Below are 59733 nucleotides of genomic sequence, written 5' to 3'. Positions count from 1 at the left end.
GAATTGTCCCATTAGAAATACACATAGGTCTTTGGATGTGGACTACAACCCCCATCATTCTGGGTCAATTCTGCCCAAACCCCACCAATATTTAAAGGTAGTCATGACAGGTATGTGCCAAGTTTGGTCCCGATTCATGTATGATGAATTCAGTGGTCTCTGGATGTGTTAGCCTTTTGGAAAAATATATACATACATAGATATAAACATACATATAGTTTGACTTATATAGACTTACAGATTTATGAAAAGAGACATTGTGGTACAGAAGCGAGAGTATTGGGACTTAACTCAAAGGAGATTTGAGATTTCTCAAAAATCTCCCAATAAACTTTTTGCAAATATTAATCTTGACTTTTTTCCAGACCCAACCTACTACTCAAGACTTATGAAGTACGCATCACAGTTAAAATTCAGTCAAAAGGGTAGACCTGATATGGACTTTTCCCCCTCTACTAATATGCCAAACTTAGCATAACAAAATGCACATCCATTGACTCAGTGGACTCAAGACAAAGGCATTTCCTTCATATTTATTGGAAAGTAAGGATGTAAGCCATGTTGCATTTCTCCACAAGGAGCTGTGGTGGCACAATGGGTGAAACCCTTGTGCCAGCTGAACTGCTGACCTGAAGGTTGCCGGTTCGAATCCGTGAGACAGTGTGAACTCCTGTCTGTCAGCTTTAGCTTGCAGGGACATGAAAGAAGCCTCCCAGTAGGATAGTAACACATCTGGGCGTCCCTTGAGCAACGTCTCTGAAGATGGCCAAGTCTCTCACACCAGAAGCGACTTGCAGTATGTTCTCAAGTCCTTTTTGACACGATTTTAAAAAATTGCTACAAAATAACCAACTGAAGCAAGAAAAACAAAGAAACTGGGCAGCTTTACTGTTTAATCACTGTGCCCCTTTTTTGTCAATGAGTATTTAATTGCAGCCTGGTGGTTTGAATTAATTATCACTATTTTTTTCTCAATGGTAATCTTTTCATGAAAGTCTGTTGAAGGGGTAAATCTCTCTTTAACTGGAAGGCACTTGAAATGTTTCTTTTTAAAACAGATGCCAGTGGTCACTTGTTGTAGTTGTCCATTTGGAGTTTTACCAGAGCTGGGTAAAATTGAAGCGCACCTTGAGGAGGTACTTCATGCGCACCTGTCGCGGATCATAGACAATGAACTCATTGTAGTTCAGGGTATAGCCGTGAGGGTTCGTTACTCCAGTGTCTATCGCAGGCCCCAAGGGAACCACAGCTCCATGCCTGGCAGGAAAGATAGACACCATCACCCAAAATGCACAAGATCAGGCATGTACAGCCATGGTCTACCTGTTCTGAAAAGTCCTCTCCCAATCTATAATACCTTAAGCCCAAGAAACTTTGCATTATTTTGATACAGATCAACTCTCCAAAACAAACTCACAGTGTGACACTGTTGGCTGGGGATGGAGCTAACTTTCCGAGGCCTTTAGTACTATGTTTGCCAGCCAGCAATTTCTCTGCTTCGTGATTTGCTTCTAGCAATTCATTGCATTCGCCCAGAGCCACCTGCAAAACAGTGAGAACTTCAGTACGTATTCATGTGTTACATATAGCATTCAGTGTTCCAAAACAGTGCAAGTTGAACATATGAAGGACACATTTCATGAGTGCTGTAACTGTTCCTGTATGTCAGGGTTGGACTAGATGTCCTTTGTGTCCCCTTCCAGGCCTTTTTGTCCCCTTCCAACTCTTAAGTATCTACGTATTAATAGCTCCCCTGAAATGTCATCTAATATAAAATGCAAGAGAGGAAGAAAGGTGATGAGCATGGTTTTGGAGGCTGGGAGACCATAACTTGATTTGATCTGGGTTGGGAATCACATAGTCCTCCAATGCTTGTGGGTAGCATTTCTCAACACCCCTTCCTGTTGCTAAGACTTGAATCTAGCAGCATCAGGTTGCAAGATTCCACGCGATTTATAGCATGTGTTCACATACAGTGTCTGCTTGGTCCCTATTGGCATGTGCCACAGTAAATCTGTTAAATCTATTAAAAGGTCACAGGATTCTGTCGATTCATTCCCCCAAAATCTCACCTCTGAAAGCAGCAGCAGGCCAATGTCTTTTTCCCGGGTTGCAAAGCAGTAATTGGCACTCTTAGAAGACATGTCTGCAAAATAGATCCCTTTTCCAAACTGGAGATAGAGAGGAAGAAGGGGGAAAAAAAGAAATATATTGGAGAACAATGCAACTTGGCACAAAGAAGATGGGACCTAAATCAAAGACAAAAATATTATTAAAATTCTTATATAGCACCTCACATTACAGGATCACTGGTTGGATCTACGCTGCCGTATAGTGAAGTTTAGAGCTGCATTATATGATCAGTGTAGACTCATAAAATGCAGTTAACTGCATTGAACTGCATTATATGTGTAACTGTAATGCAGGTACACATTGATTCATTTGGCAGTGTAAATGGGGCCTCAGGCATGGATGCAATAAAACAAAGTTTAAACAATTTGGCAAAATAGTAAGAATATATTGAACAAAACACTGGAGATATATCAAGCAATAAGTCAAAGCAACACAATTTAAAATCATGTACGTAAGGAGACTTGGATGAAATCAAGCTCCAAAGGAAACAGTAACCTTCTACAAGTCTTTACTAGTTATTTGTATATAATTCAGATTGCTTATTATATTGTATATGTGTGTATTGGTATGCAGTTTACCTTAACTCTATGTTGTGGGAGGGACTGCAGACCATGTGATCCAGATCTGGGTTTATTTAGACCTGAGACTCCATTTGTTAGAGGACAGATGCCATGAGACGGCATTAGATTCTCAGACTGTGCAAACTTCATTAGATTCTAAGAAATGCTTTAGACTTTGGACTGTTGATCCCAAGAAAGATGCCCTGTGTTATCTGCTCAGAGAAACTACTTTAAAACTATCTAACTGGATTGATAAGCAATGTACCTGCATGCTGAATACATGAAGTTTGTAAGTAAATCAACTATGTTATTTTAATGAAGACTACTTTATTTTTGTCTCTTGAGAGCATGATTTAAACCAAGATGTTTTAGGGTAGGGTAGGGTTTTTTTGGGTAACTGAAATAGCACTTTTGAAACTCTGCTATATATTTATGCATTGGCATATCTCTGTTCCTAACAGATCAGAGACAATAGGTTCAGTCTAATAACTGAAGAATTTGCCTTGCATGAATACTAGTGGATATTTACCACTAAAAGAGTTTTTCACTCTTCTCTGGAAGTCATGCCTTTCCAAAAGGTTATGTGTCCAAAAGGTTATGAATGCTTTTCCCCAAAACTACAATGACATGCTTTTACTTGGTACTAAAATGACACCAGCATACCACTCAGGCCCAAAAAAGGAAGGACTTCCACAACTGGCCTTCTCCCATCTCCTCCATCAGCAAAACCCCCACACTTGTTGGAAGCAAAAGGGGGTCTCTTTCAAAATTCTGAATCTGACTCACCATGTAGCCAGTGACAGGCGCCTCTGGGGGTGCCACCCGCAACCCCTGGCTCAGGATCCCTGCCCAGTTGCCCAAACGGGATCCGTGCCAAAGTAGCATCCTGGAAATGAAGGGAAACATAGGAAAAAGCATTTGTTCAAAGAGTACTTCTGTGGGTTTGGTTTCTCTTATCTGCTCTGCTCTGGTCCACTTGTTCCACTCACCGGTTGGGAAGGTCAGAACAGAAGACTGAGTCGGAATCAGCATTCTCCTTCTTCAGGACAAAGACCTCCAGTAGGGTCATGGTGTAGTCCTGGTGGGTCGGGGCATGCGTGGAGGACAGGTAGCGCTCAAGGACCTGTGAAGGAGAACAGAGGGAGGAATGTTAGGAAGAGACAGAAGGCTCTCACAAGTTACTTAAGGAGTGGCTTAGGTCAACTGGGGAGCCTTTGGCTTCAGAATTCCCTACTCGAAATGGTCAATGGTGAGAGATCAATTATTTTCCTCAGCCCTGGCAGAAGTCTTTACCCGATGTCGTATCTGCAACACACACCTGGAAGTCAGGACTCTCCTTCTCCAAGGGCTGGAGGTCACAATTTAGTCCACGATAACTGCGGTCAAGCGGGTGCTCCTGGTCCAGCTGCTCTGACCGCACCGCTTTGATACCGATCCGAATCTCACTAAGGGCCTTGAGAAGCAAAAGGAGACCAGCAGTACACAAATGAGACTAAAACAGATTTTTGTCTCAGATTGATCTATTATGTCTTTCATGATGAAACCATTTGCTACCTTTGATTATGGGGGCCCTTTCATCCAAATATTCAGGAGGTCAAATTTTCTGGTTTTAGCTGTGCCATTGCACCTAAGTAACAATAATAATGCTAATACTACTACTATTAATAATAAGTGTCCTTACCTCCAGCAGCTGCACCTTCTCTTTCAGTTCCTTTTCTGTGTGAATCAATGGAGGAGTTTTCAACCTTAAAAGAAGAGAAAAAAATGAGCTTAGGAAAGACCACAAAATTGAATGAACATGTGCCCAGACAAAACGTCCTCTCAGAGATGTGGAGCATATTTATACATTTTTGGAGTCCACTCATCAGAAGTGTATAAATGTGTATCAGTGCCTATTACACACCATTGTGTGACAGTCACCCATATGTTGCAACACCACAGCAGCTCCAAGGTCATATGGAAGTTGTAAAACTACGGTGCTACATCTATTGATTTTGGTTCTTGGATCTTCTATGGATACAAACAAGCGTAGACAATCATGCCCCGTATTAGCAAATAGCATGGGGCAGAATATCTATTTATTTATCGTGTCAGAAGCGAATTGAGGAAATAGTTATAAATACAATTATGTATTTAAAAACACAAAGTTAAAAACTTGGCATTATACTAGTTTTCCTTTGACAAGAAGCTGGCCACTTGGAGTGCTTCTGGTGTCGCTGTGAGAAGGTCCTCCATTGTGCATGTGGCAGGGCTCAGGCTGCATGGTAGTAAGAGGTAATGGGGAAGGATGATCTGCAATCACTGAAATCACGGGTCGAGATCCTGTGGACTTGGAGGGCCCATTATAAGCAATTCTATTTGCCACATGTTAAGTCCCAATCTGCATTTTAGCCAGTATTTGAGTAGGATACAAATCCCAAACTGCTGTAAAGATCAAGTTGGCACAATCTCACTTGGAGACCGAGGGGGTAAGGATGCCCCTAGCCTGGTTGTACTGACCCAAAATCGTGGGGAATCCTTGTGTAGAATTCATTGCAAGCCTCCAGCAAAGTCCGACCGGTTTGCTTCCGTTTAAGGCACGCCTCCACTTTCTGCAGGGACTGGTATCCTGCCCGGATCTGCTCAGCTGTCAGCTTTCCTTGAGTAAAGATGGGAAAGAAGCACTAGGTTGGAGCCAGGGCACATTTTTGTGATTTGTACTTTGACCTTCTCTTGAACTGTGTGTTTACATGTTGTTCAGATGAGGAGGAGCAGTGATCCTCCAAATCCTCCTGAAAAGAAGCCTTTGGCTTCACCTCCAATAAATATTTTATAGAGCTAGCTGTTTTTGAGAATCCCAGTACCTCCAATACAGTAGCCACAATGATATCAATTCTCTATTTCAGAAATGGGAATGTGCCTCTACTCTTTTTGCAATCCTTTTTGAGGAAAAATGACAAAGAACTTCCAATATCACTGTTTTCCCAGACATTTAAAAAGGCCAGAAATTGCACCACTGCAGAGAGTAGAGAGAGCCAGTGCTTCATTTAGTTCTGGGATGGATCAAGCTCTTGCCTTTCACCACTCAACATTTTTGGTAAGAATTAAGCTACAATATTTACACTGACCCAATGATAAGTTGGGGTTTTTTTCTTACTAAAATGTCTATATTGACACATGAGTATATAGAGGATGTTGAGTATATAGAGGATGTTGCAAACTACCTTTAGAGAAAGGCAAGATATATAGATGATGATGATGATTATGATGATAACAGCAGAAGCAACAACAATAAATACAACCAAGGGGTGAGGATGCCATAGGTTGGAACTAACTTGGCAGCCTGTAACAACAAGCCGGGGCCCTTCTTACCTAAAGGGGCCTTCTTAGTATCGTATTTCATCTCCATCACCATCTCCTCCATGGTGCGGATATTACAGATCAGCTGCACCAAGGCCTGAACTCGTGGCTCCAGTCGTGACACTGGTGTCGGACACGAATTGGTTTTCTCAGAGGCAGCTTCTTCCTCACTCTAGAAAACACGTAAAATGAGCAATTATGGGGCACAGCATACTTTGGGCCACTAAACCTTCTCCCTATTCATTCCCACCATGATGCCTCACTGTGTCATTGGCTTCGTAGTCCAAGTGGAGGAGATCATATTTTCCAGGAACCTTTGTGAAGTTCTGCCGCTTGGTCCACTCGTTCTTGGTTTTGTCCAGGAATCTAAAAGAAAAAGATGGGAGAAATTAGGAAGTGGACACACTGGATGGGTTCAGGAACTGTCCCAAGAGTTTCAACTTGACTCACTTTTTGGTGAAGAGGTCTTTAGCTTTAGCTAAGGCTCCAGCAAAGCTCACAAGTGAATGCTGACCCGGTTTACCCACTAGGAAAAAGAGAAAGAGGCAGAGAATTAATTGACAAAATGAACAAGTAAATGGAGGAAGGTTCAGAACAATGAGATGATACGGGAAAGGAGGACCCATGTTCCCTACCAAAGGACCCTGGTACTCTGTTTGAAGGGAAGAGGCTTTACTAGCCAATTGGGTCACAAGAATGTAAGATCTGCTCTATGTTACTGGGCCAGCCCAATATTCTCTGACAATGGTATTTATTGGTGGCTTCCAACTATTAACCAGGGCTAACCCTGCTGAGTTTCCAAGATCAGGCAAGAACTGATGCCGTTACTTGTTTTCATAATTTGCTTCCATTCCTATCCTGCAAATTCAACCTACAAAATTGCCAATGCAATTCCAAGTTCTCGGCCCTGGCCTACCTCGTCCCCAGCGCATCCAAACACTGTAGTTCCTTGAGGCATCATCTTCCAACAGCTGGATGAGGTAGTACTTGTTATTGTTGAACTGGACATTCGTCTAGGAGAAATCGGAGATAAGAAGCAGGAGTCTTGAAATTCCTTCATCCCTCTTATTTCAAAGTCAATGGACTTTTGTACCTCCCTTTCAAGAAGCTAACAAAGGTTCTGAAGGAATAATCTCTGCTCCCTTGGTAGAATGCCTTCAGAAGAGTTAATGAGACAAAGCCAAGCACTATGAAAGCAGAGGTTGAGAAGACAATTGGTCGGTTATTATGTCCGTCCATATCCTATCAAATGGATACCTTCACTCCTGATTTTGATCATGAATGGTGCTCTCCCTCCAAGGGGAACATGCATGAGTTTCCTCACCCTTTTCCCCTCTCAGAACAATCTCTATGGTAGGTCAGGACAACATAGCACCCCATCCCATGTATAGAAGCCAACTGGATTGGAAGCCAAGGCCCTTTTACACTATATAATTGCAGCACCATGATTCCATTTTTATTACTGTAATTTCATCCTATGGAATCCTGTAATCATCAGTTTAGGGAGAGGGACTTAGTATTCTCAGCTGTAATGCCTTGCCACAGTACAAACCCCAATAAGATATTATGTGGTATCATAATGTTATAAGTGTAGTGTGAAAGAGTTTGGGATGTCACTTTAGAACAGAAAACAGGACACTGTAGGACACCATCCCTAACTGAATGGACATTATGAGCTATATGAAAGACTAGGTTTCGTCCTCCAGCAATAGACAATAGATAGGGGACTTGGCAAGAATGGTTAGCATGGAAGTGTTGCTTACTGTGCCCAATAACAGGGCCAGCTCCATTGCCAGTTAAAGCCTCATCTGCTATAACATAGGATTTGGCACCCTGTTAAGGTGGCACATGGCTGGTGGCACATGGCTCATATAGTGCCCTTCTATGTTATGGTATTCTATACAGGAGAGCAGCCAATTCCTAGAATCCTCAGAGCTGGGAAAAATACTGCAGTCTGCTCACCTGATTTAACATCACATCATAAACATCATCTCCTTCACAATAAACGTGAGCCTTTTGTGGATTGGAAGTGTAGATGAAAACAAAGAAAGAAAAAGAGAGAAAAACAAAGAGCAAAAGGTTATTTCCTGAGCCAGATATGGAAAAACTGAACTAACACAAGCTGGGTTCACCTGTAAAGGGATTACCTTAGGCAATAACTACATATACCACTAATGGAAGGACAGTTTGTATGGCAACATTTTCACACTGAAGCAGCTCTAAGCCTGACATGATAAGGCAAGCCATTTGTGTAGAATGTGTTACCGCAAAAGCAAGATTATACGTGTCCTCAAGTCAGCTCCAAGGTGGTCAAAACTGTCTGATCCATATGGGGAGACTACAGTACAGGGTTGCTCATCCCACAACAACAGCTGCCATAATGCAAGGCGAAAATGCCATTCTTATTCAGTCAAAAGTTTTCAGAAAGTGGGACTTGGCGAAGAGCCAAAGCCACATCAACTCCATAGAAATCCCATGACTATTAACCACTTCTTCATTCACTGCCTTCTTTGGTCCTTGGGTTGGCAGCAGAGGGCTAAAGTTTTTCCCCAAAGAGACCACCTGCTGACCCCTTTCATAAAATGCTTCAGTGTTTCTTGTTGTGTCTGGCTACAGAATGATGCTAGACCAAATACTGGCTTAGACTGATGAGTCTTATCCCAAACTTATGTTCTTGGTGTGTTCTAGAAGAGATTGGGAAGGATTTCTTTTACTTCTGGAGGGCACTAGGTCCCATAAAAAAGCATAAGGGCTACAACCCACATTTTCCCAAACCTTATGTTATCAAGTGCTTTACCTTCCCCAGCTTAGCAGTGCATTCTGGATCCACAGGGGCTTTTCCCTTCACTATCAGCGTCTTTACAGCTTCTAGAGAAAAATAAAGAGGTGACTTTAAGAGCAGAACCAAACACCTCCCTTCATCCTGTTTTGTTATTGCCTTCAAGTGGTTTCTGACTTACGACGGTCCTAAAGCAAACCTACAATGGGGTTTTCTGAGGCTAAGTGTGTGTGTGACTTGCCCAAGGTTACACAGTGGGTTTTCATGGGCAAGTGGGAGTTTGAGCCCTGTTTTCCAGAGGTCAAACCACTACGCAACACTGGCTCCAATAACCATACTTAAAAATCTTCATCCAGTACCATATTTGAACCTTCCATGTTGGAAATTTGCTGCAAATGCTCAGCCAATGGCTGATGGACCAGCATCAGACCATGGACCACAACTTTGAGTAGCACTGGCATAAACCACCATCAATGATCTGCATATATCCCAAGATCCAGGCTGCTGTGCTCATACTTGTACGGGACTACATGTATGGAACAATGCACCAGGATGCATTTCCTTGGGTCTTACCTGTGCTATCCCCCTCCCCCTGAGATGCTGAAGCGCCTCCTCTATTCCGAGCCTTCTTGGCAGGAACGGGGGTGGTAGTAGTATTCACAGCACTGTTGCTCAGCTGGGACCCTTCATCCTGAACCTCGGTGACATCTGACGACAAAGTGGACAAACAACAACCAGGGAATAAGGACTGTGAATGTAATAATAATGTAATAAATGCTCGAAATCCCGATCCCCTTCCATCACCACTAATATTTGTTCAAAAACATAGCCAGGTTATTATTGAATATCAGCACATAAATTGGTGGTGTGGAACCTTAAAAGACTAAATGAGAAAATATACCTATACTACTACTACTACACATAAATGCTCTCCTCTCCTACCTGACTCTCTACGTTCCATCTGGCGCTCAAACGCAGTCCGGGTGTTGATCTGTACCATGCGAGTCGTGTCAAGCTTGTAGTGTGTCCTGCCGACTGTCACCTTGACAGTGGGCTCCCCATGACTCTTCCTGGCAGCCTCCAAAGCCAGGCAAGTGTCCGCAGGGTACGCAAACCAGGTGCCTTCTGGGTCTCCTTGCCATTGCCAGACAAAGTCTGCGTATTGGAAAACAAGGGAGAGAGCAATGAGAGGAGGGCCTGTTTTCACAAAATGAACAAACCAGGACGTCAGGGAATCCTGGCTTATCCTGGTTCTGACACCCAAATAGTAAGCCAGAATTTCTTCCTTGTTTACAAATCTTGTCTTGTTTAGACCTGGTTGACATAAATCCATGTTTTTATTAGTTCTTGTTTTTATTGGCTAATGTTTAATTTTTTTTTAATTGTGCATGTTTTTGTCTATTGCTGTGTTTTATATTGCTATTGTTTTTATTCGGGCTTGGCCCCATGTAAGCCGCCCTGAGTCCCCTTTGGGGAGATGGAGGCGGGGTACAAAAATAGTTATTATTATTATTATTATTATTATTATTATTATTATTATTATTATTATTATTATTATTATAAAGCTCTAAACAAACATTTCATTGTGCTATGGGAAATAATCTGCCTAGCAGCAAATAAAATATAGCCCTAAACTCAAATTAGAAACTTCCCAGAATTTTGGCTTACCGTTTAGTACAAATGACATCAAGAATTCATGATTGCAGTTACAAGTACATAAGATAGAGTTACACATTCTGAACTGATACACATTCATGGTCCCCATATATTAAATAGTATAGGGAATGTGCAGGAAACATAAAAGGTCTATTGGTGCTGCTGAAATTAGGGTGCACTTTACAATCAATGGCATCTCATGTGGCCGGCATGACTGCATGGTGCACTGTTACCTTCCCGCTGGAGCAGTACCTATCGATCTACTCACACTTGCATATTTTCAAACTGCTAGGTTGGCTGAAGCTGGGGCTAACAGCAGGAGCTCACCCCACTCAAAACGCTGATCTGTCGGTCAGCAAGTTGAGCAGCTCAGCGGTGTAACCCGCTGCGCCACCGAGGGATCAACATGGACACTTGATGTTTATGCTGTCAGGCTTTAGAACCTGGCTGGAGTTGGTTTTTAATGCTGTGCAGTGCTGTTTGAAGGCTTACATGTAGTATTTGAATGAATGAATTATATACAATGCCTTTAAATAATGAAACTATGATAAAAGCCTAACTCACAGGAATCCTGATCCCGGACAGCCGCAGCCACACGGGTTTCCTCCCCGGTCTGTTTATCCTGCTGCACCATCCTGCGCAAATCAATACAGGACTCCCCAATATCTGAGGACAGCTTCCCAGCCCTACAGGAAAGACAGACATCCTCCATGACAGAGTCCGGAACAATTCTCACCTGACATGTCATCAACAGAAGACTCTCCCCAACTCACCTGGCGGCTTGGCTCAAAGCTTCGTTCTCTCCAGGTGGAAACTGCTGCCATCGGTTATCACCGCTCTCCCATTCCCAGCGCAGTTCTAGATCAACCCCAGAGGAACTGGGCTCTCCGTTCTGAGACTCCGGGGCCTTTCGTTTCCTCCCCATCCCTGAGCCAATGACAGGGTGGACATAAAACTGTGAATGGTCATGGAGAAATAACCTCAACAATAACTTCTTATCACCATCATTTATATCCCAGAGGAAGGAACTGGCAAATTTGCCTCTCTGGGGCCTTCCACACAGCCATATAACCCAGAATATCAAGGCAGATGATCCACAATATCTCCTTTGAACTGGGTTATCTGAGTCCACACTGCCATATAACCCATTTCAAAATAGATAATGGTGGAGTTTATAGAGCTGTGTGGAAGGGGGCTCAGACGAGGACCCTTCCACACTGCCATATAATCCAGATTATCAAAGCAGGCAATCCACTTTGAATTGGATTAAATGAGTCTACACTGCCATATAACCCAGTTCAATGCATATAATCTGGATTGTGTAGAAGCGGCCTCAGAGACCTTGAAGACTTGCCATGTAGCCCAGCTGCATGCACTGATATTGGATCCAACTCACTGTGTTCAGAAATGTTTATCTGTTTATATGTCAGGTGAGGATAAAAAACATTTCATGCACGTGATGTTAGTAGGCCCCAGATGATGAACACACTTTTATTGACACGGTATGCTGGTCTTTGCAAGATTTTTGAGATGCGTTTATACTTTAGAATTAATGCACTTTGACACTACTTGAGCTGCCATGGCTCAATGCTATAGAATCCTGGGAGAGGTAGTTTCACAAGGTCTTCTACCTTCTCTGCCAAAGAGTGTTGGTGCCTACCATGATTCCATGGTACTTACAAGTGGTGGCAAAGTGCAGTGCAGATGCATCCGAGAATGCTTACACATGTTAGCACCTCTCTGTACCGTACGATACTGCCATTTAGCCAGCAGGGAAATGTTTTTGTTGTTTGCTTGCCTAATTAATCATGTCCTATGGGTGACTCAATATACTTACCCTGCCAAGAGCAATATTACTTGTTTTAGAAGACCGGTACTTGAAACATTTTTGAAGCATATTATTAGGCTCATATTATTATTAACAGGTTAGTTCCCACCACCCTACAGCTCCTCCAGAATGACATGATGGCAACAGTCTTGGGCCGCAAAATGACCCATTAAAGATGGAATCGGGTGTCAATCAGGGATGTGTTATTGCCCCAACCTTATTTTCCATCTTCATGGCTACGATACTTCATCTTGTTGATGGGAAGCTTCCCACCAGAGTGGAAATCATCTATCGGACAGAAGGCAAGCTATTTAACCTCAGTAGACTGAAAGCCAAAAGCAAGGCCACAACAACATCCACAACATAGTCCAATATGCCAATGATAACATAGTCTGTGCACATTCAGAAAAAGACCTACAAGCCACTATAAAACACCTTTACAGAAGCATACAAGAAGCACGGGCTCTCATTGAATATTAAGAAAACCAAAGTGCTCTTCTAGCAGTCACCAGCTAATCTTTCTGCAACGCCAGAAATACAACTTAATAGTGTAATGTTAGAAAATGTTGACCATTTCCGCTACTTTGGCAGCCACCTCTCCACAAAAATCAACATTGACACTGAAATACAACACCGTCTGAGCTCTGCAAGTGCAGCATTCTTCCAAATGAAGCAGAGAGTGTTTGAGGATCGGGACATCTGTAAGGGTACAAAGGTGCTTGTTTATAAAGCTACTGTCCTCCCAACACTGTTATACGCCTGAGAAACGTGGTCTACAGACGTCACACTCAACTCCTGGAACGATTCCATCAATGTTGCCTCCTAAAAATCCTGCAAATCTCTTGGGAAGGCAGGCAGACAAATCCCAGCGTGCTAGAAGAAGCAAAGACCACCAGCACTGAAGCGATGCTCCTACACCATCAACTGGACTGGCCATGTTGTCCAAATGCCTGATCACTGTTTCCCAAAGCAGTTACTATACTCCCATCTCAAGAACGGAAAACGTAATGTTGGTGGGCAGGAAAAGAGATTTAAAGATGGGCTCAAAGTTAACCTTAAAAACTGTGGCATAGACACTGAGAACTGGGAAGCCCTGACTCTTGAACGCTCCAGCTAGAAGTCAGCTGTGACCAGTAGTGCTATGGTATTTGAAGAGGCACGAATGGAGGGTGAAAGGGAGAAACATGCCAAGAGGAAGAAGGCGTGTCAAGCATAAACATATTGTTCACCCAGCATATGATCATGTTGCCTTGACTCCCAAAATATTCACCCTGGGAGACACATTTTACATAGTGTAGACAGCAGTGCAAGGAACATATTTGCAAACCAACTTCTTATAAAAATAAAGGCCTCTACTTTTTTAAAACAGCTGAAAAAAGTAACACAATAGTACATGTCCTATTACAAATCCCCACCATTTCTTTCTCGCTGCTTAAAGGGCACTCTACACTGCAGAATAAATGTGGTTTGACACCACTTTAAATGCCCTGGTTCACTATATAATCTTGGGAGTTCTAGTTTGGAGAGGTACTAGCCTTCAATGCCAGAGAGGTCTCAAGACCTTGCAAAAGTAAGTCTGCTGTGGTTTTATATGTTTTTTTATATGCTTTTTTATTGATTTAATCTGAATTGTTTAAATACTAATGATGTTTAATGCTGTTTTAATATTAGCATATTTTATGCTAATGTTTTTATGTTTAAGCCGCTTTGAGTCTCCTGAGGGGTAGAAATAAATATAATAACAATAAATAATAGTAAAATACAACTCCCATAATTCCATAGCATTGAGTCATGGCAGTTAAAGTGGTGTCAAACTGCATTAATACTCCCTTAATAAACATATCTTAGCAACAGATATATCTATGTTTACCTTACGATGACGATTTGCACCCTTATTGAGCCCCATCCCTTTTGCAACCTACCAATTTCCGGCTGCGCTCTTTACAACCAATGCTGCAAAACGCCACCCTATTTTTCCCCTGCTTCCCTTTGCGCGCGCTCCCGGGAACGTTCTACCGGCCAGCTGGGCCCGCCTTCTCATTTGCATATGCTGTCATTTACATGTGAACTTCTAGGAAGGAACGAAGGAGGAGCGCCGCGGTAAAAATACTGAACGCTGATAGGCTGAAAAGGTTAGGAGGGCGGAGACAAACGGGGAGAGAGGCGGGAATATGTAAATTAATCGCATTGCACTATGGCCTCAACCTTCCTAGGCGTGTAGTATGTTTTTTTCACCCTCAATTAAATTTTCCAAGCACAGCATTACTATCCTAAATCCTTTCAAATTGTGTGTACTCAAAGAAAGAAGTAGAGTGGAAACAGGTACAAAAAAGTCACCATATTGTAGAAAATATTTCAGGATCGCCCTTTATATACGGAAGGGCTAGCGAGCTTTTCAGTCAGGCTGGGAGGAAGCTCTCCGAAGAGGCCACGTGCTGAGTGTCCGTCACTCTCGTTGCTCCTCTGGGAAGGTCTGAGAGAAGGGCCGCTATTTCCGCCTTAGCAGGGCGCCACCTTCGGAAGGTGGGTGAGTTCCCAGCGATACGGGCCTCCGGCAACGCCCCAGATTGAGGCAGGAGAAGCGGGCACGGGATTCACTCCTTCCCGCGGATGCCTCCGCGGCCTGCTTGGGGTTTGGGAACGACTCACGGCCGGCAAATATGAGTACAATGGGCAGAGGTGAAGCCATGGCTTCATAACCCAATTCAGACTAGTCTCCACCCAGCAAATCCTTTTCCCCACGTTTTGGTTTAGTACTATGAAATGCTGGAAATTGTTATTTTAATGTGTTGTCGAAGGCTTTCATGGCCGGAATCACTAGGTCCAGAAGCATGGCCATGGTCCAGAAGTATTCTCTCCTGACATTTCGCCCACATCTATGGCAGGCATCCTCAGAGGTTGTGAGGTATATTGGGAAACTAAGCAAGGGAGGTTTCTATATCTGTGGAAGGCCCAGGGTGGGAAAAATAACTTTCCTGTTGGAGGCCAGGATCCCCCAGGCAGAAATGAAGCTTGCAAAGCCATTAAGACTAATCAGGATGATAAGTTGCAACATTCATACTTGCCTCAAACAAACAAAATCTCTTTCTCCCTACCTGGTCTGTCCACAGATATACCAACCCCACTTGCCTAGCCTGCAACAGACCTCACAACCTCTGAGAATGCCTGCCATAGATGTGGGCGAAACATCAGAAAAAAATGCTTCTGGAACATAGCCATACAGCCTGGAAATGCACAACAACCTAGTGATTCCGGCCATGAAAGCCTTCAACAACACATAATACAGTAGAGTCTCACTTATCCAGTGTTCTGGATTATCCAATGCAGTCTGCCTTTTAGTAATCAATGTTTTCGTAGTCAATCTTTTCAATACATTGTGATGTTTTGGTGCTAAATTCATAAATACAGTAATTACTACATAACATTGCTATGTATTGAACTGCTTTTTCTGTCAATATCTTGTAAAACATGATGTTTTGGTGCTTAATTTGTAAAATCATAATGTAATTTTAGGTTTAATAGGCTTTCCCTTAATCCCTCCTTATTATCCAACATATTCACTTATCCAACATTCTGCTGGCCTGTTTATGCTGGATAAGTGAGACTCTACTATAATATTATAACCTGCCCTATCACCCAGAGATAGGGAGCCAGAGACTATTATCATCCTTTGGTTCATTTAATCACTTAAAATTACATATTATCATATACATAAAACTTATCACAAAGCAGTTAGCACCCTTAGATCCATCTGGCCCCTTTTACACTAAGTAGCACATTTTTTAAAATGTCCTGTTTCTGGGTTGAAAGTGCTATTTCCGGTTTAATTGTGCGGCACTTACTTCAAATGTAATTGTTATACTCCAGAAACGTCATTTTTGTGGCTGCCACAAACTATGTTGAATTGATTCAGACCCTATGAGATAGTCATTGAAAAACTATAGCAAAATGTGCTGCAGGATGGCCCAGAAAAACAAAGGTTTTGCAGTTTAATAAACCTTTTCCATGTTTTTTATGATACATTCAATTCGGAAATGACATTTATAACCCAAGAACAAAAATTGTGTTACATAGTGTTATCAGGCTTGCATTTGCCTTACTTGCTCAGCAGCTTTATTCCAGTCTTATCCTTCGCTTTGTTCGGGTTTGTCCTACTCCTGCAGCTGAAAGTCTTCCTGAAACATATGAGACAAAGATAAAGCACGGAACGGAGAACTGGTGTTGCTGAAATATGATGTTGGCAGCTGTAAGGGGACATAGTCATAACAACTGGGGCCTCCCAATGTGCGTCCACACTCCAACAAGTAAGAAAATTCGATGTGCCCATAACGTGAATGACAAGTGAGCCCAACGGTGCCTCCTCCGGCCACCAAATTGCCACGACATTTCTGCAGCAGGTCGTCGTGCCAGACGTCGTCGTCCCACAGTTCCACTGTAAAGGGGTTGTGCGCCATCAGCGTCACGGCCCCAAAATCCACAGTTTCAGTCCAGTTGGGGTTGTTGTTGTTCCAGACTACCTTGGTCCGCCTTTCCTGGTCTTGGAAGAAAACCTTGACGTAGGCGTCGGTGGCGGTGACTTGGTCGCCCCAAAGGTTGGCACCAGTGAAAATAGTGAAGCTGAGACGTGCCCGGCCTCGTTCCCAGGCGCAACACATGTCATTGACGACAGCATCGGCTTGGCATTTACATGTGCAGCTCTTCTCTGAGTTTTGGGTGCTCCAGGATGGGCAGTCTTGTGGGCAGTCCCTCTTAAGGGCTCTCTGGTTGATATGACCCACAATGGCTCGCTTCAACAAGTCCCTCCTTGGATCTGATCGGGGCAACAACATATGAAGAGGTAGGAGGGAGAAAGAGATCAAACCAGGTTTTGTTTTCGCCGTCTCCATCCATTCCGAAAAGCGCTGGACCTCTCCGGTTTGCGAGAAGAGCATCTCCACCCGCTGGTCTCCTCCCACCACCTCTGTGCGTTGTCCACTGTAGATGTCATAAAAGTTTCCCCAGCCCTTTGCTCCCCAGAGCTCTTGGCACTTGGACTTGAGGGAACTGGATCCAAAGATCAATTCATGTCCCAAACTAACCTCCCAATTGAGGCAGTCCTTGATCTTGGAAATTGTGAAACCTGCCAAGGCCATAGTGCAAGTGCGCACAGCTAAGAGGTGGCGCACTCGCCCTCCCAACCTGACGTGGCTGATATAGTGCGTGCCATAGATGTTAATAAACTGCTGGTACTCCTCAAGATTGGACTTCCTTGGCAGCCTCTCCAGCGCACGGGAGAAGTACTGGGACAGTAGGGGAGGATTTTGGAGTCTTAACCTGATCAGGACAAAAAGAAAGAGAATATGAGAAAATATGTCTCTTTGGGTGCATCTACATTATGTAGTTATTTTTTTAAAATTAACATTATCGCTTCCTGAGTAATCTGGAGATTTGTTGTTTCGTGGGGTATTTGGGCTTCTTTCTTAGGTTGCACCTACACTGGTGCTTCTTAAACTCTACTCCTCCAGGTGTTTTGGACTTCAACTCCTAGCAGCCTCAACCACCAAAGGTTGCAGATTCACAACGGACAACCACTGTTTGGGAATAACTGGTCTACACTGTAGAATTAATGCAGCTTGACACTACTTTAACTGCCATGGTTCAATGCTATGGATTTATAGGAGTTGCAATTTTACAAGGTCTTTAGCCATCTCTGCCAAAGCATGCTGATGCCAAATCCTAGGATTCCATAGCATTGAGCCCTGACAGTTAAAGTGATTTAAAACGGCATTAATTCTACAGTGTAGATGTATCCTTAGAGTCTAGTTCATTCCCCCGAAGTATAGAATAGCATTATTGTCGTTGCACTATTGCACAATGAAATTAAATTCCTTCCCTAGCACACACCACAAAATCACATACCCATACCTCCACATTCCAGCCATCACCATATAGCCCCCAATGCCACACCAGTGCAAAACCATGGAGTTCAACATAACCACAGCTTTAGGATAAAAGCTATCTCTCTGTTTGTCCTTGTCTTTCCTACCCTGTACCGTCTGCCAGATGGCAAGTAAGATTCTTAGGGCAATTATGATTCTGAGAAAAACTATTAAGAACTAAATCAGACTATCTTGGAAGATCTAGTACAGATCTAGGACTGGGACTCTTGAGAAAAGACTCTTAAATAAAGTTGGACCCCTGCTCATTTAGCTTTTGTGAATTTGATTATAAGTGGATGCGATTAAGATGTTCCCTATTAAGAATTTCTAGGTCTTGTAGGATGACTCTATGGCCAGTTTCTGGCAGAAGATGACCACAGAATTGCGCTGGAAGACCTAGAGATTCCTCGAGATAACACTTCCAGTGGAGGACCTAGAGATTCTTAGAAAGGTGTTCTCTCCGGTACAGAAAAGTTGCATTAAAAAAAAAAATGCATGGTTTCCCACTTTTGCTGGAGTTCTGACCCACACAAAAGTGGAGAACCTATTGTACCTCACCATAATAGATCCCAAGATTCTCCAGAACAGAACTAAGTGATATCAAACTGATATAGCTGTGTGTTTATACCTCAAACTACCTGGCAAAACTTCTGCAGAGGTTGTTCCAGGTAAAATAAATGTTCAGTTCTTGGAATGGGGGAGGGTATGTGTGTTGCGGCATAAGACTTGATGCAGAAGACAGAGGACACGCTCTTAATGAGAGACCCCTCCTCTTAAATCCATTGCATTAACTTTTTGTGGTGCCAGTGATGCTTACCGGTAGTGTTCACAGGAGATCTCCTGCTTCACAAAGCTGTGCCTGTCCTGCAAAGATTTCTCATGCGCATAGAGTGTCATTTGGGATTGAGATCCTGCAAAGGCTACCCGGGCCTTGGAAAGCCCTAGCTCTTTTTGCCAGTTATTTGGTGCCTCTGTAGGCAACCCCAGTTCGATTTCCCAGTCGTTGCTCACGTCCCTGGCCATGGAGTGGGCCACGTCCACATCTGAGTTCTCCACCGAGCTGCTCACTTGCCGATGGCAATTCCCATGTGCCCGCCAGTCCACACTGGTCAAGGGGAGTCTCTGTAGCTGCCCAGCCATTAGAGGATTTCGGCATAAGGTGCATGTTCCATTGGGTCCTTGCCACCGGCTGGCATCCACTACATATGCCCCTTTCCTGGCCAGAGTAGTGATGTCAACCCCTTCACCAATGAAGTTATATCCAGGAACAAAGGGAGCCGGCTTCCTGCAGATGGATCTTGGGAACAGTTGGCAATGGCCTGTAGCTACTGGCCGGAGAAAGGAAAGCAAAATCAGGAGACACTCCAGGAAGATGTGATGCTTGAACATAGTAGTTCTGCTAGGATCCTTCATCCCAGAGGGGAAAAGTTGGCCCCTAAATCATTCCAGGAATAAGAAAAGAGTGCTTGGTTATATGTTTTTCATGTATTCCTCAGATTTGTATTTCACTATTCCTCCAAAGAACCCAATTAAGAACCCATTAAACATGCAGGAGACTTCACTACTTTTAATTGTAGCCACTGGCACATCTACACTGTGGTATGCAATCACAGGAGTGGTAGTTTTACAATCCTTCTCTGCCAAAGAGTTCTGGTGCCCCACCAGGATACAATTCCCATGATTCTTTCTATAGGTGTGTTAAACTGCACTAATTCTACAGTGTAAATGCAACCAACTTCAAATTCAAACCCAAGCATCAGACATCAAAATTTGCCAGTCTGGGTTTCCTGGCATTCAGATATTTTAAATCTCACATTCTGTCTATTCCAGATATGAGAGCAATTGTGGTTTTGGGCAACTAGAAGAGATGAAATGCTCGCCCATCCCTACTCACAACAATAGAGTGCTTGAGGGGAGAAAAACATCACTGAGCCGCTATGAGCGAGTTTCAGCAAACCCTGGACAGATCGGGGAAAACTGAAAGGCACAACAGATTGTGTCATTGTCTGTTTTGGACAATGGTACAATCTGTTGTGCCTTTCAGTTTTCCCCAATCTGTCTGGGTTTTGCTGAAACTCGTTCATAGCAGCTCAGTGGAGGAATATATATATTTTTTTTTCAAGGACTCTGACATCCATAGCTCTGCCACCCAGCTTCTCTCATTTCCAAAATGTATCAGACCATTTGACAACAATTGTCCTTTTGATCTCCATCTTTCCCAGCACTGTCTGTTTCAAATCCCTCCCTGTCTTACTGACCTACTTTCCTCTTTGGCTTCTCTGAGCCAAGGTTATGAACATAAGGAAGGTTTTTAAAACTCACCGGCTCTTTCTTTCAGCAGACAAGGCTATTTCCAATGACAAGCTCAGTAAATGCGGTCGGTCTGCCTGTTTTTGTTTTTTGTTTTCCTTTCGAGTGGCTCCAAATTCCACTTCCAGCGCATTTGGCTCGAATTATTGAGGAATTGGAAAAAAGAAGGGGAAAAAAAACCCAAGAGGGAGGACTTCTCTGTTAGCTCTTCTGAATGGTGGTCTGTCTGTGTGCAGAGGTTTTAATATTCTGTAAGCTGCCTTGAGCCTGAATATGTGGAGGTGGGGGAGTGGGCTATACATGAATAAAATTGGATGAAATCATAAGAAGTCAATTCTTAAGCGCTGGCATCATCTTTGGCATTAGTCATTCAGCTTTTCAAACACAAAGATCATCTAGTATCTGGATTCAATTTGAAGGGCTGGCATTTTTCTGCCCAATGTGCATTAGCCAGTTGGAGACAAATTTTTATAACAAAACAGAACTCTATTTTATTCTATTTTTTGCGGGAAAATTTGCCACTTAACAGAGTTTAACAGCAAGGAGGTATTTCCAAGTTTGTAGAATAGGAAGTGACTGTTTTACACTCTCCTCTGTCAGACTGTAGACTCAAAACGAACAATCAAGTCAGAAGGGAGGAAACGAAATGAAGGTGGATGTGTTGGTATATTTGGGATTTCCAGGTCACAAAGATTTGGACACTGGAATAGAGGGCACACCTATCATATTTGCTGATGACACAAATTGGGGTTCCAGATATGGATCAGAATACAAAATTACCATTAACATACGTATTAGAGAGCTGGGTCAAAACTAACAAAATGTATTTCAAAAGGGACAAATGTATGGTACTACTGTTTGGCAATAAAAATGAAATGCGAAATGGGTGATACACGGCTTGAAAAAGTGCATGTGAAAGGAATTAGGAGTCTTAATAGACCACAAGCTGAACATGAATGTGTGATGTGGCAGCTAAAAAATCCAATGTGATTCTGCTCTGCATCAATAGGAGGAGGGTGACTAAAATGATCAAGGATCTGGAGAAAAAGCCCTATGTGGAACGGATCAAAGAGCTGGGCATGTTAGCCTGCAGAAGAGAAGGCTGAGAGGAGACATGATGGCCATGCATAAATATGTGAGGGGAAGTCATAGGGAGGAGGGAGCAAGCTTGTTTTCTGCTGCCCTGGAGACTAGGACGCGGAACAATGGATTCAAACTACAGGAAAGGAGATTCCACCAGAACATTAGGAATAACTTCCTAACTGTGAGAGCTGTTCAGCAGTGGAACTCTCTGCCCCAGTCTGTGGTGGAGACTCCTTCTTTGGAAGCTTTTAAAGAGAGGCTGAATGGCCATCTGTCAGGGGTGGTTTGAATGCGATTTTCCTGTTCTTGGCAGTGGGTTGGACTGGTTGGCTGTGAGGTCTTTTCCAACTCTATGATTCTATGAATATAGTATCAAGGAAAGTCATAGTCCCACTCTATTCTGCTTTGGTCAGACCTCACTTGGAACAGTTTGTAGTTCTGGGCACAGTTCAAGAAAGATATTGACAAGCTGGAACGTGTCCAGAGAAGGGCAACCAAAATGATCAAAGGTTTAGAAGCCAAGCGCTATGAGAAGTGGTTGAGGGAGCTGGGTATGTTAAACTTGGTGAAAAGAAGGCTGAGAGGGGACATGAGTGCCATGTTTAAATATTTGAGAGGCTGTCACATTGAGGAGGAGGTAAGTGTTATGCTGATCCAGAGAGACTAGGATACAATGGAGCAATGGATTCAAATTTCAGGAAAAAGAGATTCCACCTAAACATTCCCACGGTGGCGGTGAAGGTTGCTGGTTTGACTCCAACCCGGGGAGAGTGCGGATGAGCTCCCTTTATCAGCTCCAGCGGGGACATGAGATAAGCCTCCCACAAGGATGGTGAAAACATCAAAAACATCTGGGCGTCACCTGGGCAACGTCCTTGCAGACTGCCAATTCTCTCACACCAGAAGCAGCCTGCAGTTTCTCAAGTCACTCCTGACACACAAAAAAACCTAAACATTAGGAAGAACTTCCTGATGGTAAGAGCTATTCTGCAGTAGAATATGCTGCCTGGTAAAGTGTTCTTCTACGGAGGTCTTTAAGCAAAATCTGGATGACTCTCTGCCAGGAGGGCTTTGGTTGTGTTCCTGAATAGTAGGGGTTTGGACTGGATGGCCCTGGAGGTTTCTTCCAACTCTAGGCAAAACATACTTATTTCCAGCACCACAAACTTACTCTGGACAAGGATGGTATCTTCTTCTGCCGTGGCTGAAATTTCATGATGATTTGGATATCCCACTTCTGCAGGCCAAAAGCGAAGGTACCAGAAGATCATTTAGAAAAGCAGTTTTCAACCAACTTTGATCGCAATCATTTTGCTTTACTGTTCAAACTTCATGCCTGTCTGTTTACAGACAAATGCTGCTGATGTTTTGCTTTTCTCCGAATCTGTGATCATGGTGACACCGCTGCACAAACAGCGTGCAGCCTGACTTGCTCTCATGATTAATCACCGATTGCAGTAGAGAATTTCAAACAGAAATACTAGGCTTTCAGTTTTCCTTTTCCCACTTGTAAACAAACAGCATAAAAATGAGCAAAGAACAGTGTTTGTTGAGCTGAAAGCTCGAGAATAAAGCATTGTTGCACAAAAGCTGGAATTTGGCTAAGGAGCCAAATTTAAGCCTAGGTTTCAGTGCTATGGTATTGCAGAAGATGTGGTTTTGCAAGGCTGGTAATTCACCAACCTACAAGTTCCAGGATCCCTTGGCATTGAGCCATGATAGTTCAAGTGGTGCCAAACTGCATTTATTCCACAGCGTAGATGCATCCCCAGAATCTGGGCTAGTGAAAGCCCAGCTTCCCGCCTCCAGGGGAAGAAATGATTGGCTCGCCTTCTCAGCCAATAGCAAGACAGGGTGCTACTACTTTATCTCCCGCCTCTCCACTTCCTCTTTCTTCTTCCTCTGTACCATGGCGGTGGTGAGACTGGGTTTGCTCTCTGCAATTGCATCCATTGCTAATCCAAGGTGAGTTTTTGCCATCCGTCTTTATTATGATTTTGGAAGGAGTCACAATAGGAAGAGGGATACAGGGTAGGTCAATTTTTTAAATTATATTATATTACATCCAATTTGCAACGTGTTTTGGGTCCCGGGCGCTTTAAACATGCTGTTCAGTAACTCGGAAAGAATATTTGTATTAATATTTACATGCATCAAAACTACATTTAGAACTCATAAAATGCAAATCAAAAAGGGCATGCTGACAATACAAAAATATTAGAAAATAAACTACTATTAGAACATACAAGCCACCACGCTATCCAAAAGTGATATCCAGCTATCTTTATGCAGTCATAATAATATATCCAGCCTTTTTATAAACCAGGTGTTACATTTTCTATTAAATGAGTTGTATTGATATACAGTAAATTCTCAGTTATTGGGCTTGGTAGATGCTAAATAGAGTTTCTGGCTGCTTGAGAGTTAATCTTAAAAATAGGCCTAACTAATGCTATTCCCCATACTATACCTTACCATAAAGCCTGGATTGATTTAATCCGTATTAATATTGAAATACAGCGAGTAATTAAATGCAAGTAAGACAAATAAATGCAGTTTTACTCTATTGTAAAAACAGTTTTGTGAATGCATTACCCAATTTCAATTAAGCAATTAGAATTGATTTGATTTTAATTTGCATTTAAATTGGGGTATTCAATTTTTTGCCAGCTGTTTGAGAGTTCAGGTTGTTTTGAGCTCCAGTTAAGTCAGAATCCACCCATATGTATCCAAATGAGTATTTCAATAGATGTTTTTTTTCAAATATTTTTAAATTAAATTTTATATTCATAATTATAACAGTATGTTTCTTGTAAATATCTTGGATTAGATTAACCATGCCAGCTTTGGACAGGTTTCCTTTCCTATCTTCAAATTTGGTATGTTAGCATTGAAGCACCTCCTTTTTCTTGTCTGATTCCCCTTAAGTTTTGAGTCATCCAAGTTTTTTAACCTTTACATGTGTGTTCTGTTAATATTTGTCCCATTCTTCTGTTCAGCAGGAAAAAATGGACGGGTTGAAGCACCTGCATCATCAAAACTGTGTCAGATCTCAATGGAAAGCACAGTTTTGGCAAGAACACCTTGAAACTTTCTGAGGAGCGGTTGCATTCCAAGATGGGCTAAGCAAATTCTGAAAATGCCTAGGTTTTTAATAACCTGGTAGCAGTGTAGGAAAGGTATGATCTTGATTCCTTGTGTGAAGTAGTAGAAACTCAATTGGTTTTTTTTCTGGCTGAGAAGTTTAGCGAGTCTGCTATGATGAACTGCATGTTCTGTCCGTGTTTCACCTGATTAACCCTGATTATAAACATGCCCTGAGCAGATGCTTCTCCCTTTGGACAAAATGGCTGATGGGTGTCAGTAATGTGTATTTATGAATATCCTTATCCAGTCATGATGCTACAAGTTCTGGTTATAGGTTATTATGCTATACAAATGCCATAGTGGTTTATCTTCTTGGAAGATATAGATAATTAGACGTGACTACCAGACATTGTTTTCTTTATGTGGAAGCTAAGTAGGGCCAGCCCTGGTTAGTACTTGAGTGGGAGGCTGCCAAGAAATCCCATGTGCTGTAGGCTAGCGCTTTAGAGCAGTGGTTCCCAACCTTTGGGCCTCCCAAGTGTTTTGTGCTTCGCCTCCCACAGTTCATTACAACTGGTAAGCTGGCTGGGATTTCTGGGAGTTGAAGTCCAAAACACCTGGAGACCCAAAGGTTGGGAACCACTGTTTTAGAGGAAGGAACTGACAAAACTTGAGATATTCCTTGCCTAATAAAACACAAAATTTGTGGAGTCTCTAAGTCAACAAGCTACTTGGAGGCATATAAACACACAAAGGGCAACATTTATTACAGTCCAAGTGGTTTAATGATAATGCTATATAACACAATTGTCGTTCCTGGGTTATAAGTGTCATTTCCTAATTGGTTCTATCATAAAAACATTGAAAAGGTCTATTAAATTGCAAAATTTTTGTTTTTGCGGGATGGATATCTTGCAGCACATTTTGCTATAGTTTTTCAATGAGTATCTTATTGAATCTCAACCAATTCGACATAGTTTGTGGCAGCCACAAAAATGAAATTTTTGGAGTAGAAAAACTACTGTCAAAGTAAACACTCAAACAGAATATAAGATTTTTCAATCCAGGAACAGATTTTTTTTTAAAAAAATTGGTTACATAGCGTAATAATATGGTTTAGAAAGCTGCATGTTTTCAGTTAACTGAATTGTTTCTCAGACAATGTTGTATCAGGTTCATGGGACTTGTTTGTTCCTTATTTGCAGTTCATTAAATCTTAAACTGTATAACAACGAAGTCTGTAGTAGAGAAGAAATGGGCTTTTGTAGCATAAAAGGAATTACAGGTGTGATCAGCATTTTTAGTATCAATAGTTAAAGAATTATTATTTGTTACAGGGATGAGAGTTCTGAAGAAGTAGGAACACAATATGGATGTGTCCTCTCTCCTTCAAAAATAATGTAAGTACGGAGTTTCAGTCCAAGGCAGTTGTTTTGGCTATTTATGTAGGAGAATCTCCTTGTTAGGATGAGGCATTCCTAAGATTCAGTGCCTCAGTAGAGATTTAAGGGAGAATGGGCATGGCTTAGCATAATAAACATATAGAAGCTCATGATGACTGTTCCTCTTGCTGTCATAAGCCTTGGACAGTAAGATTTTGTGTCATCAGATATAAAAATTGGCCTTTCTTCACTCAAGGTGTCTTGGATAGGTTTGGCTGTCCGGTAGCACCGTTGAACTTTGCGGGGTCAAACATTCTGAGGCTTTTAGAACATGGCTTGACATTGCTCTTGTTGAGTGTGTAATATGAATGTGTAGGCAAAATAGTGAATGGAATGAGGATTTTGATGTTTGTTTTCTTCATTGATTGACTTATTTTTAAGTATTTGTATATTTTCTTTCCCACAGGGATGTTGAAGATGAGTTTGAAAAGAAAAGGTTTCCCAGTTTCCTGCAGGAAAAGTTGATGGAAGAGAGCATTTTACCCATAATGCATCTTTAGTCTCTTTTGGAAGAGATGTGTGGAACCCATTTGCAAATAAAATTAATGTCTGAATGAATATAACAGCTCTGTATTGTCACATTTAAGAGGTTTAATCCTAATAAATATAAATGGTTGACTTCTTTTTTGGAACTGATGTTTTCTTAATATTGACTACATCACAAAATAACCTAAATGTGAACAGATTATAATGTGAAATTAAAGCTGCAATAAGAGACCACTAACTTCCTTGTGTCCTGTTCTGGGAGAAATTTTGGATGCAAAATTAAATACAATGAAAAAGAAGCAATTCATAATTTTGTCAGGTCTTAAGTGTTGTAAAATAACCTTTCTCAATGTTGTGTTAGTAAGCCTTAATAAACATCAAGAGGTTTGGGTTGCTGTGAGTTTTTTCAGGTGGTATGGCCATGTTCCAGAAGCATTCTCTCCTGATGTTTTGCCCACATCTATGGCAGGCATCCTCGGAGGATGTGAGGTCTGTTGGAAACTTGGTAAATTGGGTTTATATATCTGGATAGTCCAGGGTGGGAGAAAGAAGTCATGTCTGTTGGAGGTAAGTGTGAATGCTGCAATTGGCTAGGTTGGTTAGCATTGAATAGCCTTGCAGTTTCAAAGCCTGGCTGTTTCTTTCTTGGGGAAAATCCTTTGTTGGGAGATGTTAGCTAGCCCTGATTGTTTCTTGTCTGGAATTCCCGTTATCCAAGTGTTTTTAATTTACTGTTCAGGCTTTAGTGTTTTTTTTTTAATGCTGGTAGCCAGATTTTCTTTATTTTCATGGTTTCCTCTCTTGAAATTGTCCACATGCTTGTGGATTTCAGTGGCTTCTCTCTAGTCTGACATTTTATTTATTTATTTATTTGCTACATTTATATGCCGCCCTTCTCACCCCGAAGGGTACTCAGAGCGGCTTACAAATTAAATTTACATACAATATTATATTAGTATAGTACAATACTGGTAACAAATTACTATATTGTACTGTATCAACATACTGTAATATTATTAGTAGTAATACATGTAAAATATGATATATAATTAATATTATATTGTATTAGTATTCTATCGTATTACAATATAATATGAATATCATATGTATATATAATATGTTATAATTACATATTGTAAATTATATTGTATATATATTTATATATAATCACGTATGTGTGTGTGTATATATATATATATATATACACACATATACATATATATAAAACTAGCATAGCATGTTATTGCGGATAGGGGCCTCCAGCCGATGCAAAGAGACAAGATGGGAGTTGTTTGACATGGTTGTTTGAGTGGTCCATCAGGAGAAACGTCAGGAGAGGATGCTTCTGGAACATGGCCATACAGCCTAGAAAACAACCCAATGATTTTGGCCATGAAAGCCTTGGACAACATCAAGGTTTTCTTGGCAAGATTTGTTCAGTGTCTTCCTCTTGCTTTCCTCTTGAGGCTGAGGGAATATGGCTTGCGTATGGTTTTCATGACTGAGGAGAAATATAGAGTCTCACCCAACATTCTGGATTATCCAATGCTTTTTTGTAGTCAACGTTTTCAATACATCGTGATATTTTGGTGCTAAATTCATAAATATAGTAATTACTACATAGTATTACTGTGTATTGAACTACTTTTTCTGTCAAATTTGTTGTATAACAATGTTTTGATGCTTAATTTGTAAAATAACCTAATTTGATGTTTAATAGGCTTTTCCTTCATCCCTCCTTATTATCCAACATGTTCGCTTATCCAACGTTCTGCCAGCCCGTTTATGTTGGATAAGTGAGAGAATACTGTATATGAGTACTGTACATTGACCATACAATGCAGTTTAAAACCGCATCCTTATGGCAATATAAATGAGGCCTAAAAGTGCTCTTGTGGAGACAGGAAAAAAATGCTTCAAGTAGTTTTCATCATTTGTCCTAAGCAGAGTTGCATAATTTTTAATATTTTCTAATGAAGGGGAAATATGTTGGTGTTTCCTGTGAGAACTTCCTCAGCAAAATGGATTTAAAACCACCCACGTGAAGGGCAAAGCTATGCACTTCTAAGAACTGGGTGCCATTTTGAAAAGGCCAAGGATTCATCCCTTCAGTTTAACCCCCTCTGCCTTTCAGAGAATGGTATGCTCTGTTGCTATTCTCTCTCCTTGCCCACCCCTTCAATCGGCAATGGTTGCTTCCAGGTCCCTCAGGGTTTAATAGAAAAGGCGGGAAAGTTTAAAAGTGGTTCGAAAAGCAAAGCGACAGGAAGCTTCAGAGGGAGGAGTGTGTATTATTTTCTTGCCTTATTCCCCCTCACACACACACACACACACACACAAATATCCAATCTTCACCCATACCAGGTATGGGCAAACTTGGGCCTTCCCTCTAAGTGTTTTGGATTTCAACTCCCACCATTCCTAACAGCCTCAGGCCCTTTCCTTTTTCCCCTCAGCCGCTTAAGCGGCTGAGGGGAAAAAGGAAAAGGCCTGAGGCTGTTAGGAATGGTGGGAGTTGAAATCCAAGACACCTGGAGGGAAGGCCCAAGTTTGCCCAGGCCTCATCTATACTTTAGGATTTAAAACCACCCACATGAAGGACAAAGATATGTGCTTCTAAGAACTGGTTGCCATTTTGAAAGGGCGACTAAAACAATCAAGGGTCTGGAGAACAATCCCTATGAGGAGCGGCTTAAAGAACTGGGCATCTTTCGCCTGCAGAAGAGAAGGCTGAGAGGAGACATGATAGCCATGTACAAATACGTGAAGGGAAGTCATAGGGAGGAGGGAGCAAGCTTGTTTTCTGCTGCCCTGGAGACTAGGACATGGAACAATGGCTTTAAACTACAGGAAAGGAGATTCCACCTAAACATTAGGAAGAATTTCCTCACTGAGAGAGCTGTCCAGCAGTGGAACTTTCTGCCCTGGAGTGTGGTGGAAGCTTTTAAGAGGAGACTGGATGGCCATCTGTCAGGGGTGCTTTGAATGTGATTTTCCTGGCAATTCTGTTATTTCTACTTATTTTAATTTCATCCATTACATAATTATTATAATAAGTTTTCTCCCTCACTTTTAAAATCCCAATTGAATTATTGGAATTTACCTTTCAGTAAAGAAGCATATGACTAAGCTGTTACTTGGAGATTATATTCATGTGATCTTTTATGATTTGTTTTATTATTGATTGACTTGTTTTATTGCTTTGTTTTTATATTGTTTGATGTTTGGGCTTGGCCCCATGTAAGCCTCCCCAAGTCCCTTCGGGGAAATGGGGTGGGGTATAAAAAATAAAATAATAATAATAATAATAATAATAATTATTATTATTATTATTATTATTATTATTATTATTATTTCCTGCTTCTTGGCAGAGGATTGGACTGGCTGGCCCATGAGGTCTCTTTCCAACTCTGATTATATGTATGATTCTATGATTAATACAGCTCGTGGGTTACTTCAGGGAAACCCACAAACAACATCAATGCATTAACAATAAGCTGTTTGTGCTCCTTCATAAACTCAGGGCCTCAAAGTTTTAGAAGGACTTCAAAGCCCATCATGAATGCAGATCCACCATTAATTTAGCCAACTCCTCTTTAAAACTGACAGCGAAGTACATGTATTTTGAACCTGCAAAGGACTCTAGCCTTGAATACTTTTACTTTCATAACAATCTTCCTTGTGTGTTGTTGTCATTTCCCATTTTTCTAAAGATGGAGATCTGATAGGAGCATAACGACTTCCATAGGCCCATGTGTTAAGGCAATATAAAACCTGATCTATAATTCAAGACCTGGAAGGAAATATCCAAACCAAAATGCTTCTCCATGCAGAATACAATTTATAGCACTCACAGACCTGATGTTTATTTATTTGTAGCCGCTAATACTTGCTGATATTTCACAGGGACTAAAACTTGTTGAGGATACACGTGTGCAATGTTGTCAGCTAAATTCATATCTGTTAAGTGACAGTATGCTCCCAAATATGGACAGCTGGATTTGTTGTATTATTATTATTGTTAACATCATCATCATCATCATCATCATTATTATTATTATTATTATTATTATTATTATTATTATTATTATGGTTCAAGTCGGGGTACAACAGAGAGATAAAGCAACACTATTGAACTAGAAAGGCTTTGGGAAATATTGTGTTTTTTTCATGATCAGCTTGTAATCTTGGGCTGGATTTGCACTGCCATATAATACATCTCAAAGCTTTTGACGGATGAAATCAATTGCTAATAACCGCAAGGTCGATTTGCATTGAGCTTAGCGAAATATACTATTTAACTGATGAGTCTCCACAATAATTGTAATTGGTCTTAAATGTTGTTAATGCTTACTATTTATTTATATCTTATTTCTGGATGTTACTGGTATTATGCTTTGTGTGATTTTTGTCTTGGGTTTTTGTTAATGGTGCTTTAATTTGTATTGTATTATATTGTGAGCCACTTTAGGTCCCATTAGGGAGAAAAGCGGGTTATAAATAAAGAATTATTATTATTATTATTATCTGGATTCAGAAACTGGATTATATTGCAGTGTAGATGGGACCTTAGAGAAATTTAGTTTACTACTGTGGGAAACAGGATCCTTGAACAGATAGGTCTTGGCTTTTATTATCATTGCTTTTTTTTTTAGATTTAGAGTATAAAACATTTTTTAAAAATTTCATTTGACTTTTCTGTGCCCTTTAACTTATATATTGGGTTCCTCCTGGGGACTGTTTGCATTTGAGAGCGAATCTCAGTTCTGATCATGATATTGTAAATGGAAGGACTAAAGGTTCATGAATGATGTTCTCTACTATGTGGCCATAAGGAATTTTGAAATTTTGCTTTAATATTTCTTTTGCTTCACAGGTGCATTGAATGCTATATATATACTATCCTATAGGAAGTGCATGTAATATATTTGCCAAGGCCCCATCACCATGTCTGTCTGCGAGGACATGCTTCTCTGCAATTACCGCAAGTGCCGAGTCAAGCTTTCTGGCTATGCGTGGGTCACGGCCTGCTCCCACATTTTCTGCGACCAACACGGCAGTGGGGAGTTCAGCCGTTCGCCAGCCGTCTGCCCAGCTTGCTCCAGCGCCCTTTCTGGCAAATTGGATATTGTTCGGACAGAACTCAGTCCTTCTGAGGAATATAAGGCCATGGTTTTAGCCGGACTGCGGCCAGAGATTATCCTAGACATCAGTTCCAGGGCTCTGGCTTTTTGGACCTATCAGGTAAACACATTTTTATAGATGGAGAAGGCCTGGGGTAGGCATGGTCAAACTTTGGCCCTCCAGGTGTTTTGGACTTCAACTCCCACAATTCCTAACAGGCGATGGGAGTTGAAGTCCAAAACACCTGGAGGGCCGAAGTTTGCCCATGCCTGGCCTGGGAGGGAAGCAGAAAACATTATCAGAAAAATGAGACTTATTTTAAAGCTCTGAGCCTTTATACATTTGACACAAATAACTAGGACCAAATGCTGTGGCAATTGTTTGAATGGGTAATATTGTTATATAGTCCAATCCAGGTACTCATTAAAAAACTACGGCAAAAGTAAGTAATGACATCAGACAGTAAATTCATACTGATCAAAATATCTATTAATATAATAAGCTATCATTGGACAAATGCAATACTTCTAATGAACATAACAAATAGGTGCTCATGTATATCAAAAAGTTCCAGAGTATGAAAGGCATTTACATCTTATTATGCAAAAACAAGGCCATTTCACCTAATTTTTCTAACCTGGCAACATCTCTGTTTTCAAGCTGGATTTTACTAGTCTGAAGAAAGGAATTTGAATACTTTGAAAAAATATGCATTTTTCTTTTAGTTCTTCTCAGCTGCTGGTGTTTTGTCTTGACCTTGACTATCTCAAACAACATAATGCGCAACATGCCTCTCTCTGTTTTTTTCAAACTCTATTGAAGTAGAAGGAACATCAAGAGAATCTAGTCCAGCCCCCTTTTTTTGAAGAAAACAGAAAACACAATATAAACTATGAGTATGTATCAAATATTCAACTCAAGATTTTCTTGTACAAATAAAAGAACATTTTAGTTTTTCAAATAACAAAACCCAACAGCAAATTCTCAAACTAAACTGTGACTCTTCTAAAACGCATATAATGAAATCTTTACAATTTTTTGCAGTGTTTTTGTTGAATTACTGCACAGCTTAAACATTTTGGGGATGAATCATGCCAAAAAAAGAAGAGAAAGCTAGCTGCAGGGTTAGGATGGTGCATCTGAATGTCACATATACTGACGTTTGATCCCTTTTTAAAAACGTTCTGTCATGATTCTCATTTATTTGTTTTTTTCCCCCTTGCAGGTTCATCAGGAGCGTTTGTACCAAGAATATACCTATAGTAAAGCACAGGGCCACCTGAAACAGATGGAGAAAGTCTACACCCAGCAACTGCAGAGTAAAGACATTGAGCTGTCCTCCATGAAGAGCGAGGTCTCCTCTTTGAAGAAAGTACTGGAGGAATACAAAAAGAAATTCACAGAACTCTCAGAGAAACTCATGGAGCGCAACCGTCAGTACCAGAAACTGCAGGGATTGTATGACAGCCTGCGTTTGCGCAATATAGCAGTAGCCAGCCAAGAAGCTGCCCAGGAGCCTCCCATGATGCCTCAGCCTGCTGTCTTTGGTTTCCCTTTGGGTGAGGAAAATGGTGCTTCGCTTTGGTAGTTCACATATACAATATGACTCATGCATCCATAGCTTTGACAGCCACAGTTTCAACTACCCATTCTACAAAAATAATTCCTCCCTTGAAGTGTTTGTGGGCCTTTCTAGGTCCTCTAGTGTGATTCTATGGTATATTTCTTGCCCAAGTAAAATCAAATTATAGGATTTGCTATTATCCACAGTTTACAGGAGGTCTTGCGGCATGTCCTCCATTTATACAGAGGGGTTGTACTGTAGTAGGATTTCTAGTAATACCTTGAAGAATACTCAAACATAATAAAGTTAAAGTAATAAAGTACAGGGTACTGTAAAGAGGAACAAAATGAGGATGAGGAAATGCTACATGCATTTGGAAAGTGCCTCTTTCTCTAAACCTACCTAGATTACATCCGCGTTATTCATGTATTGGCCAGAGAACCATTGCAGTGTAGTGACTTGTGATTTGGTCTACAGTATAACTGTTCAAATTTCTGCCATGGAAAGTCTGTTGTACTGTTTGGCAATTGAATATACTGCCTCAGAGAGTGATGGAGTCTCCTTCCTTCTCTACTGTTTTTAAGCAGAGGCTGGATGGCCATCTATCAAGAGTGTTGTGATGGTTCCTGCATGGCAGGGTGTTGACTGGGTGGCCCTTTGCTCTCTTCCATTTCTATGATTCTATATCATTGTGTGCTGTGCATTGACATACTAATCTAGTTAATGTTTTATTTGTAGGGTACTACGGACCTTTAACTAATTGCACATCTCTCACTCGCATGTTCCAGGTAATATTGCCAGGCGCCCTGGGGATACAACTCCCACAGGTATCCAGGGCCGGCATGGCGAGGGAGACTTCCATTTCAAACCTTTCTTCGACTCTTCTCCACCAATGGCTGAGTCTGGACACAGCTTCTTTTCCTTTGTCTCACCTGGCAATGATCAGGAACAACAACCGGGAGGCAATAGAGCCTACAAGATTAAGAGAATGTGAACTGTAATACGTGTCAATCTTCTTGCTTCTGGCCCTTTTGAAATTCTAATTTATGCATAATTTTTTCTCAAATCTTATATTTAAAACAACAAGAAAATAAAAACTTGGTGAAATCCAGAAGCTGTTTGGCTCTCCAAATATTTCCTGGAAAATTCCAGCCATAGAAACTTTAAACCAAGGCAGCCTGTATTGAAGAATAAATGTCCCAGTGACTATTCTTGTAAAAGACTTCCTGTCTCTTCTTCATCATGTAGTCTGTGAAATGGCACATATGGGTTAATTCCTGCGCCTGCGCAGCTTTTCGGAACCTTCTAGATCTTAAATTTGAAACATTTTTGGCGGAGGCCCCGCCCATGTTCCCCAGTAGTATAAATGCCCGGAGGTGGGGACTACGTCCCCAGTTCCTTTTTCCGCAGCTCAGCAGCAGCTTGTTGGTTCCTTCTAGCGATTTTCCGCCATTTTTAATGGTTTTTGACTCAGACAGTTGACTATTCTTGGACTCCCTGCTATCACTATTGGCTTTGATTCGGACTGTTTGACTATTCTATTGATCACCAGTTACCTACCTGACCCGGATCGCCTGACTACGTTTTGTTCCTGCTCCCTGGATCGCAGGCCAGTTCCTCCAGTCATGAGTACTACCTCTTTCTTTAAAAAATGTGGGGCCTGCGGGGGCAAGCTCCCCGATTCAAACGGCCATTCTATGTGCCTGCTATGCCTGGGGAAAAGTCACCTACTCCAGTCATGTAAAATCTGCCTGGCTTTTACTCCCCAAGCCTGGAGGAACAGGGAATCCCGCCTTAAGGTGCTACTCTACGAGCGAGCAATGGCCCCTGAGGCGGCCTGGACACAAAAACGCCTAGCGTCGGAAGCGCCAGGGGCTTCTTCCCCTGAGGGACAAGAGGAACATTCCTCCCCCAAACTGATTCTGCCTTCGCAAGCCTACGAAGGCGATGCGATAGCAGATTCCAACAGCCCCAAAGAGGGCTAAATCATCTAAACATGGCCAAGCGGGATCCAAACTGAAGGAGGGCCAGAAAAAATCTAAGAAAAAGGGGCAACTTGTCGGCACCAAGCCCTCAAGTCCCCGATTAAACAGAGGCTCACCCAGTCGGGTAGTTGCCCAGGATCACTCCTCCCATGAGGACACTTTGGGAAGCTCACCCGCATTAACACAGATATCCCCATTGGCTATGGGGCTTGAATCTCAAGCGGCTCTGAAGCTGGCGTTGCCATCCCTTGCTCCTGAGACTGTCCCTCCCATTGGAGTGGAAAGAGGGCATCTGTTTCCCCTCAGCCTCCAGCCACAAGCTTGGTAGATGTGGCTAGACCCCAGAGGACACAGCTAGAAGCCGCCCGCATGATAGGGGCTCCCATGGTACCTCCCATCACCGACGCCGCTCACCTTCGATTTCCTCGTGGAGTTCTCGGTCTCGGAGCCCGGTGGCCACCTCTATTTGTTCCAATCCAGGGTCTCCAGGCAGGCATCCGCCATTTTATTTCTATGACTATGGCCATTACAAATATGCTCCTCCTCTGGGATTTGGCTACTACCGCCATTTTGATTGTTGCGGAGGGGCGGTGCCAGGCAGAAGCCACGCCCCCACGCCCCTGATGCAGGACCAAGACGGCGCCTCCCTGCGAAGGGCATACCCTCGCCCGAGTGCGGCTCCGAAACAGGGCCCCGCCTCCTCAGCCTCCCTGAAGCCAGGAACAGTGCCAGGATGTTTGGGAGTCCATCCCGTCGCCTCGATACCGAGACATTTGGTACAGACTCCAGTAGCAGTGGAGGCTGCGTGCGGACCTGAGGCTGACCCTGCTGAGGAAGGGGACCATCCCTCAGTACCGTCAGGGGAGGAAGACTCCCCTTCCCCTGTAGAGCCTTCCACAGACACCGAAGCCGCATTGCCAGAAGAGGCAAAAACCTTCTCTGCCTTGATTAGGCTAGCGCGGGCCTTGAAACTGTCGGTCCCTCAACCAGCCAAAGTAGACAATCCCATGTTCCCCCCCTCCCAGCAACATGATCCACCAACGACAATCTTTCCTTCGCTCCCATTTTTACTCCAGCTGAGTAAAGCATCGAGGGTAGCCCCAGCTGCAGTCCCAGCTACACCAAGGAGGGCGGAAAACATTTATAAAATTGATCTTTCCTCAGCCCCATGGCTGGCAGGGCAGCCAAAACCAAACTCGATCGTTGTAAATATGAGCCAAACTAAACCCAACCAAAAATCCCAGGTAACTCCCTCAGACAAGGAGGGCAAGAAACTGGAAGGGATGGGGAAGAGCTATTCATCAGCCTGTCTTTCTACGAGGATGGCACACTATGCAGCGTATATGGCTGGCTATCAAACTTATCTGTGGAAAAAATGAGTGCATTTCATGAGTTCACTCCTCCCTCCGAGTGAACAGGCCCTAGCACGGGCCTTTCACCAAGAAGCCTCCACCTTGGCCGTGCTTCAAAAGGAACTGGCAAAGCACATGGCAGACTCCGCTGGAAAGCTTTTGACAGGAGCAGTGGCTCTACGTCGTCATGCTTGGCTGAGAGCCTCAGGCCTCTCCCAGTCGGCCTGTACTGTGATAGAAGACTTGCCCACGGACGAAGCGGGCCTATTTAATCCGAAAATGGATTCCCAGCTTGAATATACTCAAAAGATGCGGCAGACTGCTCACAAATACGGTTTTTCTCCCTATCTTTCCCAGTACCATAGACCATACTGGCCAACATGCTACCAATACAACCGACGTAGACCCAGCTCGCCTGCATTTCGAGGACGGCAACGTTCCAATCCTCAGCCTACTGCAACGAGAAGACCTCCAGCCCCTTATAGAAACCAACAGCGGGGAGGAGGTAAACATGGGGATAGACAAAGATGCCGCTTCTAGTCCAATCGCCAGAAGCAGCCCCCTAAGTTCTTCAAGTTCTGTAGTTTCTGAAGTTCAAGTTTTGTTGGAAGACTCCGTTGAGTCTAGTTTTTGTACTAAATCTGGGCTACCGTTCAAGCCTACTATCCAACCATTGCCCCCACGGGTTTTTCAAAACCATTTGCCTCCTTTTTACCAAATGTGGAAGAGGATAACCACAGACCGTTGGGTGCTTAGCATTATCAAGAATGGTTACGCCATTGAGTTTCAGGCGCTCCCCCCAGTGGGTCATATTCGAGTTACTAGACCTTCTACATTGCTACAAGAAGAAATAATGGCCCTCTTAGCCAAGGGAGCTATTTCTGGACTCCACCCTTCCAAGGCAACAAGATGTTGCAACAAGATGTTGCAACAAGATATTTTTTAATTCCAAAGCGAGGTGGAGGCCTCCAACCCATTTTGGACTTGAGGGATGTTAATCTCTACATAAAGCCTCAAAAGTTCAGGATGGTTAATTTATCCAGCATCCTCCCTCTATTGAGACCCAGGGCGTGGTTTGTGACAATTGATCTCAGGGACGCTTATTTTCACTTATCTGTTCGTAAAGACCATCCTAGATTTCTTAGTTTCACCATAGGGCATGAGCTTTTTTCCTTCAATGTTCTCCCATTTGGCCTCTCAACAGCTCCCTGTATATTTACCAAATGCATGGCGGTAGTAGCGGCTTATCTTCGCTGTAAGGGAGTAACGGTATTTCCTTACCTGGACGATTGGCTGTTGACATCAATATCAAGGTCACAGTTGGAGGCTGATGTATCCCTCACTCTGTCTCTTCTTCAGGACCTGGGGCTCATGGTGAATGCAGAGAAATCAGCACTAACTCCAACATGTCGCATCCACTTCATTGGAGCAGACATAGATTCCACTACTCAGCGTGCATCCCTCCCAGAGGACCGCTCCTATGTTATCCGGTCTGCCATCATAAACTTCTGGGCACGTGGTTTCGCTTCGGCATGGGAAATTCAATCCCTTCTCGGACACATGGCGTCCACCACCGCCGTAACCCAATTAGCAAGATTGTGAATGCGGCCCCTACAATTCTGGCTCCTCCAAAATTTCAATCCTGCCACCGACAGTCAAGACACCTGGTTATGTCTCCCATCCAAAGTGCTCCACTCGCTCCAGTGGTGGACAAAGAGACAGAACGTGTGTGCGGACATGCCTTTCACACAGCCCTGCCCTTCCCGATGGCTGACAACAGATGCATCGCTACAAGACTGGGGAACTCACCTGCAAGGCCTGACGGTATGTGGAAAGTGGTCATTAGACGAAAGGAGACACCACATCAACTTCTTCGAGCTCCTGGCAGTTCGGAAAGCCCTGCAAGCCTTCGAGGCCCCCCTAGGCGGCAAGGTTGTCCAGCTGCTAACGGACAATACAACAGTGAAGTGCTATATCAACAAGCAGGGGGGGATACACTCGCGGAATCTCCTCCAACTTGTGTCCAAAATCTGGGAGTGGTGTATCCACAGGCACACTCTTCTCACAGCAATTTATCTCCCAGGAGAAGAAAACTGTCTAGCCGCTGCCCTCAGCAGAACCACCACATCGAACCACGAGTGGCGACTCCATCAGGAGGAGTTCCGGCATCTGGTCCACCGCTGGGGTCAACCGACAGTGGATCTGTTCGCCTCGCCAACAAATGCACAATGCACCACGTTCTGTGCCAGACTTCGCCCGGGAACAGCTCCGGGATGCATAGGGGACGCCTTTATGTTCACATGGAATCGTGGCCTCCTTTATGCATTCCCTCCAATACCGATGATCCCAAGGACAGTAGCGAAAGCTTTATCGGACAAAGCGAATTGAATACTGGTCACCCCCAGGTGGCCACGGCAGCATTGGTTCACAGCGCTACTCCAGGCAGTAGAAGGGGATTATATCTGCCTGAGCCGCAGGCCGGACCTCCTGTCAATTCAGGGCGGCCAAGTTTACCATCCAGACCTAATTTCACTGCGTCTAACAGTGTGGAGGCTTTGCCCCCCGTCCAGCTGTCAGGGGCAGTCAAAGCCATAATCGATGTGGCCCAGAAAAAGTCAACTAGAAAATCTTACCAGTACAAATGGTCCCGCTTCGCCAAGTTTCTTGTACCGCTGGACTTGGACCCATATTCAGCTCCCACTCCAGTAATCTTAGACTTCTTAGTCCATTTGTCATCCGCAAGCCTGTCGCTCTCATCCCTAAAGACTTACCTGGCAGCAATATCCTGGCATAGGAGGAAAAAAGGATCGCCCTCCTGCTTCCAAGATCCACTAATTCGGCTATTCCTTAAAGACTTCACGAACTTGTACCCCCCAGCCTCGCCACCTTGCCCAGCATGGAGTTTGGAGCTATTGTTATCCCAATTGTCTAAAGCCCCATTTGAACCTATGGCCACATGTGACTCATCCCATCTGCTTCAATCTTATAATTCCATGAGATTGTTGCTACGCTACCATTACTGTTGTTATTTATTTGAATGAAATTTATTCTATGCAAACACTGTTTTGTAAAGCAAGCAGGTAAAATTCAAATCACCCCACCTGCCACGGTTGGGCCTTGTACACCTTCAAAGCAGGTCAGGAGTCCCTGGTTAGAAGTGAAAAAAGAATGCTGTTTGAGAATGTGACTGAGCCAGTGGATGGCCATTCTCTGATGAGAGGCATCTGTTCTAGCAAGTTCTTCCTGTTCCATCCATGGCTGGCTGAGCTCAGCTAAACCAGCATATTTTTGCCAAGAAGGGCTGGTGTTCTGTATTGCGTATACAGATTTCTAACCTAAAGTTACATACAGTAGAGTCTCACTTATCCAAGTTAAACGGGCCAGCAGAAGCTTGGATAAGCTGATATCTTGGATAATAAGGAGGGATTAAGAAAAAGCCTATTAAACATCAAATTAGGTTATGATTTTACAAATTAAGCACCAAAACTTCATGTTATACAACAAATTTGACAGAAAAAGTAGTTCAATACGCAGTAATGTTATGTTGTAATTACTGTATTTACGAATTTAGCACCAAAATATCACGATATATTGAAAACATTGACTACAAAAATGGCTTGGATTATCCAGAGGCTTGGATAAGCAAGGCTTGGATTAGTGAGACTCTACTGTAATTGTTCAGTAAGACAATGTAGACTTAATGTAAATCTTAGCAATTTTTGGCAAGGCACATTTAAAAGCAGGCAGCCGCATGGGATGAAGGAGGTCCGTGCAGCCACTGATATTGGTGCAAGAAAAGCAAGCAAAGCAACAATCAGAAGCAAAGCCCCATACAAAGCCCCAGAGAAAAGATGTGCCACGCAGATGAACAGTAAATAACAGGAACTTTACTCTTCAAAATGCAGAGCAAAATATATACATTCATATGAGCAGCTGCACTGAGTCACACAATGTCCTTTTAAAGACAGAATTCAAATAGTGTTTTAGAGGTCCATACAAAACGTCTTCCTCCAGCTGACTAGGAGCAAAGCCTCTCTTGTTAAGCTCTTTTCCAAAACTGAGCCCCAGCAGAAACCTGTAACTGCATCCAAAACTCCCAGGCTCAGCAGGCTCACTGGAGTTGCCCAGCCAATCAGCTTGGTGCTTTGCACTTTTCTTGTTCACACACACCCCAACTGATTTTTACACGCTGTAATAAAGGTGACATCCAAATCTTTCCAAGACTTAATGGAAATATTTCTGATATGTCACCTTCTGAAAAGTAGCCTTTTTGGTATTCAGTTTCAGAAATCACACTTACTTGTCACATCATTTTAGCAATGATGTCCACCATTTCTCATATGTCAATATAACAATATAATACAGTAGAATCTCACTTATCCAACATAAACGGGCCGGCAGAACATTGGATAAGTGAAAATGTTGGATAATAAGGAGGAGTTAAGGAAAAGCCTATTAAACGTCAAATTATATTATGATTTTACAAATTAAGCACCAAAACATCATGTTTTACAACAAATCGACAGAAAAAGCAGTTCAGTACATGGTAACGTTATGTAGTAATTATTGTATTTACAAATTTAGCACCAAAACATCGCAATGTATTGAAAACATTGACTACAAAAACAGTGGCTACTAACAAACTGACTACAAATAAAGATAGAATTGCATAAAATGAACTTACAGTAACAACATTGTCGGAAATTAAATGCATAAAAAGTTCTGTCCTTGCTGCTTAGAGAAACAGCTGTGAATCCGGGCGGGAGGCAGGCTGCGTTGGATAATCCAGAACACTGGATAAGCAAATGTTGGATAAGTGAGACTCTACTGTAATAGATAATACTCATATTATGCTATACTGATAACATAACATATTGTATATACAAATAATATTGATAATAATATTATAATGTAATACAATATAATAATAATACACTATTATAATTGTATATTTATATTACATGTAATATTACTAATAATATTGCAATACAGTGGTATAGTACAATATAGTAATATATAATGCTTATATTGTGCTATGCTAATAATATAATATAGTGTATTTACCTATAACTTGTAAGCCGCCCTGAGTCCCCTTCAGGATGAGAAGGGTGGGATATAAATGTCGCTAATAAATATAATAAATAGATAACTTAATCATTTTAGTCCTCAACTTCTCAAGGTAATAATAGGTCAACAGGAGTGAATCCATAAAAGAAAATGAAAAACACTGGTAAGCTATAGTGTCTGATGGCTTCTGTTCCGCATTGGAGGTTTTAATATGAACTTTGTAAGAGCTTTCGTTTGTGCTATTTTTTATTGTTTGGCCAGTTCATTCCTCTGGAACAGAGCCTACTTCCCCCATTCTCTAAAAGTACTGTTCTCCCAAATTTGGTAGTAAGGGGCCGAGTTCCGATCTTGTTTGTGTGTGCGTGTGTATTTGTTTGTTTGTTGACTCACAGTGCTCCCATGAATTTTACAGGATTTTCATAGGCAAGGACAACTTAGAGGTGGTTTTGCCATTGACTTCCTCTGATTATACATACTGCACCTAGTTTAGATAATTCCCTCATCCAGGTACTAACCATGCCTGAAACTAAAGAGAAAATGGATTCCCAAAATCACAAAGACACAAATCCACTACAAAGATGTAAACAATCACATAAGTAAATATTTTTTGCAACTTATATACAACAACAATGAACATATACAGAGAACATAAGATGTTATATACACTCTCTCTTGGCTACAATCAATCCCTGTGTATATAACAGTCTTATGTTCTTTGTATATGTTCGTTGTTGTGGTAGAAAAGTTGCAAAAATATTTACTTCTGATTGTTTACTAACCATGCCTGACCATACTTAGGTGAGAATGTATTTGTATTAGGAGTGTGTGTATGTGACTAAACCTTCAGGTGTCTTGTTTACTTCTGCTGACCTCATGGATTCCATTGGATTTTCTATTAACTTTCAGGATCAGACAGGATCTGGAGCCTTCGGGGTGTTCAGACCTGAGGCAGGAAAAAAAAATCTTGTTTTTCTCCTAAATATAAGAGGCCAAGCTGACTTGTTTCGGTTGAAAGGAAGAGACATGTGTGTGTCAAGATTGACATCTAGTTGAATGCTCACTTCAGCCTATTCACCATGGAGCTCGAATGGGTGTTGAGCATCTCATTGGGCATTTTCCTGGTCCTCATCTCTGTATGGACGTGGAGGCACAAGGAGGGGAGGTTTCCACCTGGGCCAATGCCCTTGCCCTTCTTTGGCAACCTATTGCAACTGAACCCCAAGGATATTCCCAAGTCGTTCCTGGCGGTGAGTTTTGTCATCTCTTCCGTGAGAAAAAGTGGGATTGGGGGGTCTACATGTTTATTTTCTGAGATGTCCCATCCTTTTACCATTTTGAATCTTAATAGTATGCCTTCACTATGAGAACACTTTGAGCAAAGTCCAAGGTTCAACCTGGTGCATCATCTCATGGACAACTTGGTTCTTCTGGAAAGCCCAAAGCTTGGTTTAAAGGGAATTCTTCTCTCCTGCTTTCCTTATTTGCTGTGTACCATGTAGTACCCAGATATATGTTCCTTCTGAATGCAAATAGTCCATATAAACTTTATGATTCATCCCCACTGATGGCTCAGTCTTCCATTAATTTGTTCCAGCTTAATTTGCGTGCTACACACAATTCTGTCCTTTGCCTGTCCTGGATCCTGTCCTATCAGTAGACAATCCCAAATTCTACTATTATTCGGGAGAGGAGTGGGTTGTCTGAGGAAGTGTAGTCAAAAAAGGAGCAAAAAGAGGGTGTTGCCCTCCCCCAGTAAGAATCCTACTCTGTCAAAGGGAATTTTCTTTCAATTGTTTTCTTTCAATTGTTGACATTGCAACAATTTAAAACTTTAGCTGCGGCATGAAAGATTTTCCATGTCTCCATTTTGAGACTACAGTACATCCTATACAGGGCCGTAGCCAGAGAAAAACTTTTGGGAGGAGTTTTGAAAATTTCTGGGGGGGGGGGGTTGAACCCCTAGCACCCCCTTCCCTGGCTACAGAACTGTCAATATCTGCTTGAGATAGTGCCTGGAGGGACTCTTAATGTTTTGCATCTCATAGACTTAGCATGAGGATTTGGTTAACCAGTTAAAATTCATGAGTAAACCAGGATTTTTTTAAAAAACCTGAAAAATGGGGGGGGGGGGTTGAACCCCTAAACTCCCCCCCCCCCTTGCTACAGGCCTGAATAATTACAGGGATTACAGTGCTCATGAATCTGGGATAAACACAGATAATATATCACTTTTTTAACTTTAGAGAAAAGGTCTTTAGGAATCTGAAGGTCCTCCTATACAACGTTATGGTCAACATCCACACACCTAGAGATTCCTTGAGACTATGTCAATCAAATCCATTAAAATTGAACCTACAGCTGTAAAAGGCTGACTGTAAAGGGAAATGTCATTGCGGAGATTCTTATTTGGAGAACAGTGCTATAATTCTGGGTTTTGCTCCCCCCCCCACCCCGCTCCGCCAGTGGTTTTCTCGATCCACTTAGTTCATGTTGTGTGTGATTTGTACTATACAAAGTCCCAGAATACTTGTAGAGTATCTATACACACAAACGAACGATTGTCAAAAAGTTGCTGTATATTTGATTGAAGAAAATAATGATGGAGCACCGCTCTCAAAAAAGTCTTCAAAAGTAAAGTACAAATAAAGTCCCAATTCTCTACAGGGGTCCCGGGTATTTTTGACCCTGTTTCAGGGGAAAACCCCTTCTTCAGGAGTTGTTAAACTCAGCAACTTCCCTAGGATACCTATCTTCTATATTCTTCCTAAGATTCATAAAGGCATCATTCCACCCCCAGGCCGACCTATTATTTCTGGTTCATCTTCTGTATTGGAACCAGTTGCCAAATATCTAGACTCCTTTTGCCAACCATTTGTCCCTCTCTGTGATTCCTACATTAAAGACACAAAGCACTTCATTAATATCGTAGAAAATCTCAATATTGAGGAGGACAGCATTTTAGTTACGATTGATGTCACCTCACTCTATACTAACATTCCACTAGATGAGGCTCGTACCATTATAGAAAATATCCTTCGTAGGAGAACAAAGTTGCAACCACCTACACACTTCTTGATGGACTTGTTAGATATAGTACTAGAGAAAAATTATTTCCGTTTTCAAAACCAATTTTACTTTCAGACCTTCGGTGTCGCTATGGGAAGTCCGTTAGCTCCATCGATTGCCAATCTATTCATGGCACATTTAGAAAACACTATATTGCTTAATCCATCTTTAAATATGTACTATTCTAATATAATATACTATGGCCGATTCATTGATGATATATTCATAGTATTTAAAACAACTGAAGCCGCAGTAGGATTCTCTAATTGGATTAACACTATACATACGTCTATTAAATTTACCAGTCATCTCAACCTGTCACATATCAATTTTTTAGATGTTACTGTGTATAAACATCATAACAAACTGTTGGTCAAGAACTTCAGAAAACCATCAGATAAGAATTCTTTTCTTCATTATAACAGCTTCCACCACTTTGGTTTAAAGACCAATCTTCCATTTTCACAACTACTTAGACTAAAGCGTAACTCAAGCTCTAATGAACACTTCATTCATGAAAGCCTGACCTTAAGCCAGGAGTTTAGAAGTAGAGGCTATCCTAAACATGTCATCAAAAAGGCATTAATTAAAGCTGAAAAAACTGATAGAACCACCCTACTGAAAGAATCTGCTAAACCAACTAAAAATCAAATTATCTGGACACAAGAATTATCACATTACTCCAAACACATAATCCAAATTATAAAAAAACACTGGCATCTTCTTCAAGATATTTCAGGTTGCGATAAATTACCTATTTTTGGAAACAGGCGTACTAAAAATATTAGAGAATATTTAATCCATACAGATTTAACCACTCCTATTAGTACACCAAAGAGCACCCTGAGAGGCCATTATCCTTGTGGTCACTGTAAGTGTTGTCCTCAATCTTGGAAGACTAAGGAGATATATAATCATAGGAACAAAGTGGGCACCACACTAAAACATTTTTCTACCTGTAATAGCAACAATGTAATCTACCTCTTGACATGTGACTGTGATCTCTGGTATATTGGAAAAACAACCAGATCCTTGAGAATCAGAATCTCTGAACATAAATCCAGAATCAAAAATTTATCTACAGAATCTCTTTTATATTCACACTTCACCCAATACAAACATTCACCTACCTCATTTAAATTTTGTGTTCTGGAATGCATCTCTCAAAAACCTTTCATGGACTTGGAAAAACTATTATCCCAAAGGGAAATGTACTGGATCTTTAAGTTTAAAACCTTTTCCCCTCAGGGACTTAATGAATCACTTAATTTTAGCTGTTTCCTTTAAACCTTCAAGTACTCTTTAAAAACCCTTGAGTGAACCTTCAGAATTACTCGCAGTTGAAATCACCACAAGCAGAGTCACTCAGTGAAAGCATTTAGCACTATGTAAGTATATACTGTTATATGGGTTACTTTTACTTCTGTTAATACTGCTGGTAAAATACTTGTTACTCTATGTTTTGTTTTAGATAGAAATTCATTGTTGCTGAGTTTAACAACTCCTGAAGAAGGGGTTTTCCCCTGAAACAGGGTCAAAAATACCCGGGACCCCTGTAGAGAATTGGGACTTTATTTGTACTTTACTTTTGAAGACTTTTTTGAGAGCGGTGCTCCATCATTATTTTCTTCAATCAAATATACAGCAACTTTTTGACAATCGTTCGTTTGTGTGTATAGATACTCTACAAGTATTCTGGGACTTTGTATAGTAACTTAGCCATATCACTATGGATGACTGGCTCGGTACATTGAGCTTTGATAAAGAAGATATTATGTCTCTTACTAAAAACAGGTCGGTCATTGACCATGTACCAGCAGCTGAGTCCTCCCAGACCAGCAATTTACTTTATGATTTAGAAAAATTGAAAAAAAGAAACATTCGTTTGGATCTCCATGCATCTACATTAGCTGATTATATAAAACACAATATGATCCCCAGAGGATTAAGGATATATAAACCACCTGGCATGTTCAAAGAAGATAAAGAATTTTTACAACAATGGGTTAAAATTTTAAACAAATGTTCCTTGGATCTGATGGCATTATTGATTATGAAATCCAATGCCACCATTAAGGATGGAGAAAATAAAATTACCAATCTCATGGAAAACATTACGAAAGATACAACCTCTGCTACCATGTTGGAGACTCTTGACAAAAAATGTAGTGACCTGTACAATCAGGTGAAGGAATTTAAAATTAAAAAGTTTGAAAGAGATCGTCATGATTACCAGTCCAATCGAGTCTACCCATGGTTATTGGACAAAGATCAAGTTTCCTCTAAGAGAAAAGTCAGATTCCATCCTCAATTTACAGACTCCTCTACCGAGGAAGACCCAGGAAGGACAACTGAAAGCTCTGAAGTCTCTGACTCACCACCTTTAAGAAGATCCTCCAGACATAAGAATAGGACTCTACCATCATCCTCATCCTCAACTTTTTTTCCAAGGGACCGAAATCGGAGACACCGAACCTGATTGTTAATTTATCCGATTATAAGTTATCTGATGTAGAAAGGTCAATAGTAAACAAAGGTCTATCATTTGTTCCCACCCCTAAATTTAATGCATTTCGAGCACGAATAGATTTATTCAAGCTATTTAGAACCATCCGCTTAAGAGACATGTTTAAAGACAGCATATCCAACACTACCACAGATCCTTTCAAACCCAAAAGTACCTTCTGCCCTTCCACAGATAACATTTACATTAAATGCTTTGAAAAAGCTGTAGAGAGGGACTTTAACAAGCTAACTACTCGTAGACAACCATACCACTCAAATTTATCAGAATTAGAAAGAACCACTCTGGTCAAATTGAGCAACCTCAAAGAGGTAGTCTGGAAACCAGCAGATAAAGGGGGAGCTATAGTATTACTTAACAAAAGAGATTATATTAAGGAAGTCAACCTCCAGCTATCAAATAGTAAATTCTACCAACCTATTGCAACAGACCCCACTAAACACATTCAGTCCCTTATTAGGGTGGTGTGTCAAGAGGGATTATCCATGGGATTTATCTCTTCTTCTACATTTAAATACTTACAAAATGACTTCCCTAGGATACCTATCTTCTATATTCTTCCTAAGATTCATAAAGGCATCATTCCACCCCCAGGCCGACCTATTATTTCTGGTTCATCTTCTGTATTGGAACCAGTTGCCAAATATCTAGACTCCTTTTGCCAACCATTTGTCCCTCTCTGTGATTCCTACATTAAAGACACAAAGCACTTCATTAATATCGTAGAAAATCTCAATATTGAGGAGGACAGCATTTTAGTTACGATTGATGTCACCTCACTCTATACTAACATTCCACTAGATGAGGCTCGTACCATTATAGAAAATATCCTTCGTAGGAGAACAAAGTTGCAACCACCTACACACTTCTTGATGGACTTGTTAGATATAGTACTAGAGAAAAATTATTTCCGTTTTCAAAACCAATTTTACTTTCAGACCTTCGGTGTCGCTATGGGAAGTCCGTTAGCTCCATCGATTGCCAATCTATTCATGGCACATTTAGAAAACACTATATTGCTTAATCCATCTTTAAATATGTACTATTCTAATATAATATACTATGGCCGATTCATTGATGATATATTCATAGTATTTAAAACAACTGAAGCCGCAGTAGGATTCTCTAATTGGATTAACACTATACATACGTCTATTAAATTTACCAGTCATCTCAACCTGTCACATATCAATTTTTTAGATGTTACTGTGTATAAACATCATAACAAACTGTTGGTCAAGAACTTCAGAAAACCATCAGATAAGAATTCTTTTCTTCATTATAACAGCTTCCACCACTTTGGTTTAAAGACCAATCTTCCATTTTCACAACTACTTAGACTAAAGCGTAACTCAAGCTCTAATGAACACTTCATTCATGAAAGCCTGACCTTAAGCCAGGAGTTTAGAAGTAGAGGCTATCCTAAACATGTCATCAAAAAGGCATTAATTAAAGCTGAAAAAACTGATAGAACCACCCTACTGAAAGAATCTGCTAAACCAACTAAAAATCAAATTATCTGGACACAAGAATTATCACATTACTCCAAACACATAATCCAAATTATAAAAAAACACTGGCATCTTCTTCAAGATATTTCAGGTTGCGATAAATTACCTATTTTTGGAAACAGGCGTACTAAAAATATTAGAGAATATTTAATCCATACAGATTTAACCACTCCTATTAGTACACCAAAGAGCACCCTGAGAGGCCATTATCCTTGTGGTCACTGTAAGTGTTGTCCTCAATCTTGGAAGACTAAGGAGATATATAATCATAGGAACAAAGTGGGCACCACACTAAAACATTTTTCTACCTGTAATAGCAACAATGTAATCTACCTCTTGACATGTGACTGTGATCTCTGGTATATTGGAAAAACAACCAGATCCTTGAGAATCAGAATCTCTGAACATAAATCCAGAATCAAAAATTTATCTACAGAATCTCTTTTATATTCACACTTCACCCAATACAAACATTCACCTACCTCATTTAAATTTTGTGTTCTGGAATGCATCTCTCAAAAACCTTTCATGGACTTGGAAAAACTATTATCCCAAAGGGAAATGTACTGGATCTTTAAGTTTAAAACCTTTTCCCCTCAGGGACTTAATGAATCACTTAATTTTAGCTGTTTCCTTTAAACCTTCAAGTACTCTTTAAAAACCCTTGAGTGAACCTTCAGAATTACTCGCAGTTGAAATCACCACAAGCAGAGTCACTCAGTGAAAGCATTTAGCACTATGTAAGTATATACTGTTATATGGGTTACTTTTACTTCTGTTAATACTGCTGGTAAAATACTTGTTACTCTATGTTTTGTTTTAGATAGAAATTCATTGTTGCTGAGTTTAACAACTCCTGAAGAAGGGGTTTTCCCCTGAAACAGTGTGTGATTTGTAGACATTTCTGCTTATTTAGGCCGCACCTCTCATGTAGTATTTTACTGTTGTCTTCCTTCTCTTGCAGCTGAGTCACAAATATGGCCCTGTATTCACACTGTACCTGGGCCCCCGAAGGGTTGTGGTTCTTTGTGGACATGAGGCATTGAAGGAAGCTCTGGTGGACCATGGTGAACAGTTCTGTGGGAGAGGAGAGGTGCCTTCTGTTGAACGGATGTTCAAAGGTTTTGGTGGGTGAAATGGCTCTAGTGTGTCTTCTTAATAAAGGCCAAGATCATATATTGTCTAGATACGGTGCCTGTCAACGCTCCAGGATTCACTATTGTGCAGTGATAATCCCGTCCTATGGGGCAGAAAGAGGGAGGGGGAATTCCAGAGAAGTATCAGGTTGCGTTCTCAGAACTATGTCAGGAATAAGAACATTTGTCCAAATCTTTTCAGATCTTCTGGAAGTCTAATGGATGATACCATTGCACTGCAACTGACCTTGATGGTCCACACATGTCCACACATTACATCACCATCATTTTCGTCATCATCTATATATATATAAAAGGGTAATGAAATTTCAGCCTAGGACAAAACAACAAAACTACACATCCCAGAAACACTAACCTTGGCAGCACAACCCCTCATCCATGCCTCTACGTTCATACAACAAAAAGAAAAGAAAAATAAAGTCCTAATTAGAGGGAGAGGAAGAATTGTTTTTATCCAATTGCTGCCAGTTAGAAGGTTAAGCTCCGCCCACTTGGTCTCCTAGCAACCCACTCAGCCCAGGGGACAGGCAGAGTTAGGCCTCACTTAGGACTCTTCCACACTGCCTATAAAATACAGATTATCTAATTTTAACTGGATTATATGGCAGTGTAGACTCAAGGCCCTTCCACACAGCTATATAACCCATTTATAATGGACTTAATGTCAGGGGAAAACCTTTACCCTTTACCCTTTACCTTAACTACTACCAATTCCTCAATACTTTATTTCCCATACCGCCATACTTCGCCACAGCAACGCATGGCCGGGCACAGCTAGTTTATTTCTATAGAGCCAGCACAAAATATAATGCCAGCAATAGTGTGCCTGGGGAATGCTAACACAGTAAGTCCTAGGAAGACCTTGGATGTTATGAGTGGAAGAACTTGGACATTATGACCGGAATAATTAGAAACTGTGGCCTGAACGTATAAGTAGAATGTGCCCATTGAATCAAATATGTTAGATAAACATATTGGTGAATTCATTAATGCATTGACTCTGCACTAACTGGGACTAAAAATGGGGCATTGTTGTAGAATTCAGTGAGAGGGGCCACTGGTATATCTCTGCGAACACTGTTTTACTGTTCCATGGGTGGGGGAGGATCATAACCTTCACAGTGAACTCTAATAAATCTTCCTCCAGGAATTGCTTTGGCCAATGGGGAGCGCTGGAAGAAGCTCCGTCACTTCTCTCTCCTCACATTGAAGAATTTTGGGATGGGGAAATGCTCCATTGAAGAGCGGATCCAAGAAGAAGCGCAATTCCTGCTGGAAAAATTTAGAAAAACCGAAGGTTGGTGTTGACCTTGACTCTTTCCATTGAATGGAAAATAGAATATTGACAACTTTCCTAGCCAGGATTAAGAAAAAATGGCAAACAATGATTATTTCATCTGTGCTTTGTCAGGTCTGCCCTTTGATCCCACCTTCCTTCTGAACTGCACAACTTCCAACATTGTTTGCTCCATTGTCTTTGGTAAACGTTTTGAGTATGAAGACAAGACTTTTCTCTCCATGTTGGATTTGACAAACAAAATGTTTGTTGAGTTGAGCACCCCTTGGGCAAAGGTAAGAAGGCACCACTGAAGGAAGATACTATTCTGTCCAAAGACCAAAGCAGAGTGACCAATAATGAGAAGATCTGCTTCTGCAGAATACGATAGACACAATAGAGGTGTAAAGAACATTCACAAATATTATCATGCAAAAGTATGTAAGGGCACATTAGTGTCTGTGTGACAAAACAAATTTTATTTATTTATTTATTTACAATATTTATATTCCACCCTTCTCACCCCGAAGGGGACTCAGTGCGGATCACAATGTACAGATATATGGAAAACATTCAGTGCCATTAGACAAACAACACACACACAGACAGACACAGAGGCTATTTAACTTTCTAGCTTCTGGCTTTGTGAGGGTATGCTCGATTCCGGCCACAGGAGGAGCTGCTGCTTCATCATCCACTGTGACAACAAGTCCTTTTGATGGAGTACTTCCTCATCCAGCACACACTGCTGGATGTTTTTATGGTGTTGTAAATCAGTTAAATTTAGATCCAGGACCCATGCATGCTGAGTGCTGAGGAAGTGCTGAGGAAGCATTGCAAGACACTTTGTCTGCAACTATGGAGAGGTAAGTGTCTGATAGGGCAAGGAGGGAGGGCTTGCGGGGTGCACAAGACACCCTGCACGCCTGTCGTTTTGCTGGCAACTGCTATGGATGTGTGTTGAAGTCCATAAACTCTTAGAATCATAGAATTGGAAGGCCAGCAAGGGCCATCCAGTTCAATTCTCATCCATGGAGAAACACACAAAGCACCTCTGTCAGATGGCTATCCAACCTCTGTTTAGAAACATTCTTTTACTAAAATGCATGAGACTCTCATTTTCATATGGTTAATAAATTTCTAAAAACCATTTCCTGTTGATCTTCATTCTAGCTGTATGATATGTATTCTGGCATCATGCAGTACCTTCCTGGGGGGCACAAGCGTGTCTACAACTTCCTACAGGATCTGAAAGCCTTCATTGATGACAGAATCAGAATCAACCAAGAGACCTTAGATCCCAATAACCCAAGAGACTTTATTGATTGCTTCCTCATCGAGATGGAGAAGGTATTTTCTGTCACTTAAGGAAGAAGTTAACTGGATATATTATTTGAGTTCTGGAAACTTGGGAGAATGAAGAGGAAAATGGAAAAACCCGAGTTTGATGTTGATTTTCGGTGTACAATTGGCCTCCACATGTTCGATTTCTGTGTCCCTAGAGTGGGTCTCTCTAATGGTGAATTATATCTGTTAACATTCAGATGTTGAAGCAGTCTTGGATTAAGATCTAACTGGCTGCTAGTGGATCATCTATCTCCACCAACATATTGACCCTTGTGATACTGAGGGGAATCTGCTTATTTTCCTATTATGCAACGACTGCCGATGACCATCCAGGCACCAATCCATCATTTAACTAGTGATTGACTGCTGGAGTCTTCAACCCATCATCCAGCTTTTGGGGCACAGAAGGGGGAAAATAAAAATCTTTGCCTTCTAGAAAGATGTTTGTCCTCTTCCTCTGGCTTCTGCATGGCATCCAGGCAAAGCCTCATAGTCACTATCTCATCATACGGGGCTAGAATCGGCGGCATACGCCAGTCTAGCCCCAGGACCCATGGAGCTGGCCGACTCCCATCAGATGATGTCATGCCAGCTCCATGATGAAGATGGGCGAAACCGACATGCCACTGCTGCCATGGCAACGCAAGAGGCTTCCCGTGTTGTTGCCATAATCTATGGGGGGAAGCTGCATGCTCATGCTTCCCCCCATGTGATCGCCCTCCCAGCAATGTGGGCAATGCGAGTCATGGGGCACCGAATTCCCAAAGGCACAATTATACACATGAGATATCCAGCTACTATTGTGCAGCATTGTGAAAGGAGGTACAGGATACCTTCTTGTACAACATTTTAAAAATACATATGCTTCGGGTTGGTCATCAACAGTATTCTGTCTTTGGACTTCCCAAGATAAGATAAGATGAGTTAAGTAATAATAATTTCCTCTGTCATGCATTTGCTAATTTTAAATAATTTCTTCCTTTGTTCTCTTGAAGGAAAAGGGAAACCCTTCCACTGAATTCACAATGAACAACTTGGTCTTCACAGCAATCAACTTGTTCACAGCTGGGACAGACACTGTTAGCTTCACCCTAAAATATGCATTCCTCTTGCTGATGAAATATCCAGAAGTGGCAGGTATGAAGGGCAATTCAAGGGCAATACAAAACCAAGCCCTTCTTGTTTTGAGATGTTGAAATAATAGTTTAGCATGTAATGCACCGAGTCTATTGCATGGGTAGGGGGACATACCTTCCAACATGAAATCAAGGAAGACTCAAACACGTAGTTGGGTAAAAATTGGCCACAACTTGTTTATTAATAGCAGTAACAAAGGGTTGGCCAACATGCATGGGTCCTGGATCTAACATTGGTCAGCCCAGTGCTGACCAATACCTAGCACGCCAGGGTGCAGCTGGGTAAAAGACCGAGTCAGCGTTACCCCACACCTCTGGCAAACTGGGCACTCACCCCGCCTGCAATGGGGGCAGGGGGGGGGGAGGCCAACCAGATCCAGGGCCCAAAATATGCATTCATCTTGCTGATGAAATACCCAGAAATGGAAGGTACGAAGGGCAATACAAAACCAAGCCCTGCATGTTTTGGGATGTTGCAATAATAGTTTAGCATGTAATGCACCTAGTCTATTGTTTTCTAAACTTTACTGACTGAAGAATTGATATATTCAGATCACATGTCCCAAGGCAAGGTTTCAATGTTATGGTGTGACACCCAGTCTGCATTTAATTTCTCTGACAGATTGCTACCTTTTCCAATATATTTACAGAGAAAGTCAAGCAAGAAATTGACAGTGTTGTTGGTCACAATCGTGTCCCTGCTGTCAAGGACAGGATAAACATGCCCTACACAAATGCTGTCATCCATGAGACACAAAGGTTGATAGATATCTTTCCTGTAGGAGTGCCACACAAGGTGACTGCAGACACAGAGTTCCGGGGTTACCTTCTTCCCAAGGTAGACACAAGTGGTTTGTATGAAGTGGGAGGGAGGGAGACAATGAGGATATTCGTGTGAGCATATGTGTGTGTAAGATCGTCCTCCTTTTCCTCCATCACCTCTTCGTTGACAATTCACTCCTCTGTCTTATGTGTTTTCAGGACACTAATATCATTGCTGTATTAGGTTCAGCTTTGCATGATCCCAAATATTTTAGGGACCCTAAGATATTTAACCCAGCACACTTCCTTGATGAAGAAGGACACTTTAAGAAGAACGATGCCTTTGTGCCATTCTCCTCAGGTAGGACTCGTTGCCGTGTTCTGTTTGTTTTTCACCGCCCAATAGCTTGATTCTGAAGTCTGATTACAAACTTCTTTCAAAACCAAAAGCTGTTCAATGGAAGGTCCTTCTTTATAAATGGTGATTGATGTACAATATTGTGGCCCCATTCTTGTGAATACAGAATGTTACTAAAAATGGAGTAGTCATGGCTCTGTAACCCTCCATTATGAATCCTTGAAGTACAAAATCACAGCCTTGATCCTTAGCTGTTGATGTTTTACTGTTAGCTTTTGTCTGTTTTTACTAAAAATTGAGCAGTTATGGTTCTGGAACTCTAGATTCTGAATCCAGAATGACAGTCTTGATCCATCACTGTTGATGTCTTCCATTTCATACTGTACAACAGGTACCATGCTCTCTAGCCATTTTCCTGACATAATGGCAGATGTCTGATTTTTGTTCTGTCCTTAGGAAAACGTTCCTGTGTAGGAGAATCTATGGCTCGCATGGAGCTCTTCTTGTATTTGACCACCATCCTTCAAAGCTTCTCGTTGAAATCCTCTCTGGCCCCAAATGATATTGACATCTCTGCTCAACTAAATGGCTTTTTAAACATTCCTCCCATCTTTCAGCTGTGTTTGATACCACACTAATCTTGCCATTTCCCATCTTGAGGATCAGGACAGGAAGGGTCTATTCACATCAATTCTAGTACATAACACATTGTGCCATTGTTTGAGTGATGATGTAGAATAAAACATATTTTTTCGTAAACGGAGTCTGCATTTGACATTGTTATTGCCGTGTGTATGCATCTGCTTAGAAAGGTTACAAACGTTTAAGGGGTCCCAGTGTTTAGCCATGGATTAGTTGAACTGGTTGACAACACTTTAACTGCCATGCTTCAATGCTAGGAAATTCTGAAAGCTGTTTTCAGAGGAAACATAAGCCGTCTTCCCAAACATACAGCAGAGCATCCAAAAATACTAAAAGTATAGTTATAGTTGAGCACTCAGCTCACAGCAAGCAGAATGTGAAGTGTTGTGGCCAGAAAAGAATTTGGAGCTTAGGAGGCAAAGATGCAGAATTCAATCTTTAAAGCTAAAAAAGGTTTATTTACAAAAATAACTACATTTCTTAGAACTGGGTCTGAGCTACTTTAACTCCATCTCTTCTCAAAAGAGAGGGAAAAATCTCCAAGCACTCCATCTCTCCTGACAGACACAAGCATCTTTTACACGCACAAGCATCTGCTTTTTATAAAGATGTAAAAAGCAGAAGTCTGAAACAAAGCCATGCAAATATCTATTCTACATAACCAATCAAAATGGGAACAGAAAGAGAGGGAAGAGAACAAATAGATTCATTCCAACTGTCATTCATCGAGGACCTCAAACTTGAGCAGTGTGGGGTTGAATTCCAACATTTGGCAGAGATGCCTTTGGCAGAGATAACTAAAGACTTTGTAAAACTACAACTGACATTAGTCCATTGTGTTTCCAGAAAAAAAATTAGAAGTATGTAGTATATTTTCTTTTCCAATGATAATTGAAATATCTATGGCATAGTGTTATCGAGCCAAAATTTAGGGGTTCTCTTCTGAATTAGGGAGACCCAATACCTTCCGGTTGCAGGTTCGAAGATCCTGGCAAGTGGGAGGCGCTCCAGATCAATTCCCCCCCCCCCCCAATAATCTCACCCACAAGTCTTGAAGAGAGATGACCGAGTTGATATTTATTCGAGTCAGCTGACACGGATGTCAAAACGCAATCATTCGCTGAGATGACATGTCCAATAATACAGTGCAGCAATTTTTAAAAGCAAAAAGATTGTCGGAGAGATTCAAATTTCCCTCCCCGCCTCCCCCCGCCCAGTTCCACTCTGATTGGCTCTTGACTGAGTGGCGTAAAATCCCACCCAATCAGATGGCTTCCTACAGTCCAGCATCTCAGAGGCAAGGAGGTGGGCTGAGCCGATAACAATGAATTGCTGAGCAGATTATAGATAGACAAATGACCTGATATGTCAAAAGGAAACGCCGAGGACCCTGCTGAGCCCTCAAGGCAACTTCCGAGGGTGCAAATATACATATGTGTCTAACAAGACCTGGCGAGTCAGCTTGTGGAAGCATTTGTTTTATGAATGAGTCCGGTTCATTAACAAAAGGAGAGCTGTCACCCGGAATAATCCGGGCTTTTCTGCTCCAGGTGTGAATGAAATGTCACCCAAGCGGCCAATATCATGCTTATTTATTTACATTTCTACCCCGCCCTTCTCACCCGAGGGGACTCAGGGCGGCTTACAACAACCGGCAAAATTCAATGCCAAACAGATCAATAAAACAGCAACACATTTAAAACCATTAACAACTATTCATAAAATACAACTCATAAAATACATTAGTCAGCTAAAACATAGTCTGCTCCGAAGTTAAGAATAGAGGGGGCCAAGTCTATTGTCCATTCAAGATGGTATCTGGTTGTCCCCTGTGGTGAGGGGCAATCTTCTCCAGTTTGTGTTGCAATTGTCTGTCCATACTGGTTTTCCAGGTCAGATCTCGGTCACCCTCAATATTTCATAATCTATATATATAAAATGATAAAGTTGTTTGCGCAGTGATTATAACAACAAAACTAAACATCCCAGAAATACGAAATTTGGCAACACAATGCAAAAGGCTTGCCTCCAGATTACAACAACACAACCATACCACAAAACCACAATCCAGACCCACAAAACTCACAACAACGCATCATGCGATAACAAAACCACTAAACGCCCCAGAAATACAAAACTTGGCAACACAATGCAAAAGCCTTGCCTCCCAGTTGTAACAACACAACCACACCACAAAACCACACAGGACCCACAAAACTCACAACAACGCATCGTGACTATAACAACACAACTAAACGCCCCAGAAATACGAAACTTGGCAACACAACGCAAAAGCCTTCCCCCCAGGTTGTAACAACATAACCACACCACAAAACCACAATCCGGACCCATAAAACTCACAACAATGCATCGTGACTATAACAACACAACTAAACGCCCCAGAAATACAAAACTTGGCACACAACTAAACGCCCCAGAAATATAAAACTTGACAACACAACGCAAAAGCCTTGCCTCCCGGTTGTAACAACACAACCACACCACAAAACCAAAATCCGGACCCACAAAACTCACAATAATGCATCGTGACTATAACAACACAACTAAACGCCCCAGAAATACGAAACTTGGCACACAACTAAACGCCCCAGAAATATAAAACTTGACAACACAACGCAAAAGCCTTGCCTCCCAGTTGTAACAACACAACCACACCACAAAACCACAATCCGGACGCACAAAACTCACAACAATGCATTGTGACTATAACAACACAACTAAACGCCCCAGAAATACAAAACTTGGCACACAACTAAACGCCCCAGAAATATAAAACTTGACAACACAACACAAAAGCCTTTTCTTCCGGTTGTAACAACACAACTACACCACAAAACCACAATCCGGACCCACAAAACTCACAACAACGCATCATGACTATAACACAACTAAACGCCCCAGAAATACAAAATTTGACAACACAATGCAAAAGCCTTTCCTCCCAGTTGTAACAACACAACCACACCACAAAACCACACTGGACCCACAAAACTCACAACAACGCATCATGACTATAACACAACTAAACGCCCCAGAAATACAAAATTTGACAACACAACGCAAAAGCCTTCCCTCCCAGTTGTAACAACACAACCACACCACAAAACCACAATCCGGACCCACAAAACTCACAACAACGCATTGTGACTATAACAAATACAAAATTTCACAGCACAACTCTTCCACCTCCCCAATCCCTACATTCACACTTGGCCTCCAAAAAAACAATTACAATAATAACAATGACAACAACAACAACAAGAATCAACACCATCACAGGCAAGAAACAGCCAGTCACTGCTACACTGGGCCTCCAAAAAACAATACAGTAGCATCTAACTTATCCAACCTTCATGACCACTACAACAACAATAATAATAAACACCTACACAGGCAAAACAAAAAAAAGACTATTGTACCACAATAAAAATATAAACCGCACTCAGCAGAATCAGACATTACAACTAACAACAAACCAAAGACAACAGGGATCTCAAGCAATTATCAATCAACACAAAAATTGAAGAAGGTAACAGACTTCAAATACTACTACTAATGTGAATATAAAGAAGGTGGAGGTCACAGCATAAATAGAACCTAATGTGGACTGACCAACACCACCAGACTAAGCCACAGCAACGCGTGGCCGGGCACAGCTAGTATAATATATATCTCATGGTAATAAAGGAAGGAGGGAACATGCAGGGTACATAGGACACATGTGGGAACATAACCCATATTGTATCACCAATCCCAGAGCCCAAGATTTAATGCAGGGGGTTCATAAAGTAATAGGAGTTCAGAAAAGGGGAAGGAGTCTGTGGCAATCCAGGTGAAATGGCCATTCTGGGCCAAAGGTCGAGGGGGGTCACTCCAATTGCAAGGGCAGTTCATGGATGGCAAGCAGGAAGCCCTGGGTGACTCCCTCCGCGCCCAACACGCAGTCCGAACCTCCGATGATCCGATTTTGCAGGGAAACCTATGCCGCGGCGCGGGAAACTCATTTTTGACAGTTTTGATAATCAGCTGATTTGCTCCTTAAAACTTTATTAATTTGAGAACGGGTGGTCTCCTCGTGACAGGGAGGTCTTTGGAGTTATTGGTTAGGAAGATGGTCATGCTTGGGGTCGAAATGAGAAAGATATGACTGGAAATAGAGGCGGGGGGGGGGGTTAGTCTGCGAATCGGAAGGGAAAAACCTCTATCCTGCGGTTTGCTCG

The 59733-nt window shown here is 41.7% G+C and overlaps 4 protein-coding genes, 1 long non-coding RNA gene and 2 other non-coding genes across 9 annotated transcripts; 5 read left to right on the top strand and 2 right to left on the bottom strand.

Moving 5' to 3' along the window:
* Positions 1–507: 507 nt before the first annotated feature.
* On the bottom strand, positions 508–14359 carry parp2 (poly(ADP-ribose) polymerase 2). Of its 3 annotated transcripts, none has more exons than XM_008115368.3 (19): positions 14218–14359; positions 11241–11394; positions 11032–11153; positions 9754–9966; positions 9385–9519; positions 8830–8900; positions 7995–8045; positions 6949–7045; positions 6483–6558; positions 6296–6398; positions 6045–6204; positions 5193–5331; positions 4375–4438; positions 4012–4146; positions 3683–3816; positions 3480–3579; positions 2073–2171; positions 1418–1542; positions 508–1257 (listed from the first exon to the last, which is right to left on the bottom strand). In XM_008115368.3, exons 2-19 carry the CDS (start codon positions 11390–11392, stop codon positions 1098–1100), a joined length of 2136 nt encoding a protein of 711 aa, XP_008113575.2. In that variant the 5' UTR covers positions 11393–11394; positions 14218–14359; the 3' UTR covers positions 508–1097. The 3 variants fall into 3 exon arrangements, with proteins under 3 accessions (XP_008113575.2, XP_008113576.2, XP_062814226.1); XM_008115369.3 differs by having other exon boundaries at positions 14166–14220; XM_062958156.1 differs by lacking the exon at positions 14218–14359 and having other exon boundaries at positions 11241–11422.
* Positions 14360–16256: 1897 nt separating this feature from the next.
* LOC103279556 (perforin-1) lies at positions 16257–22514 on the bottom strand. The gene is made up of 3 exons (XM_008115367.3): positions 20536–22514; positions 19031–19648; positions 16257–17608 (listed from the first exon to the last, which is right to left on the bottom strand). Exons 2-3 carry the CDS (start codon positions 19624–19626, stop codon positions 16447–16449), a joined length of 1758 nt encoding a protein of 585 aa, XP_008113574.2. The 5' UTR covers positions 19627–19648; positions 20536–22514; the 3' UTR covers positions 16257–16446.
* A 951-nt stretch (positions 22515–23465) lies between these two features.
* On the top strand, positions 23466–26753 carry LOC103279555 (uncharacterized). The gene is made up of 4 exons (XR_009999878.1): positions 23466–23571; positions 24606–24785; positions 26031–26093; positions 26542–26753. It is a non-coding gene; the product is annotated as an uncharacterized LOC103279555 (long non-coding RNA).
* Positions 24857–24934, top strand: LOC134292845 (small nucleolar RNA SNORD126). Its single transcript, XR_009999976.1, has one exon. It is a non-coding gene; the product is annotated as a small nucleolar RNA SNORD126 (small nucleolar RNA).
* On the top strand, positions 26246–26391 carry LOC134292838 (small nucleolar RNA SNORA79). The gene has a single exon (XR_009999969.1). It is a non-coding gene; the product is annotated as a small nucleolar RNA SNORA79 (small nucleolar RNA).
* A 4385-nt stretch (positions 26754–31138) lies between the features above and the next one.
* ccnb1ip1 (cyclin B1 interacting protein 1) lies at positions 31139–34531 on the top strand. The gene is made up of 3 exons (XM_016995394.2): positions 31139–31865; positions 32971–33304; positions 34098–34531. The coding sequence occupies exons 1-3, from the start codon at positions 31569–31571 to the stop codon at positions 34301–34303; spliced, it is 837 nt and encodes a 278-aa protein (XP_016850883.1). The 5' UTR covers positions 31139–31568; the 3' UTR covers positions 34304–34531.
* Positions 34532–41730: 7199 nt separating this feature from the next.
* LOC100553587 (cytochrome P450 2G1) lies at positions 41731–55609 on the top strand. Its single transcript, XM_003223803.4, has 9 exons — positions 41731–42960; positions 49779–49941; positions 51119–51268; positions 51383–51543; positions 52421–52597; positions 53590–53731; positions 54381–54568; positions 54712–54853; positions 55307–55609. Exons 1-9 carry the CDS (start codon positions 42790–42792, stop codon positions 55486–55488), a joined length of 1476 nt encoding a protein of 491 aa, XP_003223851.2. The 5' UTR covers positions 41731–42789; the 3' UTR covers positions 55489–55609.
* Positions 55610–59733: the final 4124 nt, after the last annotated feature.

The sequence above is a fragment of the Anolis carolinensis genome, chromosome 6, assembly GCF_035594765.1.
Source record: "Anolis carolinensis isolate JA03-04 chromosome 6, rAnoCar3.1.pri, whole genome shotgun sequence".
Classification (NCBI taxonomy): domain Eukaryota; kingdom Metazoa; phylum Chordata; class Lepidosauria; order Squamata; family Dactyloidae; genus Anolis; species Anolis carolinensis.
The sequence above is the reverse complement of the archived record's forward strand: the minus strand, read 5'-3'. Positions and strand labels throughout refer to the sequence as shown.

Bases quoted from the DNA above. Each gene is read 5' to 3' on its own strand.
- parp2 (XM_008115368.3), bottom strand. From the start codon at position 11,392: ATGGGGAGGAAACGAAAGGCCCCGGAGTCTCAGAACGGAGAGCCCAGT. The intron at 11,154-11,240 runs GTGAGTTGGGGA...TCTTTCCTGTAG, and splicing joins GCTTTGAGCCAAGCCGCCAG to GGCTGGGAAGCTGTCCTCAG. The intron at 5,332-6,044 runs GTAAGAAGGGCC...TCTTTACTCAAG, and splicing joins TACTAAGAAGGCCCCTTTAG to GAAAGCTGACAGCTGAGCAG.
- LOC103279556 (XM_008115367.3), bottom strand. From the start codon at position 19,626: ATGAAGGATCCTAGCAGAACTACTATGTTCAAGCATCACATCTTCCTG. The intron at 17,609-19,030 runs GTAAGCATCACT...TGTCCTGATCAG, and splicing joins ATCTCCTGTGAACACTACCG to GTTAAGACTCCAAAATCCTC.
- ccnb1ip1 (XM_016995394.2), top strand. From the start codon at position 31,569: ATGTCTGTCTGCGAGGACATGCTTCTCTGCAATTACCGCAAGTGCCGA. The intron at 31,866-32,970 runs GTAAACACATTT...TCCCCCTTGCAG, and splicing joins TGGCTTTTTGGACCTATCAG to GTTCATCAGGAGCGTTTGTA. The intron at 33,305-34,097 runs GTGAGGAAAATG...CGCATGTTCCAG, and splicing joins TGTCTTTGGTTTCCCTTTGG to GTAATATTGCCAGGCGCCCT.
- LOC100553587 (XM_003223803.4), top strand. From the start codon at position 42,790: ATGGAGCTCGAATGGGTGTTGAGCATCTCATTGGGCATTTTCCTGGTC. The intron at 49,942-51,118 runs GTGGGTGAAATG...ATCTTCCTCCAG, and splicing joins ACGGATGTTCAAAGGTTTTG to GAATTGCTTTGGCCAATGGG. The intron at 51,544-52,420 runs GTAAGAAGGCAC...TCTTCATTCTAG, and splicing joins TGAGCACCCCTTGGGCAAAG to CTGTATGATATGTATTCTGG.